Source organism: Miscanthus floridulus, chromosome 12 (genome assembly GCF_019320115.1).
Source record: "Miscanthus floridulus cultivar M001 chromosome 12, ASM1932011v1, whole genome shotgun sequence".
Classification (NCBI taxonomy): Eukaryota; Viridiplantae; Streptophyta; class Magnoliopsida; order Poales; family Poaceae; genus Miscanthus; species Miscanthus floridulus.
The window spans coordinates 81,955,061-82,017,202 of NC_089591.1; the positions used below are offsets into that span (position 1 = coordinate 81,955,061).

A 62,142-nucleotide genomic window follows, 5' to 3' on the forward strand; every position below is an offset into this window, starting at 1 on the left:
TCCAGTTACCAATTTAGATTTAGCATATCCCATACCATCCAGATAACCATCATTGTTCCATAATAATTACTATGATGCCGTAACTCGAGTCAAGTGCTCACTATCCAGGAGCGATGGCGATTCGAATCGATTCCTAACCAGCTGGTGATTTATTCCTTACACAAACCTCACTCACCCGCTAAAGTGAGATATTGATCACCGAGTCAACTATCTAAGAATCTTGAGTTTGCCAGGAACCACATGTACGCGGGGGCCGACCGACTGCACTTTGGTCTTATCATCTCGCCCCCGTGTCCTACCACACCTGCTCTGGCACAGTGCGCTGCGGGCAATCTACTCGGCCCAAATAATCTCCCAGCTTCGTGGTCGGAAGGTACTTTATCCGGCCAACTAAATGTAAGGCATGTGTTCAACATGACTCAAGGGCCAACAATAGTTGGTCCTTAATCGACACAGATGGAAACTAACAGCACCCCAGAACCCTGTCTGGTTGCCTCCAACTTTTTCCATCCGGTCTCCAATTATCCATCACACATGGTTAATTCCAGGATATCATTCTTTCCATAGCTAAATTCTTCCAGTAACCACCTATAATGTAGGTGACCGGATATCACCGATCGCTATCGGTCTAAGCAAGGCTAAGCAGTTATTCGATCCTGACCTAACAGGGTAAAAAGGTAATAAGGTAGGCAAGGATAGTAATAAATGCATCCACGGTTTCAATCAACTCCTACAACTTAATGCAACAATATATAACTCATATATAGAAAGAATTGCTTTTATAAATTAGGAGACTTATAATGTTCCAAGGCTTGCCTGGGATCTGACACAAGTCAGTTCAGTTAGCTTGCACCATCCTGGTGACATCTCAGATCCTAACACTCGCTTAGTCCTTCCATCTTCGGGACAGATCCATCAAACACCGTCTTCGGGTTTGGCTCCAACATCACATCCTTCACGTGGTTCATCTAGTGTACCTAGATGAGATGCAATATGCAAGTGCATAAATATGAAGAATAGTACCATGAGACACATCACAAAATAGCAAGCAAGACAAGCATAGTTTACACTAACACACTTAAGTACTTTGCGATGCTTAACTTAAACATCACACAATCTATCATGCTAAGATGACAAAGAAGACGACAACACCAATCATGACACAAGTTTCCCAAGATCTCAAGTGCTCTAACTCAGTCATCATTCAAGGCATACGTCACACTTAACAATATACAAGCAAGCACTATAATTGGAATCTGCCAATTTCTGGACATGCAAACAGCAGCTACAAGATTTAGCTATAACTAGAGTTACACAAATCCAAATGACTTGAAAGAAGACATTATGGAAAGCTTATGAAATTTTCTACAATTCATCTTTAATCATCTTAGCATGATTCTCAAGTTAACTAAGTCAAATATATCCATTTACAGAAACTGGTCCACAATTGACAGAAAACAGCCATTTCTGAAACCCAACTTTAAACAGCTGTAACTCTTAAACTACTTGGCCAAATGACACCAAATTTTAATAGAAGCTAGATACATGAATTATCTACAACTTTTGTATAAACAAGTTTCACAACAAAGCACATTATCATGAAGAACTTTGCTAAGTTCCTAGATCTGTCCATAAACCACATCGGCAAGAAAATAATTATTAACTTATGTTGCAAATACATAATTGGGCAAAACCAACTTTACCAACATTTCACACATGACTAAAGAATATCAGAAAACCTAGTGTCCATGACCAAATAAATTCTTTTAATGCATTTCTTAATTTATTTTAGATAACAAGGTGACTTAATGAACATATACCAAAAGTGCACAATAACTTCTACAAAAATTACAGTGGCTCACATATCCTCTCAATAGTCTACTGTACAAATTTCACTCCATTTGAATATGTATAGCAACCTCTATGAAAAAGACAAGTTGCTAAAGCAAGAAATCATGTGAGAGCAAGATAAACCAATAACTCACTCATACTTCATCCAATACTCATGAAATTTTTACCACACATTAACTATCACATGAGTAGCATGCCACAAAAATTTCACTTCATTTGGAGCCCTAGATCTACAGTTATGAAAAATAACAATTTCAACTAGCATTACAACCTTACTGCACAAATCTATTTTTACCACAAAATATTTAAACTAAAACATGCCATATTATAGATCCACTGCATAGACAATTTCACAAGGATTCCAAAAAGTCCTCATTTACTATTTTACGAATTTTCTACGATTTACTATGAATTTCCAAAGTTCCTGCAAAATAATTACAAACCAGTCCTTATGGCACTATTCACATGAGTCTGACATTGCAGATAGGACCCTCCCTTTCTTCAAATTGCTGTACGAGGTCCCTGACGCGAATTTGGAGCAGAGGATCGCCGGGGAATCGCTGCTCCGGCCGGAGGAGGCCATGCCATCGGCGGCTGAGGGGCGGGGGAGCACCAGTGGGTCCACGCGCACCTTAAGGCTGTCGTGGATGTCCGGGAGACGGGCCGTGGTGCCCTGGCCATGCATGCCGGCGGCATGCAGCGGCGGCGGCTGTGGTCCTCTGGTGGCGACGGCGATACGGCGGCCGTGGAGACTAGAAAATGGGCGCGGGAGGGGCGGCGTGAGGCGAGGAACATGACGGCACTATCGGCTTGGAAAGAGGAAGGGCTGAGCAGCGGGGACGCGGCGAGGCCGAGCTCGGCCATGGCGCTGGGCGCGAGCGGCAGCGGGAGGAAGGAAGCGGCAAAGCAAGTGGGGGAAAGCATGGCGCAGCTCTGGCGCACGTGGAGAAGTAGCGAGGCGACCGTAGGGAGGCGAGGGCACGCGGTAGAGAGCAGAGGCGCAGCTCGCACATGGCCGCCACGCACGGGGCACGTGGCATCCATTGGGGCATTTCCGCGAACAGCTGGCGGGCGACGGAGTGGACATGGTGGGAAGCCGATTTGGGCCGTCTCGGGTGCGAATTGGACTTTGGGCCTAAAACGAAGTTTGAAGCCCGTGAACTGCTCTTCATTTTTTATTTAGAGACCAAGGTCATTAGAGCTCTTCAACAGCGGGTAATTAGGCCACAAACTGTCAGTGTCAGCGCCTTGATAACGGTCACAGAAATTCACTTTCGGAGGTCAAAACTCGGTCAAACTCAGTGCAACTTTTTCCATGCTCTTCTCCATAGTATAACCTTCAACTTTTATTTTTGGACCAACTCAAGTTGCTTAACGAATTTTGGAGAACGCGGAATGCCAACGTCGTTGCTTAGCGAAACTCCAGACTTAGAATATTTCTAAGTGCTGAAAACAACAGCAAATTCGATCTTGTGACCTCTATTTGACTTACTTTCAAGCTGATCTAGCTCTTAGTCCAAAAACAAAGTTTGTTCTACATGATATGGACTACAACTTTCATTTAAGGTCCAACCTCAAAACTAGTATAGAACCTACTGTCCTACTTTGACCAAAGTAGGATCACGATGAAGCTTAAATTATCCTTTTTGATCCATTGGAGCATTTTCTTGGCATTTGCCCAACATGAACCTTTCATGACTTTTGTTGTAGAGTTCATCTAGAGTCATTTTGGCAAGGTTGCAAGGTTTGGTTGACATCTCATGTTCTCATTCACTTAATAGTGCAATTCAAGCACTTAGTAAAAATCATTCCGACAAGGATATAACTTATCATTTCATGTGACTTTTTTATTCTAAACTTCATGAAACTTTTCGACTGTCCAATATAGATGGGTATTGATGTGAGACACATGAAAATATCCTAATCACACCACACAAGCATATATCTTGAAAAGGGGTCTATAGGCGAGCAAAAGGTGCAATATCCAAGTTTAGGTTGGGGCTCGTTTCTATAGGTTTGACCTTGACATCTTCATCATCACTTAATATACCATGTTTTAGCTCAAACCCATTGCTTAACTGGTGGCAAACACCTGGGGTGTTACAGCCCTCCCCCCTTAAAAGAATCGCGTCCCGAGATTCAGGATGAAAGACTTTTATGGAAGAGAGACATGCTACCATTTTCCAATATTAGCCAGAGCTTTAGGCTACATAGCTTTAAGCATAAGAGAGGCTAATTTGGTCAAGATACTTTCTGATACTTGTCCTTTATAGTAAGTTTTGTCTGAAGAATTTCCTTCGTTGGCCTTCATGATGTATTGTTACTTTGGGAGGAATCCAAGATAGCAATGTCCTATGTACTTCATCCTTGATGTACGAAGAGCAATACAAACGTAGACTAAATACTTACAGCATCTACTTCCCAAGTGGATATAGCACAGACCTTATGGACTTTACACTAGACCACAGTCGGTTGACGGATATTCCTTACAACGGTGCTATATTTGCTCCCAAGGTTTGAAAAGCAGTTCTCTATTAAAGTGGCTTGAGCACAACTTCTTGTAAAGGATGTGATCATAAATGGGTAAACATCCTTTGAGGGTATGAGAAGCTAGTTAACCAATATCCAAACTGGTTGTAGCGGTGCAATCACTCAAATGTCAACTGATGGAAGGCTACATAATGTTCCATGTGCACAGTGTTTTTTCTTTGATAACAATATTGTATGGTCTGAGTCTGCTGAGTGAGTGGTAAACATAGTAGCTGACTCTGTTAGCTCAACATTCTCGATGATCATTCCTTAGGGAGCCTTTGGATCCAAGTTGCAACAATAATTCTGGGTGGAATCTGATGCAACCTCTTGGGTAAAAACACATATAAGGTACCAAAGGCATGTCAGCATTGGAGAACCATTGACATAGAAGGATGTTAGCGAGGCTTGGAGGACAACACAAGTTGCAAGTAATCATAAAACTAAGGACTAGTTTACTACCAAGTAGGTTGAGCATAATTTGCCTTCGTGGTGCAGTTGCACAGCAAGTTGGGTTGAATTGCATCATAGCAAAACTAGCTTTCTTACTATATTTGTCGTCGAGACTTCCATTCTAAGGCCAATCAATATCTCAAAAATCATAATCCAAAAATCTGCATTGCTTTCGAATTGCAAGGGCACAATTTTGACTTCTAGAACACCTTGACTGCTCATGCATTGCTGATCTAAGAGGGCAAAGGCAAGGCACATAGGGGTGCAATTAGTATTCTCAAGGGTATGGAGGGTTGTCTAATCAGCAATATACCTACAAGTTATAATTCCTCGGCATGAATTACAAACACAACCGTCTAATGCAAATGATGATCGCAGTCACAGCGAAATTGCAGATTCTATATCCTTTTGTTTTCTATTCATATCTCACAAACTACTGCTCCAATATGCACAAAATTTGGTGGGCTTGTAGATCCATGGGTCTTCTAACTACTCACCAAAAATCAACTCAAACGGACACCATTTGACCATCCAAATAATTCCCCTACCAAAACTGTTGTGTTCTGAAATGGCAGCAATCGAGCCGACAAGGTATCTCTCAAATCCGATATTTTACTCAGCCAATACTCAAACCAACTTAGGACATTGAAGGGTCCTGAGCAAAGAATGAGATCACCAAGTTTGGGGTCAATTCAGCTTCGTTTGAGTCACTAATCGCCGACTGGAAGATAACCGGTTTAGTGCCACAAAATCTAGACAGATTTCGTGTTCTCCCTTTTCTTTGCTTCACACGTTGAGGTGTGTGTTTTGCACTCTCTACTTTTCTCATAGTAGCAGCAGCCTTTCCCTAGCTAAGGATGGAGGCTAGAGTTTTCCTTACATGCTTCTATCGTAACACTTCAACCATCGTTCTAGACACCAACTTGACTATGCACAAGCATTGGACTTGTGGGCTATTTTTGCAGGGCACAAAACATTATTCCACATGTAGGGCATTTCTACATTGACAAGGAACCATTCCTATATATCCTTCGGCACTTCATCCAATAGAGTCCGGACACATGTGTTAGTGGCACCTTGGGGCACAAAGATGCTAACTAAAAACTAGGGACGTGCTTTCGCTAGCTCCTACCTAGCCGATACCACGTCTTGTACTATATACGTGATTGTCCAAGATGGAATTAACTTGATAGCACATTTGGAGAAGAAGTAGCACTTGCATTGTGGGGCCAGGTTTGCTGTTTCCTTGATCAACATTGTTCTATGAGATCTGGCCTTCATAGTTACCAAATAGTCGTTACCTAACTAAAGACTAACTTTCCTACTGGTAACAAATCAGTTGTCCCTCAACACTAAAAAGGTTCCAAATCTTCACTCTTGATAATAAAAATTGTGATCGAAGCCTATAGATGGTCGCCATTGAAGTCAGCAGAAAGGGGTCACACTAAAGAAGGTCAGTTTGTCTACATCATCCTTATGCACCTAAAGACTGAGAACTTGGACAGGAATCTCATATATACTAGGTGACCTATTACAGCATATAATCTCCTGGTCCATTTATCATCAGACTGATAACTTGTTCAACCTTAAGTGTGGTGCACCTTTCTGATCCAATGAAAATGACATAAGTTGCTCACTAGATGATTGACGTCATTATAGGGACAGTCATGTCGAGTAGAGTCACTTGTCTACCCTCTTGCAGTCTGTTTATGTTCCTGTTAGTGACCTATTCTTCAAAGGTTAACCGTTGGACTACTCCAGAAGGAAGTCCTATTGCATCTAGTTCGACATATAGATCTCTTAACATGATAAGAAGAGATAACCAAAGAAGAGCTCAAGTGAGAATAACATATCGGTGTAGTTCAGTAATGGATCATGACTAGAAACCTTGATACCAGTGCATGCCGAGCAGCACAACCTTGTGTGCGTGCCCACAGGAGGCTCTCAGTTTCATCACGGCACCATAGATCGCTAATCGTGGCACCATTACTGAACATATAACCTACAAGAAATCTCACATGGCACAAATTGGGTTGCATAGGTGCAAGCACTATGCGAAGGAGGGATAGCAAATAAAGGTAGTCACAAGGTTAGGAGTCAATAAGCAGGAGATTCGAAAATTAAAACACAACGCAAGAGAGCATAGCTTAATTGCCAAAGACAACTGAGCAGGGGACTTCTTGCCAAATTTCCATATACGTCTTGTGTCCACCAAGTGATTACCAAAACTTGGACGTGGTTCTAGGATAGCGCTCTTCAACACTCGTATGCTTACCGAGGACAAAAGGGGTGATAACTATGGCACTAATTAGATAACAAGCATACATACCCACCACTTGGCTAAACTAGAGGACATTATAGGTTAAGCATGTAACCACAATTATTTCTAGCAAGGCTAAGCACACACTTTTCTCAAGCACTTCCTATTCAAGCAACATGGAACAAGGCATTCTTGTTTAACTCCACACAAGGAAGATAGTGCAATACATCGATCACAAGTTACCTAGTACTTAGAACAAAGGAAGGGAAGCATATTTATGCACAAGCACAATCATGATGCATGCTCGTCCTATTCGTCCTCACAAAATTGCCAGCCTATGGTGGCAATCACGTTCTATGTCGGTGGCATGACACGTACTCTCTCGATATATAGCTAGTCATTAGCTATATTCCATCTACGCATTCGTGGTTAGCATACCTGCAGGCAAATTCATTGCAGCCCATCCCCACAAGAGATAAATAAGCGCACAATGAAAACAGTGAACTAAGATACTCTCCATATATACATCCCCAGATGTATATACTTCGATATCCATAGCTACCCGATAAATATACCCGCAATTAAGTACCTTCATATATACATGTGTGTAACATGTAAATATTCCAGTAACCACAGCTAACTCTCCCCTAGACCGATAGTTGGACGGTCATACTCTCACAACTCACACTTACCTGGGCGTAGAGGCAATTGATCCATACAGTACCATTCAAGAGAATAGCATCCATACAATAGCATGTCGTATGGACGATGAAAGAAAAATTGCAATAAAGTACATCCCTCAAAGTTAGTACTTAGATAGCCACCTAATAGTCCTTAACTGGGCATAAAGGAAGATGTCGCTAGCATAGTTTTGCAAATAAGTTTTGACAAATTTGCCTGTAGCTAAAGTTTTAGTTAAAATAGACCTTTTAAAACCAAAACTTAGCTTTTAAAACTATGTACCTGACAGTATTATGCTTAATCTCGCTCTGATACCAGCTATGACAGAACCGTCTAATTTATACAAGATCAAGTACGGTTGTCCCCGCTAACACGTTGACACACCCATACTTTCACTCATATAAACCCGGTAGTCCGCCGAGTGTCCTGAAAGACCTCGGTAAATCAACATCACAACCAAGATCACGTGATTAAGCAAATACACATCACATACATCGAGTTGTAGCGGAAATAATATTACAAAGGGGTTAACAAATAATAGTACAAGTTTGGGTTTCAAAACTGATTAGTGAAAACAACATAGCTTTCAAATGATTACATTAATATAAGTTCCAAATATATGGCTAGCATAGTGACATCATCCGACAAAAGCATATAGATGAGAAGTAAGTATAGAATCACCGAGCTCACCAACGGTTAGCCACCATCATCAACAGGTCAAGACATCACCTGCAACAAGGTGGGATAAACCCTGAGTACTCGAATGTACTCAGCCAGACTTACCTATCGTAAACCAGAAATAAAGTGACACCAAGGATTATGCAAGGCTTTCTTTAGTGGGCTAGCTGACTTGTTTGCGAAAAGCATAAGCTATCATGAAAAAACCATTTTAAGTACTTTGCATCATCTTTATTATGACCTATCCATCTAGGTAAGCACCTGTACTATAGCAATCACTTGATTAACCAATAACATCCAGTTACCAATTTAGATTTAGCATATCCCATACCATCCAGATAACCATCATTGTTCCATAATAATTACTACGATGCCGTAACTCGAGTCAAGTGCTCACTATCCAGGAGCGATGGCGATTCGAATCGATTCCTAACCAGCTGGTGATTTATTCCTTACACAAACCTCACTCACCCGCTAAAGTGAGATATTGATCACCGAGTCAACTATCTAGGAATCTCGAGTTTGCCAGGAACCACATGTACCCGGGGGCCGACCGACTGCACTTTGGTCTTATCATCTCGCCCCCGTGTCCTACCACACCTGCTCTGGCACAGTGCGCTGCGGGCAATCTACTCGGCCCGAATAATCTCTCAGCTTCGTGGTCGGAAGGTACTTTATCCGGCCAGCTAAATGTAAGGCATGCGTTCAACATGACTCGAGGGCCAACAACGGTCGGTCCTTAATCGACACAGATGGAAACTAACAGCACCCTAGAACCCTGTCTGGTTGCCTCCAACTTTTTCCGTCCGGTCTCCAATTATCCATCACACATGGTTAATTCCAGGATATCATTCTTTCCATAGCTAAATTCTTCCAGTAACCACCTATAATGTAGGTGACCGGATATCACCGATCGCTACCGGTCTAAGCAAGGCTAAGCAGTTATTCGATCCTGACCTAACAGGGTAAAAAGGTAATAAGGTAGGCAAGAATAGTAATAAATGCATCCACGGTTTCAATCAACTCCTACAACTTAATGCAACAATATATAACTCATATATAGAAAGAATTGCTTTTATAAATTAGGAGACTTATAATGCTCCGGGGCTTGCCTGGGATCCGGAACTGCTCTTCATTTTTCATTTAGAGACCAAGGTCATTAGAGCTCTTCAACAGCGGGTAATTAGGCCACAAACTGTCAGTGTCAGCGCCTTGATAACGGTCATGGAAATTCACTTTCGGAGGTCAAAACTCGGTCAAACTCAGTGCAACTTTTTGCATGCTCTTCTCTATAGTATAACCTTCAACTTTTATTTTTGGACCAACTCAAGTTGCTTAACGAATTTCAGAGAACGCGAAATGCCAACGTCGTTGCTTAGCGAAACTCCAGACTTAGAATATTTCTAAGTGCTGAAAATAACAGCAAATTCGATCTTGTGACTTCGATTTGACTTACTTTTAAGCTGATCTAGCTCTTAGTCCAAAAACAAAGTTTGTTCTACATGATATGGACTACAACTTTCATTTAAGGTCCAACCTCAAAACTGGTATAGAACCTACTGTCCTACTTTGACCAAAGTAGGATCATGATGAAGCTTAAATTATCCTTTTTGATCCATTGGAGCATTTTCTTGGCATTTGGCCAACATGAACCTTTCATGACTTTTGTTGTAGAGTTCATCTAAAGTCATTTTGGCAAGGTTGCAAGGTTTGGTTGACATCTCATGTTCTCATTCACTTAATAGTGCAATTCAAGCACTTAGTAAAAATCATTCCGACAAGGATATAACTTATCATTTCATGTGACTTTTTGATTCCAAACTTCATGAAACTTTTCGAGTGTCCAATATATATGGGTATTGATGTGAGACACATGAAGATATCCCAATCACACCACCCAAGCATATATCTTGAAAAGGGGTCTATAGGCGAGCAAAAGGTGCAATATCCAAGTTTAGGTTGGGGCTCGTTTCTATAGGTTTAACCTTGACATCTTTATCATCACTTAATATACCATGTTTTAGCTTAAACCCATTGCTTAACTGGTGGCAAACACCTGGGGTGTTACAACTCTGTCTCAACTAAAAAACACGCACACATGCCTGCTAACAAACACCCCCAGATGATTCTGTCCAAATCGCCCAAGGGCTTGGGGGCTACACCCGCGGGTACGCTCGTGCGCACCCGCTGACAAAACAAAAACCTCCCCCACTGGCAATATGAAAAATCCCCAAATGATTCTGCCCGAACCGCCAGGGGGCTCGGGGGCTACACCCGCGAGTGCGCTCGCACGCACCCGTCGTTAAGACAAAAATCTTCCAAACGATTCTACCCGAATCGCCCGGGGGCTCAGGGTCTCCTGGCGGATTCATAAACCTAGGGTCCCTCGTGGACCGGCTTTTCCAACAAAGGCTCGACCTAGCAGGCAATGTTGCAAACAACACACAACTCATGGTTCGGCCGAAGTACCTAAACAACAGGCCAGAAGGGCGATCCAATCACCGACCGGAAGGCCTAGCCAAGGAGGAATGACACTCATTTCTGACTCCGATCGGAGCGCTCGCTTCGGTCTCCAACCCACCTCCGGACGGCCTATCCGACCGGAAGGCCTGTCCAAAGCACTACTTCTGACTCTGACCCGTGTCTCCGATCGGGGATACGCTAAACCCCTGCTCACTGCTCTTCTCCGACTAACGCGATCAGAGCCGACTGGACCCAACCAACCGAGGACGCCCGCTCGGTAAGGACCAGGGAACGGATGGAGAAAGCAAGGCAGGGCGCACAAGTCAAACCACAATACTAGGGACCGTATCCTGTACACCTACAGAAATAGTACTCTGCAACCTCCTTAGCACAACAGAGCCCAAACAGTGTTATAGGCGCTGACATTTTCCCCTACAGTATTGTGGACGCCATTAACTCCCATATGGTAAAGCTCCCCCCACATGCCCCTAGACGTCGACAGTGTTATGGGCGTCGGTATTCACCGTACCAAGTGAACATGGTGAAACCCCTTACATGCCTTCAGGCATCAACAGTGTGGCAGACGCCGATGTCTGCCATACCCGAAGAAGACAACATAATCTCCCACGTGCATCTGATATCGAACAGTGTTGTGGACGTCTACCATCATCATATACCCATCGGCGTGGGCAACAAGGCTTAGAAGCATACATACTCTTCCCCCTCACTTGTAAGGCCATCTCCTTCATTTATAAAAGGGGATGCTCTCTCTCCCAACATTCAAGTTCATTAAGCTCATTCAGATTCAACAGATCGATCAGGTTCACTAGTACACAATCACAGAACCGCCAGGTTCGACCCACAAGCACACGCTTGAACACTTAGCTCATAGCGGGGCTCCCGTCACTCTCGGCCCTTCCGACCAGACCTCTTGTACCTCCATCTTTCTCCTTCTCATTTGTAATCCTACTACAAAGTTCGAGCACCTGGGCTCAGGAATAAAGTCACCCACCGACTCAAACTGGACGTAGAGCACGTTGCCTGAACCAGTATAAACCCTGTGTCGTTGAGTGCTATGCCACCTCCGATCATAACGTACGGCAAAACTATAAATATTTACTTGTTGGTCACTTTCTGCACCGACAACCGTATTAGTGTAGAAAACATAAAGTGTTGTCGATTCATAGGTAGCACTCAACAAACATAAGCAACACAGACACAATTTTTTTAAAAAGCAAAAAGTAATAGATAACGAGAGTATCTACCCCTCCGTTCTAAATTATAAGTCATTTTATTTTTTTTGTACTCCATTCGTTCCTAATTATAAGTCACTTTGACTTTTTTATACATAGAATCTGCTAGCAAAATGAACGTATCGAAGAAGTCAAAGCGATTTATAGTTTGGAACAGATGAAGTACATATATTTTGCTATGCATCTAGATAAATAATATGTCTAGATATATAGCAAAATAGATGAAACAAAAAAGTCAAAGCGACCTATAATTTAGAACGGAGGGAGTACCGCAGAGAGTACTCCATATTGGCCATATTCGTCTTACCCCATATTCGGTTTATTCGGCTTGTGTTTTTCAGCTGGAATAATATTTTTCTCTCACAATAATTCAGCAAGAACAATATTTTTCAGCAAATTTCAGCCAAGTTTAAGACCTGCGAACGGGTCATTATATAGTCTTATGCATAGTCTGGTTGATCACGTTGACTAATTAAAATAGATAACAAGAGCTTATGTCATCCAATAAACACAAAAAAAAAAGAGTTTACAGAACGTTCAAATAATTGCAATCTAAGTACCATATGATGGAGCATGATTTATTTTAGAAAAAATATGAAAATTATCTGATAATTTTATGAGCTAAAATACATTTTCTATGTTTTTTAAAAGATTAAGTTAGATTTTAGGATTTTAATTTTTGTAAATTTTCTAGATAAAAATAGTGTGACGACTGACGACTGTAATGTGTGTGATCCAGCACAGCACAGCAGCTAGCGCCTAGCGGCCGCAATAAAGTAAGCGAGAAAGTAGCTAGGAGTACTAGGCCGCAGTGGGTGCACTAGTACTACGCTATACGGAGTACGTACCTTCATTCATAGCTCCAGCTACTTCCTGTCTAGTGTCTCCTCCGACTCCGATCCATCCCATCCTATCCTACTACTTGCTGCTTTCTTCCGGATTCATTCATTGCATCCATCCATGGATCATCACCATAGCAGCTTGCAGCTATAGCACAGGTCGATCTCCAAACCGAAGAGAGAGAGAGAGAGAGGAGCAGAGTAGATCGATCGAGGTTGATCGGTCAGGCCATCAGGGACCAAGGGAGGCAAAGGGGTCCCGGATCGGTAGGCGGCCGGCGCGGATCGGAGAACCAGACGAGACGCCCAAGGAAGAAGATAGGAGGACGATGCTTGGAGGCCGTCCCCTCTTCGTGCTCTTCGGCTCCTCCATCGTGCAGTACAGCTTCAGCAACGGCGGATGGGGCGCCGCGCTTGCCGACATCTACGCCCGCAAGGTACGACGCTACGCCTGCTGCTGCATCGCATAATCTCTGTGCGTCTTTGCTTTTCTCATCTCCTCCAGGCTCCAGCCCCACCTCCTCGCCGGCGACGGTGGTGGCAGTGAGAGATCGAGACGAAGAAACAGATTTCCTCTCTCTCTCTGTTTCTGGTGCATCCCAACCGGAACTTGAACCAAACAGCTAGCAATCGGTCAGTCAGTCGTCAAACAAATTAAATTATTGCTTCTGCACGAATTAATGTACCCTGTTCCATTATTCACGCCACCAACTCTCACCGTCTTGAATTTGAATGGAGTCCGGCCATCTCCACTTCTCCATTATTCAGTCAGCTAGCAATTGTTGTTTGCACAGTACTGTACATCTGCTTCCCAAAACGATATATACCTATGCTAACTAGCCTGTGTTTTAAAGGATAGAACGGCACCAGTTATAACAAAATCTAGATCCCTGCTTCTTTTGATGCCTACAATGACTAACACAAAAGTGAAGGAACATGCCAAGCTCTTTAACTTCAACTCAGGGGATCCCTCAACTCAGAGGAAGGTCATGGAGACTGGAAAAAAAGGGCTAAACAGTGGAATTCTCAATTTGGACCCAATTTGGGGCTTCTATGCTATGCCTTCCTTTTCAATATGCCTTCTATGCTATGCCTTCCTATCAAGGATACTTTTTGTATTTCGCATGCATGTCCTGAAATGGAAACTTCTTATTTATTATCTTGATTTGATATATATCTTCATTCGTATCTAGTTAGGCATGACAACCTGCTCTCTGTTGACTAACTGATTCTGTAAGACACTGCTAACTGATTCTGTAAGACATGCTATCTGATAGCGTCTTTAAAATGCCTATGACAAAAATTGGCCACTTCATCTTAAAGTACATATATGTTTGGAAAGCAAAAGATCTGGACTAGGAAAATCTCTGCACCAATCGAGTTTACGCCTGGAAATAAAACTGCACATTTTCCGTCATGACAGATAATTACATTTGCGTCTGGTTTTATCAATCTGGAAAGAACATACCACTAGGACAACTTTATAAATACGGTGGCCCAGCTATTTTTATATAACATTCCACTATATACATATGAAAGGTCACTCAACCCAACTTTTTAAAAAGAAGTAGAAGAAGAGACATACATTGGAAGCATATAATTTTTAAAATACAAGTATATTGCACAGTTTGGTTTGGTCACTAGATTCAGCTTCTGGTTGACTGGTTTCTTTGTGGAACTTTCATTCTTGTTATTATAAAATCACACAAATAACTAGTGTATAACACGGTGTCCTGAGTTTTTATTTTGTGATCTCACTAGGGCAACCGGTAGGTAAACTCAATTATTCACATCTTATGTCAAATTAATCTTCGGGTCAATTTATTGGTGAATGAAAGTACCTAGCTAGCAACGTTTTTACTTCAGTAATGCTTATTTCTGCTTGCTATTCATTCAGGCTGATATCCTGCTAAGAGGATATATCGCCTGGAACACAAGGCGGGCTGTTCAAGTGATGGACAAAGTGTTCCCTAAGGTATATATGGTCCGGATCTCCAATTTTGTTTGTGTATCTCTATTTTAACAATTACATTTCTCTCTACAAAATGTCATTTTGGGGCACATAAATTTCTTACAGTTTTGGCCCTGTTTTTTAATCATTGATAACTGCTACTGCCTAAGTAATATAATCCTCTTCTATGCAGTTTTTCTAACAAGTGGAAGTCTGCTTCTTCCCTTCAAGCCTATTTCTTCCATTAGTCTTAGCTAACGGCATTATGATAAACTGCTGATTACTTGACCACTCTTTAACTTGTTTATCATACCATAATGAAAATTTTCAGTTACGTTTTAAGCTTTCTATAAAAGCTGGGTTTACCTCTGTCAAAAAAGTAATGGAAAATTTCAGTGTTTTTTAGTTACCTATCTATATGATGACACACGTGTACGTTCTCAAGGACCAATACTATGATGTAAAGATTCTAATCCAATTTACAAAATAATATTTGATGATATTAAAAAAATAGCTGGCTGTCGTCCAAATTTTAACTGATTTTCTACTCTCCATTTGCCATAGGATTCAGCAGTGCAGCCGTCTTTGGTAATAGTTTACTTTGGTGGAAACGACTCCATTGCTGCTCATTCTTCTGGACTCGGGCCTCATGTGCCGCTAGATGAGTACATAGGGAACATGAGAAAGATTGCAGAACACCTAAAGGTAGAGCGTTGATTAGCAAGATGTTCCTGGAATGGTGGTGCACCAGTAGCTAGGTGTTTGACAGTTGGTTTGCCTTTGTGGTCAGAGCCTCTCTGAGAAGACACGAGTCATTTTCCTGAGCTGCCCACCTCTGAACGAGGAGATGCTTCGAAACTCAACCAGGTGAGAGATCAATTGTGTGGTGAATCCAGGCTTGTTGCAGTATAATATAACACATGGAACTGAACATATTATGTGTGCAGCAGTACTATACTGAGTGAGATCGTCCGGACCAACGAAACCTGCCGTCTGTACTCAGAAGCCTGCGTAGCTCTGTGCAAGGAGATGAACCTGAAGGTGGTTGATCTCTGGCATGCCATGCAGAAGAGGGAGGACTGGATGACTGCATGCTTCACGTGAGTTGTTTGCTGTTTGTTCTTGTCGCCGGTCTGAATAAGAAGACAATAATTTTTGTGTTGCAGGGATGGGCTGCATCTGTCTGAAGAAGGGAGCAACATTGTGGTGGAAGAGATCCTGAAGGTGTTGAAAGAGGCAGAGTGGGAACCATGCCTGTACTGGAAGGCGATGCCGACCGAGTTTGCTGAGGACTCCCCCTTCGATCTTGTCTCCTCCAGCGGTGACGCCACCGTGAACCCGTCGGAGTGGACAATCCACAGGAAAATACCATGGGACTGACTTGTTTGTGGCCTTGATTTGACTCCATGGCTGGATGCATGCATGCATTTGTTCTGCCTTGATGGAATTGGAATGAATCATGATGCTCAAGAATAACAATGGAGGACTAGAGTTAAGGGAGCTGGTCAGGACCGGGACACCGGGACAATACGATACCATCATCTTATCTATTTGATCAGACCTCGCTCTCTCGAAGATTGATTGATTATTATTGTGTTTTCCCCATGATTATGGATGTGTTTGGATTGATGGCAAGGTTGGCTAGTTCAAGTTGTGTGTTTGATGATAAGATGAGCCATTTTTTGTTTGGTTAGATGCAATGAGAATACTTGACTAGCTATATCTCTTAACTATATAAAAATAATAACATAAGCTACTCTTCCTTATTTAACCAGTAGACAGTTTACCGGAGGTAAAATAGGTGAAATTTGGTGATGTGGGCACCAAGTTCTTTCATGTTAATGAAACTATCAAACACAGAAAATCCCTGATCACTAATCACCTTAAATTTTTCTAATGAAATTCTTGTCTCCAACCATCAAGACAAATGCTAAAATCCTCTGGGAAGCATATACGGATAGGCTGGGTAGTTGTAGATCTGAATACCGCAACACCATCTTTGACCTTGAAAATCTTATTCAAGCAATCACTTATCTCAGTTTATTAGAGGCGCCTTTTACCAGTGAAGAAATGTATTAGCATCTATAGACTGTGTTTAGTTGGATGGAAAATTGGAATTTAGATACTGTAGCACTTTCGTTTTTATTTGACAAATAGTGTTCAATCATAGACCAGTTAGGCTCAAAACGTTCGTCTCGTGATTTTCAACCAAACTGTGTAATTAGTTTTTTTTCATCTACATTTACTGCTCCATGCACATATCGCAAGATTTGATGTGACGGGTACTGTAGCACTTTTTTGAAAGTATTTTTGAAACTAAGCACGGGCATAGTATCAGAGCATGTAAACAGGAAAAAAAAAAGATCAGTAGGGACGGTCCTCACGGGGTAGCCGTGGTTACATCAGTAGCCCTCGTTCAAAACGGCTTCATCGGTGAAGTCAAAGTCGGTGAAGCCAAAAAAACTAATTTTTCTTAGTTTTTAGTTTATTTTAATTCCGGTTTACAAAAATAACTTCACGCTACCTTACCTCGATTTATGCAAAAGAGATAGCCCGAAGCCGGCGTAAGCCGTGCAAGGGCCGAAGTATCCCTCAACGTGCGCGCCTTCTCTCGCTCCACGGTGGAGAGTGTCGGCGAAGACTGGGCGGCCAGCGTGCCTTCTCTTCCTCCATTACCCCCAACGTGCGCGCTCTCTCTAGCTCCCTCTCCCTCTTGGGCCGCGAGGACCGGGCGGCCGTCACTGCCGAGTGCCCAGGTCTTGCCCTTCGTCGGCGAGGAGCACCACCAGGTACGCCGACCCTTGGCCCTCCCTTCCTGATGTGCGGAGCACCAAACCCTAATTTACCATTTGCATTTGGATCTGATCTAAGTAAAATGTGTATGTGGAATTATGGATGCCTTATGCCCACTAAATTCGATTTGTTTTACAAAAATTATCGGTTGTACACCCTTTACTGGGTCCGCCCCTGACCCATACCTGTAGAGATGAAAGGTTCAGATAGAATAGCGAAAAATCTTACTGAGCTTTCTATTATGTTTGTTGAAATAAAGAACACGAGCTTGTGTACAAGCTTTTCAACTTCCTTTAGTAAGTAGCAACTGTTAGTTTTGAGATGAATTTTCCCTGAATGAACTGTGTGGAAAAGATAAGTTCAAGAAACAGAATGGGAGAGTCAATGCTTGAACTATTGGTTGGCTGTTTTTATTGAACATGATTTTTTATGGAAATTAAGGACAGTGACATCATCAACGACAACACTTCCAAGGCATAAAGGGGCGTTTTTTTATAGAATGTTATTAGACTGTAATTTTATAATGTCTTGTGCTTTCTCTTAAATAGTTGAGAAATCTTTACTCTGAACAGTTTATACTTTAGTTGTTGACATGACTGGACTTTCCGCCTTTTGGATTGAACATTTTGTGCTCCGCCGCTCAGGAATACCCAAGTGCCATCGTGGGTTCAGGAGGAGGATGTACGGGAGGCGTGCATCGCAACTGCTGAAGGAGATCGACTCTTCAGAGGCTGGACAGCTCGCGCCATTCAACGTAATTGCCGCTTCTCTGTACTCACCTGCAGTTACTAGTTTGGAATCCTGCTTCTATCTCGTTTGTCTGTGACAAGCCGCTATTTTGTATGATCTGGTGTGTTCTGTGTTCGATGGGTGAAATTGAGTGTAGAGAACCTCTTGTATCCTCAGTGTATCCTCAGTCAAAAGTGTTACTTCTTTGGTAGCACCTCAAAAATCATAAACCGTCAGATCAAATATTGTTGGTTTGGCTGGCACATGTTCTTTCAGCGAGTGCCTTTTAAACTCTTCTCCTTTCTAAGCATGTTAGTTACTATGTGCTATCTAAATTTGGAAGAAGATCATATGGGACCTGGTTTAATTATCCATCAAGTTTAAACCCTATCCATACCTATGAATTTAGATAAAAATGATTTCTGCATGTTTCATTAATTCATAATCATATTCTTTACCATGTGTATTTAATATGGATGTAAACTATCATGTGTTATGAAATCTTAAGAACGAAACTAATGGTACCAGCTGCAATATTCTGTACTACTTTGTCATTATATAGTGCAGAAAACAAAGCTAAAAAGGTTTAAAATATTTATACTAATCATCCATTATCAGAAGCAATGTGATTTTGATAGCTGCAGTTCCTTTTAGTTTCTTTCCTACCTAACATGCAATCTCTGAAATGTGCAGAGTGACGTGTTTGATCAGGTGATTAGAGAGTGCAATGAGCACAATTCACAATTTCAGTCATTGATCAGGTAAATTGTATCCTACTAGATTGTTGAGTTGTTGACCATCTTGATACAGAACTACCCTGATTAATAAGCATTTCCAATGCACAGTTTACTGACTAGACCTGGCTTATGACAGGAAAATGGTGGAGCAAAACTTAGATATCGAGACAACTAGAAATGAGGATCACTATGGTGCAGCTATCCACCATCTTTCCCTGCTCCGTAACAAAAGATGCCTTATGGCTTACATGTACAAAACTAAAAGTTCACTGATGACCTAACTTTTTGTTTCTCTGTTTATGCTGATAGCACATGAAAATTGATTGTGTGTGTACTTTAGCTGAAAGAATTATATCCAAATAGGTACAACCGAGCAGAAGTTATTCAGAGTTTTAGATGGAAGGTTGGCCCTGTGCTTCCTCACGACATACAAGAAAAGCTCCATTTCTCAGAGAAAGAGTACTTCAAGAACCACTCTGCAGCCATTAAATCATACATTTCAGAGATGGATATAGATTTGACAGTGGTATGGAGTTTTTTCTATTTCTTATGCTTTCTTAGGGATGAGATATCACTTATCAGACTTCTTATACCCTTTATTACAGGATATGGTTCCTCCCAAGGATACTTACATTCAGGTTCGGGTGCTGGAGGACATTGGCGAAGTATCTCTTGGTGACCATTCTGTGTCATTGACCAAGAACTCACTCCATTTCCTAAGGCGCACAGACGCTGAACAATTTATATCACAGGTTTGCTATCTGTTTCTTCGTGATGTCCTTCTATCACTCTCTTTTGGTAATAATATGATGCTAAACTTACTATAGGGTCTTATGGAAGAATTTCTGGAGTAGAGATCACATATGAATATACGATGCACAATAGGTATGACTCCTTTCATTTTTATCTTACTTGAAATGTACTTTCAGTAATGTTTTATAAGGGCCAAAGTTTACTTGTCTTAGATCAGTAAAGACATGATATTATGTGCATATGGCTGGTTCATTTGTCACAGTTAAGTGCATAGATATTCAGTTTAGGGTGTTTATAGATACCAACTTTGAAGCATTTGTTCTGTACTTGGACCTGCTTCTTAAACTATAAATGTGTGAACTGATTATCTTGCTTCTTGCAGGATGTGCACTGCCTCTTTCCCTTCAGTGCTACTGCCTGATGGAATAGCACCTTTGTGATGCTTGAAGAGACTATTTGCAACAATGAAAGGACATATGTCATCCTGGTCTGAAGGGTACAGGGTACTTGATTTTCTGTACCAGGGAGCTTCTAACTAGTTGTCGGCGACTCGGCGATGATTGAGTGAAGTTTATAATATCTCTGTTAGTGACAATTTTATTCATGATGTATTATTTTATAGTAGAGCTTACAACTTTGTAAGTTGTACAAGCAGCCTTACTAAATCCATTGCCTCTGTTTACATGTGGATGACTTTTGGTCAGTGTGCCATCCAAGAAAGCAGATGTTGATAACATTTTAATTTGTGCATTAACATTTAGTTTTGCTCGACTTATAACTTAGTTTTCCTGTGTACTTCTTGCACTCGATGTGGTAAAATCACAGTTCTCTCAGACTTTGAATTGTAACTGGCTCGTGTCAGAAGCTACAACCTTTCCATCTTAGCCATGAAGCAAGATCAGTGCACTTCTTGCAGGAAAGTTCGTGTTTGCTAGATTTATGTAAACTCGTGCTTTTATTCCTGGGAACTTGCAGACCAGTATGGTTGTCTCAACAACAGTTGATATTAAGAGACTTTAGCTTTTGGACAAACTTAAATTTTGGGTTGTTGAGGGAAGAAGATGTAGAGACTCTAGATTGAAGATTGCTAAATTTTGAGGTTAAAATTTAAAACCATACAGCAATTGTATTATGTCGTAGTACCTGCAAACTTTAAAATTTGAATTGCATCACTGCATGATGCTTATTGACCGCACCTTGGTTGAGAATGCAGTGCCCTTCCATTCTTTTTCTTCTTTCAAGCCTTCCTCGTTTTCTTGTCTGATACATTTATATAAATGGTGCTTTGATGTGAAGTTATTAGAGGAAAGAAGGGCATTTTTTAAACAGGATTTCAGAACCTTGTTTTTGTTTAAACAGGATTCATCCAAAAAAGAAAGAAACTACCTGATGTGTCTTGTACTTCAGTACTGCTGGGATGAGTAGGCGAAAGATTTTCCCCTTTAGGACCAGCTCTTCCTGTAGTTTCATGTTATAGGTAAGTAGGTATGTATTCTGGTAGGCTACAGCCAAATTGTGGTGTCCATATTCTGACTAGTGTGACGAGTGACTATCGCAGACAGATCAGTGAATTCGAGGCAACCACCAATATTCAAGTGCCTTGGATTTGCCATGCAAGAACTGCAACGATCTGTAAAAACAAAAACAAAATTATCGAGGAATACTGCTACATTCTGAAAAATGTTTTTCATGCATGGAGCCAAAAGCTGTAGCCCAAACATGCCCACCACTTTCTGCATTTTCGTCAAGAATTTGCCTCTGCGTTTACAGTCTGGAGGCCTGGTCCTTGCCGTTGCCGGCAGTAGCAACCGAAGGGGAAAAAAAAGAAGCTAAAAAGGGCTAGGCACAATAGTGTGCGAGGAATTTATTGCTAACCACGATTTCCACGCGGTCTGATGGGGACATGCGCAGATCGGCGTATGAACCCTGTTAAACTGATTTAAGCGGCCAATGTGGTCCAAAAGTTAAAAGGAAAAAACAAAACAAAACTAGTAATCACGTTTAGGAGCCGACCGTATCCTGGGAGGCTGGGACAAGCAGGAGACATGCGTTAGCCCAACAACGCAAAGCCCAGGCAGGCCAGCCCAGCCCACCTTGCACTTGCAGGAAGCACGACATCCATCCAAAGATTTGAGAGAACAATGCACGGTAGGCCAGAGCACTAGCCAATTCTGGACGCGCGCGGCTTCGGAGGCCGGCCAGGCAGCCACCGGCCGCCCACCAACGTCGGGGTGCCATGCCATGCCATGCCAGTGCCACGGTACAGTACAAATACACCACCGCTGCCCGCTCCGGCAGCTCCACCCGGCCAGCCGACGCACTGACGCATTCCTTCCGCCGTGCCACCCACCCTCCTCTCGCGGAGGAGGTACGGTGAGCACGAGCGGCACACATCCAGCCGGCCGAGGTGCGTGGCCGCCGGCCGCTCGCTGGCTAGTCCGGGCTGAACAATGGCGGGCTCCGCGGTGGCCGTCGTCTTCCTGTCGGCCGTCGCGCTGCTCTGCCTGTACAACCACCTCCTCCTCTCCCTCTCCGACCCGGCATCCGTCGTCCCCGTCCCCGCCGCCGTCGTCCGCGCGCACCGCCGCACCGGTGGCCACCGTGCCAACACCACTCCGTCCGGGTCCGGCAACATCGTCCTCCGCTTCGGCATGTCCGGGCAGCCGCTCCGCGTCCACGCCCACGCCCCCGCCCCCGCCCCTGGCAGCGGCCTCCCTGACATCGACACGTTCCGCGACAAGCTCGACCGGCTGCTGCCCGACTGGTCGCGCTTCGACGCCGAGCTCGGCCCCATGCACCGGTACTTCGGGCTGGACGGGCCGCTGGATGTGCGGCAGCGGCTCGCGTACCTGTTCGCGATCCTTGATCGGTCGCCCAGGGACGGCGGCGTCGGCGTCGGCGAGCTGGAGGCGTGGCTGCGCCGGCAGGCCGCCGCCCGGCTGGACGCCGTCACGCGGAGGGAGATGGCCCAACACGACATGGACGGCAACGGTGCCGTCACGCTGCGCGAGTTCTTTGCAGGTGAGTCATGAGTGCGTACTGATGCAGATGGAACAACATTACTAGGCCGAACGATACTTTTATTCCGTTTCTGCGTTTTTTCATATGAAATTTAACTGATTCGTGTTAAATTACTGCACGTTTTCTGTAAAATTCCTGCGTTCCAAACGGATATTAAGATTGGAGCAACATGGGACATGGCAAAATGGGGTGGTCGATGCACAAGTTTGCGAGCGCGGACAGAGACGGAGACGGCTCGCTCAACGCCGTCGAATTCAACGAGTATACACCATATACTTACACTCTATATATACATATACATTCTGAACTTTTTTCCTCGTTTTTTTTTGTAACGTAAATACGCTGACATGGCAGCTTCTTGCATCCTGAAGACAGCAGCCAAGAGAGTGTGATGCGGTGGCTACTGAAGGACAAGCTAAGGCACGATCGATGAGTGGTTTCGTAACACGTTAAAATAATAATTCCATGATATTTTGTGTTTTTACTCTTGCGAGTGATAATATTTGTTCGGTTGGTTTGGGTGGAGAACAGTGAGATGGACCATGACGGAGATGGCAAGTTAAGCTTGGAGGAGTTCGTCGGCCAATCTCACATGATTATTGCCCACATCTCCGGTGCACATCACGACGACGGTGGCCATGATCTTGAGCGTGCCGAAGCTGAAAAGAAGTTCAGAGAATTGGACGCCGACATGGACAAGTAAAACATTCTAATAACAATAATTTAACAAGATTATGAAATAGGAGTAGACGGAGCACGTAGTAGAGTTAACGTTAGTCTTAAAAATGTCGTGCAAGATTTCATCATTTTTCCCTGCAATGTTCAGCTACTTGACGGTGGAAGAAGCACGCTCTGCACTGCAGAGCCTCATTACAGGGGAGTTCTCGTATGCTACTTCACATGCCAAGTTTTTGATGAAGGTGGTGGCCACATCAAATCATTAAAGTATAGTATAGCAACTAGATTTACTTTAATTTCCTTGTTTCTTACTTAATTGTGATTATGCATATTGGCACAGGCTGATGTTAACCAAGACGGCAAATTATCGCTCGAGGAGATGCTAGATGACTACGTATCCTTCTACAGCACCGTTTATACGGATGATCATTACAGCAATGAAGTTGATAGTGATTCCCACGACGAGCTATGAGCAGTTAAGCCAGGACAGGGCAGCGATATGGAGGGAGGTTCTTTACTTTCTAATAGGAGTTCGCAGCCAAAAAGAAATGAAAAAAATGTACAGCAGACAATCAACTGCAAAGATCAATTTTGTGCATCGTGACCCACTGTCTGTTTTACGGTATTTTTCATTAAAAAAAATAAACATTCAAGGGCCTGTGTCTTTTTTTTTTAAAAAAAAAGGTTTTCGAACTGTCATCTCCAAGCCCATCTATTATTAAGTCCCACACAAATACACAATGGAGGGCCAATACAAAGGCAACAACTAACAGGGTACAACAGGTTCACGAATTGCCAAAAAAAAAAAAAAAACTGATGAACCATGTACGATTGGAGTTACTTTCACTAACAGTAACAGACCAGTGGTGTTCATCACAATTCTTCTGAGTAAAGCAATACATGTATCTCCCAGCACTAATACTGCAAGGATTTGACTTTTGACAACTGGTCTCGATGAGGTCGATAAAAACAACTCATCTGATTTCCCAACCTTCACAGAGGGCACCACGTACAGCAGATGTCGCGGCAAACAACTTGTCTAATTTCCCACACTTCAAACAGGACACTAGATACACCATATGTCCCCATAACGAAAGAGCACATGACCAAGTGCAGTATGGGCTTAGGATATTACAGCTAATGTAAGGTAGCATGTTTCTTGGCAGATGACACTTAGCATATCTGTATATTCGTGTTGTCAGTTTGCCTGGTTCATAAAAGACCAGCTCGAAGGGCACAAGTCCTGTGCTGTGTTCCCATCCTCGTCCTTGATCTGAAGATCGGCATGATGCTTGACGAGCAATTCTGCAATGTCTTCTCTTTCACAAACAGCAGCATAGTGGAGTGCTGTTTGCCCGTCATTGTCCTGAACATGGTAGAGACAGTTAAGTTCAGTTAATTAGGCTCATAAACCTAAATGACTCAAGAGATCATCGCATGCTGAACTACTGACAGCAATCAAAGGGTCATAATGAGCATAGCCAACATGTTTTCTATTTAATATAATTTACGATGCAAACAACCAAATACACTTTATTCAGCTATATGACTAGTTCAGCACCTATTGCTCCACGTTACTCATCAAATCAATCGGTCATGAATAGTAGAACACAATAAGTATACAATAATTCGAATTTACCTTAGCATTCAGATCTGCATTTGCTTTTGCAAGAACCTCAACAGCACTTAGATGGCCACGATCAACAGCCCAGTGCAACGGAGTTCTACCTTCAGTATCTGAAGATACCATATACCAAACCATGTTTGAATGAATTATGCTTATAAACATAACATAAGCATTAGATGGTTTATAGTTTGCAAACACAAACCTCTCACGTTGACTTCCACACCAGCTGCCAGAAGCTTCACTATGTCATCAGTTGCTCCTTCCCTCGCTGAAACATGGATGTCACCAAGTTCTCTGCATATACATTTAGGTTTCTTCCAATTACAAACAGTAGACCAAGTCCAAGGTAGGTAACATTTATAGCATATATAAACTTCTGAAGAAGACACCCATGAGGTAAACACCACTTACGAATCATTTCCTTCGTCTTCCTCATACATCAAACTGCTAAACACAGGTCCCATGGGCCCCTTTGAAGCTGATGCAGAAGCAATGTTATCTTCATCTTTCCTTTTCTGAAATTATTATGTCATGGATAAGCCAACACTGTCACGAGGATTGTTGTACAGACTGCAGCAAGAGTGAGGTCAATAAGGATCTACAGAACTTACAGCACTTGCACCTGCATCCCAGTTAGGGAATAGCTCCTGAACAATTGTGATGTACTCTTGCATAGCTTCTTCTGTAGGCATAGCACCCAGCTTATGCCAAGCATTCCTAAAATATCCAGATCACATACGGGCAATGTTAAACTGAAGTAAGTTTTTTTCAGAATTGACAAGCACAGGCAGAAAGTAAAGCCAACAACAGTGGTATGATAATAATATTACTAAGTTAGCTGTAAGCAGACGATCCATGACTTGAAGTGCTTGCTAATACTCAAAGTCTTGAAACACAAAATAGAATCTGCACACTGAAAAACCTAAGCACGGCAGAGTTATGCAGCATGATGACACTCTTGGACACAAAGCAAGGACACAGGATCAAAGTCATTTTATGCTCAGGCAACACTAGCACGAATGATCAGTGTACAAACAGGCTCAATAGTTAACAATCAGGATCAATAGTTAACATCTAGGACTAAATTATGCGTGAGACACAAGCATCATATATTATGTTTACTTCCCATGGGCCATGCCACTGATCTGAAGTCATTCTAAACTAATTTTGAACCGAAGCAAATAAACATAGATAGAAAAAACCGCACGGAATTCAAATTCAAATTCAAATTCAAATCAGCAGAATCTAGCACGAGAAAGAGGGGATGGGTTGGAATCTTACCATTTGGCACGGGCCTTGAGCTTGAGCGCGGACGGCTGCGGCGCGGTGCAGGGCCCCTCAGTGGCGATCTTGTAGAGGCCGTAGAGGCGCAGCTGCGCTTCCTCGGGGACGCTGGTGCCAGAGGCGGCGGAGGCCGCGACGAAGGCGGAGGCGGCGCTGAACTCCTCGTCGAGCTCGGTGCTCTCCACGCCCTCCCAGTCGCTGTCGCTGCCGCTTCCGCCGTCGGTGGAGCCGTCGTGGGAGGGGAGGGGAGGCGCCGCGGGGACCAGGGCGTCCGGGGCGGTGGCGGCGGCGGCGGTGGGGGAGGACGGAGGGGAGCGCGTGATGCGGAGGTTGTCCTCCTTGAAGGCGATCACGGTGGAGATGAGCTTGGCGACCAGGAAGGCGAAGAGGAGGCCGATGGCCGCCGCTTGGCCCAGCTCCTGCCAGTCTCCGGCCATGGCGAGGCGGTGACCTAGATGCGGCGGTGCGGTGACTTGGGTGGAGTTGGGGGTGGAGACTGGGGAACTCCGAAACTGGAAGTGGTAGCCTGGTAGGGCCCGTGGGGCAGGAAGAAGGATGAGAAAGTAAAAGAGGTAGACGCCAGGGACCAAAACGTTAAATGGCTCGTAGCGTACCGGCGGTGACCCAGAACGGATCGTGGATTCGATGAACGTACCAGGCTTGGCCCATCTAGCTGCACCTTTGTTGGCCCAGCAAAGCACCACGTTTTCCCTTTGTTTCACACAGTGCGGCATGCGGAACCGTCCATGCTCAATCCAACGGGTGGAAAGCGCGAGGCGTCTTGGTTTCGACTAGAGGCGCAGAGTTTAGTCCCACCTCGGCGCCGCAACCAGGTAAGGGCGAGCTAGGCGCCTATATAAGGAAGCCCCGGGCCGCCGTTGTTCCATACTTACCTGGACGGGGTCGATGGGCGATCATGAAGGCCCATGGCCTAGATCAGTGGCCCACATTGCACTACGTGGGTGCGCTGGTCTACCATCTCCCCAAGTGGGAGAGTGGACTTCATAATTTGTGGCAGAGGGGGTACGCGTTCGCGCGGCCCCTGCCAATTCTAAGAAATGAAATTTGGATCCCTGGTCCCTGTCCCCTGCCAATTTTAAGAAATGAAATTTGGATCCCTGGTCCCTGTGCCTGTTTTCGTTTGATTTGCATTCTACGGTCATCGGCATCAAAGGCCCGTCAGTAACGTCGCGTGCAGTCTAGCCACCGTACTCCGTCTCGCTTCCGCCCCCTTTGCCGTTTCTGGTCAAAGAGGGTTTCGTGGCCAACTGTCAAGTTCATCAGGCCGTTTCTGGGCAAAGTCCCAAAATTTAGGCTGCCGTCATCAACAATAACGAAGAAGAACAGTAGCGGATAGTGTATCATCAGACAACTTATGTATCAAATTTGTGATGCTGGACAACTTAAAAGGATTAGATGCCTTTGACACTAGATTAGATATATGCATCATGAACTGTAAACTGACGAACAACTCTTCAACTGTGAACACTGGTGCTCCTATTGTGAAGGTGTGGTACAATTATTGCCATTTCTCTAAAGCTATAATTGTCTGTTTCGTATTCCATTTTGATCTGATCGCATCGAATTTTACCTTTTTCATTTCCAGTTGGCATCAGTTCGATCACTGAGGTTTACTAGTGCAACATGGTTTTGATTTCATATACTTTACAGTCTCAACACTCGTACACCAGACGATCTAAGCCAGGCTTGCCCAATTCAGAATTAATTTCTATATATATGCATAAAACTGTTGGTCTCAGTTGAGCAACCAAATGAAACCGGATGCGCTGTTAGCCTCAGTTGAGCAACCAATGAAACTGGATACGGATCTGGATAGGGCAAAGGAGTTCTAGCATTCACTTCAGAACCACTAATACCATGACAGACAAAGCAACAAAATGCATTTCAAGCTCGCATGCTCTGTCAACAGATTATGGTGCAACTGAAATAAATAAAAACAAAGGCTACAACATGGAGGTAAAGTATAACGAGCAATAGTCGTCAATCCCAACAAAAAACAGTAGGGCCTTTTTCTGTCACACAACTAATACTAAACTGTAGACATAGCAAAAGATACGTAGAGAAAGCAAAAACAACTTATAATTTGAACAGATGGGGTAAGAGATAAGGGAGCACAACTGTAGCTATATTAAAACATTAAAAGGGTCTAAGCTAGCGCATCTTTATTATAGCATTAAATAAAGCGTATAACATAATTGCAATTCTCTAGATCTTTACCAAAAGAACGAAACGGCAGGGAATTTCTCAGATCTATGGACTATGGAGCAGCTGCTTAATGTTCACTTTTCATGTCCAGGACAGATTATATACCACATACCATACACTTCACACAATCTCTCGACCACAGTTAGACAAGTAGCTGCAGGAAGGATTACATTTTCAATCTAGTATGCTCTAGAGGCAATTACATATAGCATTCCTTGTGCCAGATGGCTAATAAGATGCCCAGTCATTCTTGAATTGAATAACCCAAAGAACATCTGGTATCAACAAACAAGACTGGGGAAAACACTGCTTTATCCAAGCAAGCAAGCTGCAGGCACTATGGGTAAGTCACATGAATCAGGAAAAGAGCAACAAGCTACCTGTTGTCAAGGGTGTTGGCGCCCAAGGTAGCAGGACCCCGGCTACGAAGCTCATAGCCTGGATCGGTAATGGCGCGGGGTTTATCCCGAGCGCCCAATTGTGAGGGAGGTGAGATTGAGAGAGGAGGGAGATTAGGAAATTGGTTGTTATTGCTTGATCCCAAATGAGGACTGGTACACGCCTACTAAACAAAAGGAAACAAACTCCTTAAATCCCTTATTTCTTGCCCTCTTTAATTGCCTTCTTGCTGTTCCCTGGAATGTTGCTGTTGCTGGCGCCATCTAGGTGTCTGCGGCCCTGGTCCTGCGCTCCCTGTGGGAGTAATGGCGGCCCCACATGACTCTTGTTCTGTAAGATACTGACGACATCTTGAATGTCTTCAGCACGTGCAGTAAAACCTGCTAGATAAGTTATTGGTCAATGGCATATAAAATACATGGCGTATACGGGAGAACTGGAGGAAAAGCGGGGAGCTGTGACAGTACTCTTATCCAGTGTTTGTCGCTTGTTGTCTGTCAAACTGTTCGTGTTCCAAACCTGTTGATCTACCAAACACATGGTCGCAGTCCTTTTCTTGCTCATATCTATTATTTTCTGCTGCAATACCGGTATTGCCTTCACAAGACCTGCAGGTTCAGTACAGTTGAATAGGCATACTTTCTGATCAGGTAACTAGATTGACTGCAGGTAGAATTGATAAATGGGTAGAAGCTTTATCTAGATTAAGGCTCCATATGAGCTTTTTTTATTTATGTCACACATTCCATAACAATATTGAGGTTTACATGAAATAAAAGACTAAAGGACATCAAATGAAAAGAAGTGACAGAATCAACAATTTTTTTACCACTTTTCTTGCTAAAGCTAACAAATGGGAGCAGAAAACTGCACTGGCTTTTTTCCCACGATGTAAAACTCCTTCCAGTTTGCAGTGTGCAAATATTTAACGTTTTAGAGAATGACAGGCTCCAAAGCACATCTTTGACCACTATTTTCTATTAGAACATAGCCGAACATCCTAACAAATTTATGCTATTATGAAAGCACTTCCAAGACAAATCTATGCATTTTTTTTTGAAAATGCAGGAGAGCTGCGTTTCATTGTATTATAGAGATGAAAAGGGAGGGGGGGGGGGGGGGGGGGGGGGGGGGGCAACAGGATCCTCACTTATACAGGGACCAAATATTAAAAAATCAAAGTTTCTAAACTAAATCTATGCATATGATAAGTTTCTAAACTAAAAACTTTAAAAGTTAACTATAATCAAAGTTTTAAAAGTTGAACCCACGCTAGCATTAAAGAATTGCAATGTGGTATCAGATTGTCAAACAAGGCATGACAGCAAATCTTTAACACAAAGGCCTAAGGTTGTCATAACACAACATCATTTCACCAAGGTCCAGAACTAGTAATGATAAACAATTGAGCAGCTTGGAGCTCTGATCAGGTTGGTAAAACAGTTAATTCCTTACTGTAAGGAAAACCAATAATATCACTTGCCATCAAACATTAAAACTGTAGCATTGGTGTCAATATTAAAACTGTAGCATTGGTGAACCACGTAATCATGTTCAACTTTCATCAGAAATACTGGACAGAAGACAGAACTGATAAATTTAATCAGAATTGATCAGATGATGTACCCTTCTCAGCATCCCCTTTTTTTTGTATTCAACTACTAAATAGTGTATACTATGGCGTACCTTCAAAATTTTCCTGCACGGATTTGTCTTCAAACAACTTTTGTATCTCAGAGACAGAAGAATCAAGTTTTCCTTTGTATGTAGTTTGCCTTTCCAATGACGACATCTCTCTTTCAAGATTTTGAGACTCCATGTTAGCCTGGTGAAAAGTAAGAAACACTGGCAATTGTTAGAGAAATCTAGAAATATTATAAGCCGATTCATTACAACTAAGGTGCTTACACTTTCAAGCTTTCTCCTTAAGGAGTCAAGTTCCAAATCCAAATCTGAAGTCTCATCTTTGTGTGATTCTTTTGCACAAGAATTATCCTGAAAAAACAATATTATATACAAAGTCATTTACATTACGATAACATGTGAGGTGAGGGAATGAAGAAAATGTGAAATAGAGCATCACTACATTGATTAACAAAAGACACGCACGTTTATTACTTACTGCAAGCAACAACAAAAATCAAGCTTAACCGATGTTGCATATAGATTGGTAATTTTTAAGATCAGTGTGAATAATGGTATTACAATTATGGCATTCACTGGAAAGGCCAGAAACACTGGTTTCAACAACATCAAACTGGCAAGCCTGTAAGAAATTATATTCAGTTAATCAAAACTCAGTATTCCATGCCCCTTCTCAAGAAAACTAATCCAGCAGTTTAGAAGATGCTCTAACCAATATTGAATCCACAACCTCGTCATTTTTATGACTGCAAAAGAGTGTGTGGGCATCTGTAATTAAAAGTATACTGTTTACATCAATAAATAAGCATCAGATTTCTAAATTATGAACCTTCATGAACACAAATAAAACTTTTCCACAGTGTGAATGTAACTTAAGCAGGCTGGAGTCAAATCTTTAACGTTAGGATAAGGTGCGTACATCTTCAGCAGCCACAAAACCTTCAGGCACATCGAAGCAATGCAGTAAGCAGAATTTCTCCCAGTTGGCCATTCTCTTATCCAGTCGATCCTTTACGACATGGTGAATAGCATTTAATCCCTGCAGAGAAAACATAGAGATACTTCTACTTATCATAACGGTCCCGCTGGTCCAAAAAAAATGACGAAACAGAAATTTGCAGCGTAATAAATGTTATGAAACGCCTTTTAGAAGAGAAGATGTGATAATAAATGGCAGCATAAGTTAAACAAATTAACTGCCAAATGTACTAAAACATGTTATGGAGCTTGCAATACACAAGCACAACTAAAACATTCGAAGCACCCAAGCATCTAAGTGCAATGCTATGGTTGGAAGCTTAGTCCACTGTAGATCCCAATGCACACAATGAAGTCATGCATTTCAGTTCTCTGTTTTTTCACGGTAAAGCTCTGCAAACAAGCAGAAACAGAAATGTGCATAGCACTTAGCGAATCAGCTAATGGTCTCCACACCACTACATAAAGAACATCCAGGGAACCTGATGACATGCGGGAGGAATATGAATTCAGGTGCAGTGCAGAACAACTTTCATGTTTCGTTTTAACCGTATTCTGGAACTTCATTCAGTATCCATGTACACTTAAAATCTGGTGGAGAAGAAATTTATCGAGTCTCAGGGCATCAGCGCACACCAAGTACTGAGATATTTGACACAGTTTAACGTTCCCAAATGATTAGCTGGATGGAATTAACTAGCAAGGAACATGAATTAAACAAGGGCAGACAACCAACTATCCATTCCATCCCCATATCCAAATCCAACCCACGAATTGAGCAGTATTGAATCATGATGCGGGGATCCGTCGCTTACCCGCTGGAGATCAGTGGCCTTCTCTGCAGCCTTGGCGGCGCCGAGGACCCCTGGTGCGGCCGCTGCCCTGGAGAAGAAAAGCGACGGAAAAATGGGAAAGTTAACAAACCTAGATGAGGGGAGAGAAATCGGCTAAACAGAACACACGCACAAAAAGATACGGAGGGAACGTAACTGGAGGCAGTACTCGAAGGCCCCGGCGCTGATGTCGGCAATGATGCCGTGGACCTCGTCGACGAAAAGCTGCGGGTTCAGCCCCAGCGCCGCCTCCGCCGCCGCGCTCTCGTCCCCGTCTTCCATCGCCCCGCTTCTTCTTCCGAGTCTTCTGAGCTATTGGATTGTGGGGGGCCGCGGCAGATCTGAGTGCCGACTGCCGGGTGGGGAATGGGGATGGCCCGTCGCCTTGTCGGACGCCGGCACCCGGTCGACGGGTCGAGGGTTTTCAAATTTTGCGCTTGGCCAGTGTTTGCTCTTTCAGAAGCTGGTGTGTTCTAGGCTCTGTTTGGAGGCCACCACATGGAATGGAACTGATAGGTGCATAATTTTTTTTTTGTTACTGCTCCCTCCCTCTAGAAAAAAAAACGTAATTCTAGCTTTAAACCTGGACAGAGAGAGTACAAGTTATGTTTATATAATTTTTTGTTTGCTTGTATAATTTTTTGCTCACAGGTTCGGAGTCAAAAATTTATGTTTATATAATTTTCTGGCAATTGTTTACGTGAATATTGTCGGCTTGCATAATTTATTCTTGTAAAATTATGTGCATGATAATTTGGTTTACCCAAGTTATGTGAACATCTTTTTGCATACATAATTCCTTTTCACAACCTATGTGCATATTCTTTTTGTTTTTACAAGTTATGCAAACAATTTATGTGTATAATTTTTTGTTTTACAAGTTACATGTATAACTTATGTGCTTGTATAGTTTTTTGCTCATAGATTCTGAGATAAAATTTTGTTTTTATATAAATTTTCTATAATTTTTTATGTGAATATTTTCGTCTTGCATAAATTTTTCGTAAAATTATGTGCATGATAATTTGGTTTTCCCAAGTTATGCAAACATCTTTTTGCATGCACAATTCCTTTTCACAACCTATGTGCATTTTTTTTTTGTTTTTTACAAGTTATGTAAACAATTTATATGCATATTTTTTGTTTCTAAAAGTTATGTGTATAACTTATGTACTTGTATAATTTTCTGCTCACAAGTCAAATTTTGTATTTATATATTTTTTCTACTTAAATTCGTTGCGAGAGTGGGAAGCGCATCTAAACTCTAAAGTGGTTGAGAAGCACGCAAAAAAAAAAAAAAAAGAGAACGGGCCTGAAAGTCCATGCGTCCCTTGGCCGCTTGACCTCAACACGCTCATTGACGAAACCAGAAGTGGACAGTTCGCAGCGACATCAACTATAAAAATGGGAAAGAGTGGGAGGATGTCCGAACGTTCACTGAACAATAATCGATTGAATGTTCGCTAATTAGTGTGGTCACGGCCCACCGCCACTAGTCGTGGTATATTCTTTTGACTAATAATTCGTATATTCGTTAAACCTACCACTATAACTAGCTCACCATAATACACTTCAAATCAACATAAGCTCGTTAGTTTATATATATATATATATATAAACTAACGAGCTTATTGTAAGATAGTATGTCCTTCAGTCCTTGTTCACATGAATTTGCAGCCTCCATAACCTGCAACGGGAAAAATGCCGCACGTAAAGATATATTGCATCTATAGAGTTGATCATGCATGTGCCAAAAGTTTTCTTTTTTACTAACAAAGTATATAAAAAAAACAAAAAAAAAATCTGAAGACCAACGACGGATCGGGAGAAGATCGATCTTACTGGGATCAGCAGTGGTAACAACGCCGGTTTGTCCAAAGTCACAATCGTACGCATGCTGGCCGTTGGACTGGAAGTAGAGGTTCATGGCGTACGCCGCGTGGCCCTGCACCGTGTCCGGCTCGTAGCAGACGCCGCCCGGCCGGATCGCGGCACAGTCGACGCCCTCTTGGCCGCACGCGAAGTCGATGTTCTCCTGCAGCACCATCTCGTCCGCCGCCGGTTCCGGCACGCACCATTGCCGGCGCCCACCCGCCGCTCCCGGCGAGCTCGGCGCGGGCGTCACCTTCGCGCTCACCGGCTCAAGGGTCTGCGTGCATGGACCGATACATTCGCCGGCTCAAGATCACTGTGGAACGACGAACTGAAAAATCGTTCATGGCGACCATACCGTACACACACGCGTACCTCCGGATGTGTAAAGATGCCGACGTCGTAGACCGGCGTCATGTCGCCGCGGAACAGGCCGAAGTTCCTCTCCGACATCGGCCCGGGCTTGAGGTTCTCGTCGAAGAGGGAGAAGATGGAAACCTCGAAGGTGTGGTTGGGCATGAGCAGTGGCGGATCTACAAACGGGCTCCGCCCCGGACTAACTAATATAAGGCTTAAAATCTTAGTAGCCATATACTATTAGATATAACATTTTTTTCAAAGAACATAAATAATTATATAATTCCTTAGATTTCAAGTGTTCAACTAGTAGACTCAAATAATACGTAGAACATTGAAGGTAGAAAAGTACTAAATTAAGAGTCTTCATGATTTAACACCACTTCCACTTGTACCGACATCCTTAATTCTACATAAAAAAATTTCAACATCTCAGCCCTTTATAAAGCAAGATAACATTATATATTGAAATAGACTAATACACGTAAACGACACGCACCTTGAGCCCTCATTTGGCAAATTCATCTTACGATTTCTTAAGCCTTGAAAGCGTTTTAGAATTTTTTTCATCTTCAATGGACGCAAACAAATCCCGCTCAATATAGCACATCATGCTACTATTCAGCCAATCATCATTCATTTTATTTCTTCGTTTGGTTTTGATAATATTCGTAGCAGAGAAGGCTCTTTCAACTGTTGCTGTTGCCATCGGCAAAATCAATGCAAGTTCAATGAGACGATACACCGAAGGAAAAGTTGCATGTCTTTTAGTCTGAACCATCTTCTCAGCAAGGTTACCAAGATCAGTACAAGTGTTAAAATTATCATCATTTCTGACTTCATCAATGAATATACGAAGGTCGCCCGCAAGCTTTATGTAGGCATAATCACAGAAGTCATCTTTATAAATCTTAGCAAGCTCAACAAACTTATGTACCTCAAAGTTGGCAAAAGAATCCCTCGGATCAAGACAAGCAACACATCTCAAGAGTTGAGTTGATCTTTCTGGAAATCGATTGTTTAACTCACAATAAACTTGATCAATCACAATATTGAAAATTCCATGATGAAAATGATGATAGTAACTCACTAATTTAGCACCACGACATCTCGAACGACCTCTAACTGGTATCATATCTTCCATATATAGGAATGTCTATGTTGTTGAGGAGGCAAAACTCCTTTACGTCTTAAAAAAGAGCATCCCAACCATTTTCCCTCATTTCATTCATATTTCTCATCACAGAGCCAATTAATCCTATTGCACGAACAATGTTTTGATTTTTTTTGCAAACATTGTGACAGGTCTTGAGTCATCCCCAATACTCTGATCATAAGATGTAATATGAATACAAATTCAAATGACTCCATTCTTTGAATCAATCTAGAGGCTATAGTTTTCTTTTCCCCATCAGTTCCATCTTCACTAATATTCTCTAACATCATCAGTACAGAGGACCACATGATCATAAGACGTGCCAATGTTTTGTGATGTGTACCCCACCGTGTATCACCAGGTCTAGCAAGACTAGTTTTTTGGTTTTTCTCTCTCCCAGAAAAAATAGCACCACTATCTAACTGCTCAACAAGCTTATCATGGTGACTTTGAAGGAGATGATCTTTCCTCTTGCAAGAAGCACTAACAACGTTGACGATTGAAGTGATATAATTGAAGAAATCAAAAGTTGAGCCACAACACTTGGCTACAGAAACTACCACAAGCTGCAATTGATGAGCAAAATAGTGGATGTAAAAGGCATATGTGTTTTCATTCAATACCAGTCTTTGTAACCCATGAAATTGTCCTCTCATATTTGAAGCTCCATCATATCCTTGCCCTCTAATCTTGGAAATAGATAGACCATATCTTCTAAGCATAGTATCCAATGCTTCTTTTAGCGAAGGTGATGTGGTGTCAGAAACATGTTCAATGACAAGAAACCTCTCAATCACACTTCCTTTATCATTGACAAACGTACAAGAGAAAAGAGAACATAGTATTACTTGAAAGCAACAAAACAAAACCAACGAAATAACCAAATGGAGAGGAGGTATATACCTCACAACCACAACCATTTGTTTCTTAATAGATGCATCACGAGCCTCATCAACAAGCACCGCAAACCAACGATCTCCTATTTCACTTTTAATTAACTCACTTGTCTCCTCTGCATAAAACCTAGCGAAATCTTTTTGAACCATTGGGCTACTCATTTGATTATTCCCTGGAGCATTTTCACCCGTCACAAGTGCAGCTTTAGGATCCTTCTTTCTGTACCATTCAAGCATCTCCATAAAGTTCTCTTTATTTCTTGATGTTTTAGACTCATCATGTCCACGAAAGGCTAGAGCTTGCTAAAGGAGAAATCTAGCAATGTCTAATATGATAGTTAAACGAGCTTTATATGCCTCCTCTTCTGTTGCACTTGTAACAGTCTACACATGTTCAACACTTTGTCTCTGATTTTTTGAAATTAAGTGCACGCTTTCTTGCATTACTATGAAAGCCATCAATTGATTGAGCATGCTCCTTGAAAGAATCCTTTGCATTCTTCCAATTTATAAACCCAACTTTGATGAATGTATCATTACTATGAAACCAGCTTGTTGTGGCTTAAAGAGAGAGCAATAAAAGCAATAAGTTGCATCCTTGGCTACACTGTACTCTAACCAATCAAATTGATCAAACCATGATCCAACAAATCCTCTTGATTGGCCTTTACCATCTTTTTCGTTTTTGGAAACTTATGACCTGGCCTATATGGACCTATTTGTAGATATGCTCTCCTTTCCTCGTCCCTAATGTCATGATGAAAATCATCAATTGGCTTCCTGTCTCCTGGATCAACAGCTATATCTCTTATATAAAGTTCAATCCGTGGTCTTTTTTGCTCAACCCGGCTCTCTATAGTTTCGACACTACTCTTTTTAGCATAGTATTTCTCCATTCTAAGGTATGAAATGTTGCAATTGCAAACTAAGACTCAAATACTCAATGACAGTCCTGCTTAATGAAATAAAATATTCATTACTTTGCAATGTAAAAGGTAGCAATCATGGAGCAATTTCAAAAAGAAATGGTATCTGTCATCTGACCTGCTGCAGTGGCGGAGCAATTTCAGCAGGGGGCCGCCGTGGGGTGAGCCGGTGAGGGGTTGATCGGCGAGGCGGTCAGGCGGGCAGGCGGCGACCTGGTGCGCGGGCGACGGGGATGCGCCGTGCGCGCGGCCGTCGGGGAGCCAGAGACTTGGGGGCTTGGGGCGGGCGGGAGTCAGGACGGGAGGGCGAGGCTGAAGGCGGACGGGAAGGGAGGCAGCCAGTGTGGAGGCGAACGGGAGCCAGCCGAGTGCGATTGTGCGAACGGGAGCCGGGCAAGGGCGACGGCCAGTTGCTAGGTTGACGTCTCCTCGGGATGGGCTAATGGGCCATGCAGCCTTTTTATATCATTTTTACGAAGGAACTTCCCACTGCTCTTGGGCCTCGCCCAGGGCTGCAGCCCGGCTATCCCGGGTTCCAAATCCGCCCCTGGGCATGAGCGGCGTGCCGACGCCGGAGCCGAGGTGCCGGATGGCGTTCTTGTTGTAGTCCCGGGCGAGCCTCCCAGTCCTCCCCCGCCGACGGCCACCCGGTCTCCGACACGACGATGTCGATGTCCCCGAAGCCCAGCCACCTGACGGCCGAGTGCACGGCGTCAAGCTGCGCGTCCAGCATGTTGCCGTACACCAGCCCGGAGCCCTGGTCCATGACGCCGTCGTTCACCCGGAACAGCGCGAAGTCGAGGCTGCTACTACTGTCGTTGGTGAGCCCGTAGAACGGGTACGCGTTCACCATGAACGGCGCGCCCGTCGCGCGGAGGAACCTGAGCATCGGCCTCACGATGGCCGTGTCGTAGCCGTCGCGGAACCGCGCCGCCGACGGCTGCTCCGTGGTGGTGAGCACCCCGAGCGAGTGCGTGGTGGAGACCTTGACCCGGCCGTGCAGGGACGCGGCGACCAGAGCGGTGTTCAGGTTCTGCATGGCCGGCACCAGCGCGAGGAGCAGCGTCTGGTTGGCCTCGGTGGTCACCTCGTTGCCGACCAGGAGCCGCGAGATGTTGGTGGCGCCCGCGTAGGGCACCACGTTGTCGCGCACCCAGCGCCGCGCGAAGGCCAGGCTCACGAGGCGCGGGACGACGCCGTTGGGCACCGTCACGTCCACGGCGAAGGCCTGAAGCAGGACCGGGTCGGCGTCGAACAGCCTGACGCGGTCCACGATGGTGTCCCGGGCCAGGAACCGCGCCACGTCGGCTGGCGCCGGGAGCGTCGTGCCCCGCGTGCCGTAGTTGACGCCGATGCCGCCGGCGTCCGCGCCTGCACGAATTGAAACGGTGTCAAGATGAAAGACAGAGCTCGACGAGTAGCATCATCAGAGTGCCATGATTTTTACCTGTGATGGCAGAAACCAAGAGCAGCGTTGGGAGGAGGACCTGGAGCAAGACGGTGCACAGTGTCATCGTGGCTAGCTTGGCTGCTGCCACCTACTGGCCACTACTACTACTAGAGGTTACTGTCACCAGCAGCACTCTACTACAGTACTTGTGAGACGGCGAGAGAATGGCTTGCAGGTTGCAATTTTTAAAGAGGGGGAGAGCTGGGCAGAGCACCGGTGCCATGACCACCATATCAGGCTATGCTGTTGCGTGATGCCGGAGCAAGATGACTGTTCTTCTGCAGCTTCAATTTGACATGGATGCCTTTCTTTGGCTATGGGTTACACAGCCTTACAGGTTCGTGCTCAGCCATGCCCGGCCATGAACTTGTTCTTTTCGTAACCCTTTTACGTGCTTGCACGCCAGTTTTGTGCCTTTCTTCGCAGTGACTCCTGTTACAGACAGGCGATTCAAAGTTTCAGGGCAGTGTTGCCAATGTATAGTATAGTACTACCCCCACAACACACAATTTTTTTTGGCAGATGCAAATGTTAACTCTCCAGCAACCAGTTCAAAATTCAGACCAAAAATGGTTCGCCCTGTTTAAATGGCGAGATGTTGGCATTGCAAATGTAACATCCCAACACCACAAACATTTTGGCAGGTGCAACTCTAGCAATCAATTGAAAAGCGAGCACACCGTTGTGAAATGGTGTTAGAATATGGAACAATAAATACATTTAGTTATGATCATCCACAAGTGTATGTTTTGAACATTTCCACCTGTCACGTTTTGAACATTTCCTCCTAAGGGAGGTTGGCACCCAACGACACCCTGTGATCACAAATAATCCCCTGTATTCACACGCAAACGAGGCAATTCAGACAACGTGTTCCATGCAAGTTTTTCAGCCCAACATGTCATCGGTGTTCGCCTCGTTTAGAGGATCTGCCACTCCTCTGCTTCACCGGAGCCATCAAGGTCGTCGTTGCCCATGCTACTGCCAGAACAACCCAGCCCATCATCTTGTTTATACATTTGCTTCGATGGCTCGATTGACTGCACGACAGTAAAGAGTGGCGCTCCATTGGCCTTCTCTGCCAATTCAGAGGCCCGAGAACAGAAATCATCAAAGTCGTCTGCATAAAAAGATGCAAATAGAAAACCGAGATTAGAGCTTCAAAAAATGACTGAATGGGCATCTGAGAAACTACAACGGCTCACCTCTGTCGCGACAGTAAAAACCAATAGCTAGGGATGGATCTATTTGTTCTAGAGACAAATCTCGGACAACACTGTGCAAGCGCAGACACATGAATCAGAGCTCATCATTTGGGCAAGCATAGAGAATGAATCTGCAGTTCCATTCATCAGATTTCATTTCACAAACAACAGCATACCTGCAGTGGTATGAGGAAGTGTCGGCCTCCAAGTTCTCCGGTGCAATGTCAACCGTCTGACACATAGAGAGCATTCCATTATTACTGCCATTACTATATAGCTAAAAAATAATGCATTTGGTCCGTTATCTGTGTTTTCGTAGTAATAAAAAATGGTACTCCAAGCAAACAAGAGTGCACAAATTGAAAAACAGTAGTATATATACACAAGCACAATTATGTCTAACAAAATTGGTTATGTCAGGCCCATAAGGGATACAAATGGCTCATAGGCTTAGCATGGCTCCTGCTAATTAAGAATTTAAGACCAATGAAGGTTAGGATACAAAAAAGTTGCTCTATAATCCAGAATATGGAATCCTTGCTGACTTCACATGATAGTTGCAAAACTAAACAACAATCTACAGTGCTCTCAAATACCATGCCATCTTTAACAACCGATATAGTTTGGGGATGCCTTGACCTAAATCTTCAGCTGCCAAGTTCAGGGAACCCATTGGCACAACCTAACAAATTTTAGGGACTCACAATGCACTTTACTCCAACAGAAATAATCAGATTCTAGTGGTCTATGGAATGGGAATTGTTGAAGATAGACATGCCACTGTTGTCTTTGAATGAGAGAATGAAACTCAGTTCAAACTTGAAACTTGAAAGGTGCCAAATTATATCCATGATCTAAGATAACTATTAATGGCATTCACATACATGAATGAACATACTGTTTTGAATTTGACACTTCTTCAAGTATGGTGCTTAACTTAAGTTAGAAGGTAGAAAACTACATCATTTCTGAAATAGATGCATCTGCTTGCTAAGTAAATATAAAATGTATGCAGGTTTACCATCTGAACATCATGGGGATCTAGGTAGAGGGCCCTATCATCCTGTACCCCAGCAATGTATGTTGATGTTCCAGGTTTTCCACCTAAAATGCCCAAGCTTTGCGGGAACGTAAACGTCTCCTTTAGTAATGGGATGTACCTGATAGAAAGGAAACAGGTAGTAGTTAATTACATATCAATGCATCAACAGAAACATCAATTATTAGAGGGCATCTTTCTTCATTGCCATGATGGCTGCATGGATTTAAGATTGGTTTGTATCTTTAGAATAACCATCTATATAATAACCCATCATGCTGGACTACAATATCACAATATTAGCCATTTTTACAAAATCGGTCCCAGGAACGTCACTGTCCTTAAGTTTTGTAGTGTATAGGTAGGTAAGCCTAACTTAGGATGACTCTTAAATTCAGATAGCCTAGCATGGATCCTTATGCAGCCCCCAAAGGATGGAAATTTGGTTAATTACCTTGGATTAATTTTGTCAAGGCCAAGAACCAAAGGAACTAACAAAAGAATAGGTGACCATGTAGAATGTCCTTTGTTGAAATCAGAGCAAAGCTGAGCAGCAACATCAATGCAAACAACTGGAGCTCCACCTCTTTCACCATCCTCATCACCCGAAACCACATAAAGCGCCATAGGGAAATTTTCCTTCCCATCAACAGCATCAGCTTGCTCTCTATTTGTGCGGATAAGGGTCTGCCATGCCCGGCACATAGCATATGGACCCACCCATGATCCAGCAGCCAGACCATAATTCCTTCCAGCTTGAAGTAAATTGTGAATAGAGAAAGCACAAGCTTCAGAATCACCAAATAGGTGTAAGACCCCTATATAATCTGGGTTGTATGGCTGCATATGAACATTTGGTCATTATAAGCAACCCTACATTAAGAATTAAAGGAGCTCCATCACCTACTATAACTGAGCAGAAGTTCCTCATTTTTCTTTGCATAGGTGAACCTCTAATACAGACCAGAATAATCAATTCATATATCTCTCACCTTCTCTGGGGGCTTTCTCCAAGATCTTCCAAGATGGTGAAAAATCAGTGCCTGCAAAATTTTGCCATATAGCTTGTCAGTTACAGCTTACAATTGAAGTGGCAGTGACCATCCTGGTCAATGAAGGGACACTTTGAAAGGGACAGTTTACCTGAGCAACCAGCATCTGACTGCTTCTAACCATGCATCCCCAGTTCACATCACTAGTCAGCTTGGAATCAGATATTGCATCAAAGCCTGGGACAATAAACATGTCAATATCTAGCCACCTGTGCACACGAAATTAAGTTTTCACCACAAACGTAGTCCTGAAAAGCCTAACCTTTCCGGTAAGTGATCCATATCCTGGAAGAGAAATCTTCCAGAAACGCAGCATGCCCGCTGTCAGACTCCGAGTCACCAGATTCCTCTTCCTCAGGCGACACCTTGTAGCATTTACCAAGGAACCACACGTCACCTGAGGTCAGAACCCTGGCGCACCCCAGAAGACGCCACATCGAGCTGCTGCCCACAAATCTCCTCAGAATCCTGGACCAACCATAGGACCCTGAGGACGACTTTGTCGACCTGGCGTCGCACGCCGGCGACGACGATGAGTCCTGCTGCTGCCCCTCGAATATGGCAAAAGGGGGCGTGAAGACACTGGACAGGATGGAGGCCTTGGGCTGCCTGGAGCCGCTGTCGTCCTTGTGCTCAGAGCCAGAGGAGGAAGAGGCAACGGTGGCAGCTGGGGCGGCAGCGGTGGCGGTGTCCTCGCGTGGTGAATCTGGTGGAGGTGCAGGTGCTTCTTCCCTCTCAGGCAAGCTCGTCATCACATAACCTAACGCCGCATCTGTGTGAAGAACACCCACGGTGTCCTAGGAAAGCAACGAATCAGCAGTGTAAATCGTAGGCTCTTCAGACCCTACACTGAATTTGCTTAGAGCTAATGTAAAGTCTAAGACATAATAGCAGTAGCACCAAACATGGCGAGGAGCTTAGTTCATAGTAATCTGGCAACACCAAGGCGTAATTCGTAATTACACGCTAGCAGCATCGACAGAAAACTTGCAATTGTGGTTGGCGGCGACACGGGCTAGAAGCAACCCCGCGGGCAAGCGCCGTGCTCGACTAGGTCAGCGGAGAGCACAGGATCGAAGCAATACCAGATTCAACAGGAACTCCGCAGCAGTACCGTAGGAAGTTGGGCAAGGCGCGGCGGGCAATTTAGTAGTATAGTACACACAAGGAGAGCATAGGGCGGCCGCGGGAACAGGGGGAGCGGCGAGAGAGAGAGAGTGAGGGAGGGGTCTGCTTGCTTACCCTGCGACGATCCAGTCCTCGGCGAGATGAGGTCGGCGTGGGGCGCGCAAGCGGCGAGGGATCGGGGCACACGGCGGGAGGGAAGGGGGTCGGAGCCTGGGAGGGGAAGAGGAGGGGAGGTGGCGTGGTGGAGTCGGAGGCGGAAGAGGAACAAGAGAGAGGGGGACGGAGACGTACGGGCGTATCGAACTGGGCTTTGCAAGACCAGAGGAATTTCTAGAGTTGGTGGGCTTGTCTCATGGTATGGGCCCTCATAGGGCCCACGTGTCATGGGAATCCCTCGGTCTGCGACCGCGACCGCGAGTGCGAGTGGTGGATGCATCGTGCGTGCGAGTGCCGAATTGAAAAAGAGAGAGTCCATTTTACTTTATAAACTATTCCTTGGAGTCTAGTTTTTCTCCCTGAACTCTAAAACCAGATAAATTACACCCTCAACTTTTAAAACCATTCATTTTACCTTCCTGACCCGGTTACAGGTGGTTTTCAAAGACGGTTTTATCTTTTTATTTATTTATTTATTTTGGCTAAATTTTTGAAAAATCATAGTAAATTATACAAAAATCATAAAATGAAAAATCTATTTTTTTACTCCATATGAGTAGATCTACATAATAAATATATAATATAATATGATTTAGTATAAAGTTTTTGTTGTAACTTTAGATCTATGTTTTTTATAATTAATTCAAAGCTGCAGTTTCTATGGTCCACTTATGGTGAAATTTTTACAGTGTGCTAATTATTATATGATTGAACTGTAGCAAACATTTCATGTTCATTGGATCATGTATAACTGAGTTATAGATTTATTTACTTTTATGCTTGTTAAATAGTTTTAAAATAGTTAAAAGCGTGTAAAAATAGAAACGAGTATGGAATTTTTACTACAGTTAAAACATACAATAATTAAACCACCATAAAAATTTTACCATAATTGGACCATAGAAACTACAGCTATGAATTAAATATAGAAAAGCATAGATCTAAAGCTGTAGCAAAAGCTTTGTACTAAAGCAAACCATATTATATGTTTACTGTGTAGATCTACTCATGTGGAGTAAAAAAATTGGATTTTTTATTTTATGATTTTTCAAATATTCAGCCAAAATAAATAAAAAGAAAAAGGCAAAACCGCCTTTGAAAACCACCTATAATCAGGTCATGGAACTAAAATGAACGATTTTAAAAGTTGAGGGAGGTGGTTTATCCGGTTTTCTAGTTGAGGAAGGAAAACTAAACTTCGATGATAGTTCAGGGAGATAAAATGGACTTTTTCTCGTCGAATTTGCACGCACACGTCAACACACCACCCTGTGCCGCCTGTTGTTTTACAGAAATGTGATGCGATTGGCACGTATATGGATAAATTTCCTCAAAATTCATAAGAATTTTATATGATGTGACGTGATTCAGTGGGTTAGTTTGTGAAGGGGACGGCACCGGTGACGTCAACGCTCGCTTCGCGGTTGCCGGGGTTAGGCAGGTGAGCTGATTGCACGGCACGACGCTGCTTCGAGCCGTGGCTTCCACGCCCAAGCAACGCAAGAGATGGCCAGATGGGAATGGAAAGGAATTTCAAATAAGAGTAGAGTAGTGGAGTACTCTTCTTCCTCCACCTTGTCCAGGATTGGCTGCTCCGTTTTCCATCCTTGTTGCCTTTGTTGGGTCTCCGTGGGGGGTGTGAGTGACCTTCCCAGACAGCGCAAGGCACCAGAGAATCGCATCTGGCCCATCATATGGTTTTGCAGTATGGGCCTGGCCCGTGCAATCGCCCAAGCTTGTGCACTCCTAGTCCCCCCCTTTTTTTTAGCATCGTGTACTCCTAGGCCTGTTCAACACAGCTCTGCCCGGAAATCTTCCGGTCCGAACATTCGTACCGGAGCCGTCTGCCGAGCGGAGCGCGGGAATCTGCGGCGCGGGAACGCGGGAGCCCAGGTGGCCAGGTACGTTCGTTCCTTTTTTTTTCTTTTCCTTATTCTTCACTTATTTCTTTTCTTTTCTTTTTTTCTTTCTATTTTTTATTTTCGTGCTTCATTTTCTTTTTTATTTCTTTTTTTATTTTATGTGATTTTTATTTTTTTTATATTTATGTTTCTTTTGTTTTTTTGTTTTTCCCTTTTCTTATTATTTTTAGATGTTGGCGTTGTAGACGTGTTGTACATGTGCTGTTATATTTTTATCTTTTCTTTTCTTTTTTCTTCTGATTTATTTTTTTTGTTTTCTTTTTCTAATTATGTTTCTCTTTGATTCATGTTTTTTATATTTTAATCTTTCTTTATTTTTTCTTTTCTTTTTCTTTTTCTTTTTATTTTTTTTGCATCATTCATTTTTTATTTTCTTTTTATGTTTTATGTGTTTATTATTATTTTCATTTTTTTATATTTTTTATATTTCTTTTATTTTGTTTTTTCTTTTCTTATTATTTTCTATGATGTTCTATGTTGTTTTTTTATATTTATGTGTATACATGTGATGTTCTATGTGTTTTATGTTAATGTGTTATTCATGTAATGTTTTGTGATGTTTTTTATATTCACGTGGTATGCATGTAGTGTTCTATGTTGTATTTTGCGATGTTCGCGTAATATACATGTGATGTTCTCGTAGTATACATATGATGTTCTATAATGTTTTTTTGATGTTCACATAGTATACATGTGATGTTCTCGTAGTATACATGTGATGTTCTATATTGTTATATTTTACGATGTTCGTGTAATATACATGTGATGTTCATATAATATATATGTGATGTTCTATGGTGTATTTAATGTTGTTCATTTAGCATACATGTGATATTTTATATTCTATTTTAGGATGTTTGAAAAATATTCATGTGATATTCTTTTTAATTTTTTTTCTCTAATACGTTTTTTTTCTTATGCTTTGCTCTAGATTTTATTATTATTATTTATTTATTTATTTATTTTTATATCATATTATTATGAACCTAAAACTAGAATACTGTTCTTCTAAACTGAGAATATTTTTCTATCGAGGACGGAACGTTATTCTCTAAACCTAGAACATCGTCTCTGCTCAATAATATTATATCTTCATAAGATAAATATTTGTTAATAAAAACTTATTTAACTATATTCATGTGAGATCTTATTTTAACGGATTTATTACAATAAACTCGGTGGTGCAATCGGAATTTAATTTCGATGTTGCGTTTAGCAGTTATGATTTTTTTTTTAGGTTGTGCATGCGTAGAACAGTGAGGAAGGCCCTCATCTGCTGGCGGGAACGCGGGCGGGAATCGGCGCGGCGTGAGCCGGCGGGAAACAATCGGCGCAGCGTTAGCGTCCGATGGTCGGACCCTATGACCCTCCACCCCAGCTCTGCCTTGCCTGACGAAACAAACAAAATCGATCCCAGCAAGTTCTAGAAAAATACCCAAGTCCCCTTAATCTTGTTTTTCCTTTTCTTTTTATATATAAAAATGAAGCCAATCCTATAAAAAACCCTGGATGCTACTAAGTTAAATTCATTTAAAAACAGTTAGTAGTAAATACTAAAATCATTGAAAGAACATGCAAGCAAGCAATCAAACCTTGCGTTATTCCCGCGATCTGAAGGAACTTGTAAGGCACTATGCCACTATGGCAGCTGGGTCCATGCATACATCCGGATGCGGGCATGTTGTCATGTGCCACAGTACCAGTCCAGCTCAAACCAAGCAAGCTGCCTGCCCGAGGACATGCTGCTGAGTAGTTGGAGTATTTTCTTTTCCATTCCACGGCAGAGCAGACGAGAGCAAGAGAAGAAAGCCGCCATCATCAATTCATTTCATCATATGTTGGTCAATGGATAAATCTACTAACAGCTACTGCTAGACGTGTGCAATTGGCAACAACTAATGATCCTTACCTTCCATCTTTTTTTTTCCTCAAGATTTACCAACCATGGCTCGTAGTAGATCACCATCACAATCAAAACCACATGTGTGATGCAGACTGGCAGGCATGATTGATCCAAGCTGGGGCTGGCCGGGCGGCGACAGCATGGCTCCTCCCCATTATTATTACAGTATGTGCCATGACTTTTCTCTCCATATATATCATATCACACTTGCTCTGGTTTGGTTGCCATCCAAGGGGAAAGTGCCGTCGTCTCTGACCCTCTGAATATCTCCCTCTGCAACTGCAACGCATCAAGAAACCGCAGCCGGCCGGCGATCGAGGAGGAGTACAAGCACCGGCGGCAAACATGGTGCACGGGAAGCTGGAGGTCCTTCTCGTCTCCGCCAAGGGCCTCGAGGACACCGATTTCCTCAGTAAACCTCTCTGCCCCTCTCTCATAGCTTCCTCCGGCCGATCTCCTTCCCTGGTCGCAAAAGTTCCTCTCTGTTTTGGTCGCTTGTTGCTCTGTGAGCCGTACGTGTTACGCGTGAATGTGTGATGTCTCCGTTGCTGCGTCATGCTTCGTCACCGGTTGAGGTAGATCTGCGAGCCACGCAGCGCAGCAAATGCCATGACTAACCGTTGTGTTCACAGTTCACTGTTCAGTGATCATCCCTGCTGCTCCGTAGTTGTCATCGCTCTAGCTCCGTAGTTGTCACCATGAGCAAACCGAAACAAGCTCTGGATTTTCATGTACTGACTAACCTGCCTGTATCCTCAAAAGCATATGCATCAGTCTCATACTGATCGATGGCTCGATGCGTGCGATCTTCTGACTCTAGTGTACTTGTTGTATGCTGCACTGAAGAAAAAGTTCAGTATATGTTACTGTAGCAGTTTCTTGATCCTTGTCGGTGTGGTACTAAGCCTTGTATCTTTTTATGCCTTTTCTTTGTGCTTGTGCAAATGATCGTCAGATAACATGGACCCCTTCGTGATCCTTACATGCCGCACCCAGGAGCAGAAAAGCAGTGTCGCAAATGGTACGTATAGGAGTACTTTTCTTTTACCATTCATCCTCAAGAATCCCCATTTCTTCATTGTGTCCGTGTATCTGCTATCGATGGAGGGCACTCCGTGCCAATCGATCTCACTGTCCATCTTTTTACTGTCGGTAATTCAGGAGCAGGAAGCGAGCCTGAATGGAACGAGACCTTCATCTTCACCGTCTCTGACGATACCCCACAGCTCCATCTCAAGATCATGGACAGCGATCTCACTAACGATGATTTCGTTGGTGAAGCAACGTAATTATCCTTATCCAACACACCATACCCTGCAATTTACTTCTGCGCAGAATTATTGCAACACTACGTTCAGCTTGTGAAATCTATGTTCTTTCTGCGCCAAGTTCAGAAGACCAGGATGCCTCTCTCTGAACTTTCAGTTATATATTGCATGGTTTTGTCGCTCTAACTAAAGCCTGATTAGCCTTTAATTTGTGCACCTGTTCTTCTCAACTTCTTTCGTTCAGCATCCCCCTGGAGGCTGTGTTTCAGGAAGGCAGCCTTCCTCCGGCAGTTCATCCGGTCGTCAAGGAGGAGAAATACTGCGGAGAGATCAAGCTTGCACTCACCTTCACTCCAGCTGCGGTATATCACTAAATAAATGTGCCTTGCAACATCCATGCCGCTGTAACAGTCAAGCCATGCTATCCGCCTGAACTATATCACAAACTCACAATGGATGCAATGCTACTCTTCTACAGGAAACTCGACGCCCTGATGACAGCGTCTGGAGTTGATCTGCCTTGAATGCACGCATCGAGCAAGATGATAATCTACTGAAGAATTAGTATTGTTGTTATGCGACCCTATATATGCTTTGTCATGAACTGAATGTTTGCATGTAATTCCCAGCACTGCGATAACTATATATTCAGAGTAGTTGTTTGGTTTGTGCACCTCACCGGGCATGCATGGCCCGCAGAACTATCATCATCTTCAAACAAAGTTGTAACTACGAAATGGGTTTACAACACTAACATTTCCAAACAGCAACATAATTACAGTCTCACATGTACAGCAGCATTGGATCACCTAGACTTTAAATAACTGCCACCAAAGACTGTGTAACATGAGGACAAGAAAAACCAAATGCAACCATACGAGTCTGGAAATTAATTGCAACCAGGTAACCACAAGACTTTGGGAAAATACAGGACAAGCAACATGTCCGCGAGAGTTCAACGCTCCTCGGATCGATCAGCTTTTAGACAAACACACGGATGAAGTACTGCTCAATGCTCATGATCAAGCTGGTGTTGATCTGATGATCTCTTTTGCTTAAGGCCTTCCTCTTGTTTTTCGTGTCTTGCTGGCGCCTAGGGTCCCTGATGCTGCTTTGCCTTTTGCCTTCTTATTAGTCTTAGCCTTCTTACCTTTTTGATTGACATGGAAACATAAATTAGTTAGCAAGATTCGACTGCAAAACATCAATTCCTGTTACTGGAGCTGAGTACTACAAAATACGTATTCACTTTGATAGTTTGAATATCAGCCTGCCTGATTACGCTCAATGATATGCCACATCTATCTCGTGTTTACACTCAATGATATGTCACATCTGCCTAAGGGTGTTTCCAATAGACTTAACAATGCTATAAAAAATAAACATAGAGCGGCTTAATATATTAGCATGAAAAATCAAGTGAGCATAAACAACAAATGAATCAAGTATACGAGTTTAGCTCTTCATAAAGTGCTATCCAGTTGTTTTCATCGTTCTTTTTCCTTTCTACTGTATAAAATATGCTATAAGTTAGCTCTTCTACTAAGTATGTATTTTGCTTTTCTCATACATATGACAAAAAAAACAAGACTTCTACTTCTCCTACAACTAAAAAGAACAAAGCGTGGACATTTTTTTGTGCGACATTTGAACGTGAGTCCATTGTCCTACCTCCTGCGTTCCCGCACCCCAACGGTGCTGCCACTCCGTGCGATCCCACTATTGTGGCCTCCGGGGTCCACCTCGCACTCCGCAATCATCGTCTCTGGCAATCATGCGTGGCTCACCAAATCAACACACTGGGAGAAGGGACGATCCCGCAACCGCAATCGCAACCGCAATTGGATCACGCGCATCCTTGAGGTCCCTGCTTCGCCGCTCCGCACCGCGCCGCCGGCCAACCCACGATCCTCCGTTCCGCACCGTGCCGCCGGCCGGCCAAAGGCCCGAGGCGCCCTACAGCCGAACCCTCCCGCTCCGTAGCGCGCTTTTCGCCAGGCCTAGGCCGCCCCGCAACGCCAACTGCCGTCGGACACCAACCCCCGATCCTCCCCACCCAGCGCCACGCCGCCTGGCCTGACGAGCAGAAGAAGACATCCAGAAGAACGACTGCATTGCCCGCCGCACCCTGAGCAGGGTGGCGCTCCCGAATCCCGCCGCAGCGCCGCTCGTGGGATCGGCGGTGGAGGGGAGCAGGATTCGTCGCACCACCGGCGGATGCACCTACCAGTGACCCGCCTCGCCTGCTTGGCTCCCATTGGACCAGTGTAGGCCATCCTCATGTAGCCTCGCTTCCGCCATCGCGTCTCATCCTGCACCCTCCTGCCGTCGGGCGCCAACCACAACCTCCGGCACAACAGCCGAAGTGCCGGACCAACGCGCCCAAGAATCCTTACACTAGAGCAGCGCCGCAGCAGGTACAAGAAGATTTGCTACTACAAATCTACAATCTAATAATCTTCCTTGTTCCGCAATTATTTATTTGCAATTTCTGTTGTATTATTATAGGATTAGTCAAGCCTGTAGGCTATAGCAGGATGAGTAAATCATCTGGGAGTTCTGATTTATTTCAACTTGAACCCATGTCTACCTTTAAAAATTAAGACATATGTGGATTGAATTTATATTGAGGGCAGGGTATATCTGTGTCCGCTATCTGGAGCCCCTTTGTACTGCATTGCCACCTGCCGGTAAAGCAACAACTTCAATTTGGTTCGCCTTCATTTACTACAACAGTAGTGTTCTATTTATGTTTGAATACGCACAAGGTAGTCACCAGATAGGTGACAGTTTGGTTTGTACTTCAATTGCCTCACGAAGTGCTGTGTGCTAAAGCTTTCTTATTTACATCTTATAAAAGCATGTAAATGGGTTTTGTCTGCCAAGACAGTGGTGCAAATATAATCTCCTGTGACCAATTTGGCTGAAGAGGTTGAAGTGTTACTAGATGGGATTAACTAACTGTTTTGGATAGCCAGAGAAATGATAGATGTCTGCCTCCAAACGATCCACACTTGGGATGAGTTCATCGCTGCTCTGAATGACAAGCTTGACCTTGGCACCATAGTGAGATGAAGAGGAAGTCGACAAAGATGTGAAAGCCCGAACAAAAAGGGAAGGGAAACTTGGAGATGCCAAAACAGTATGCACTCAATCTGACTACCCATAACTTCTAGAAAGAACCCTGTGCTTACTTTGATTCTAGAAGGCCTGCAAAGATGTGGCCGTTTTTTAGGCACAACTAATGATCTTTAGGGGCCTTTTGATGAGTGAATAAGATGGGAGTTCATATGATTCAGATCCAGTTTATATAAAATTGTACCTTAATATAAATCCAAGGTTGACAACGCATTGGTTTTTTTCCTTTTGCGAAACCAGTGTATAGGTTGTTCATCTCGAGATCAGACATACTTGTTTATTTTAGGTTGTTATTATTTTACTGATTTTTGAGTTGACATCCATTGTTTTAAGGCATCTATCATGCACATGTATTTCATAGCTAGGAAACCCTTGCCCATTAATTAGTTCCACTCCCTATACTATTTATATTTTTTCTGAATCCACAGGTTCATCAGTTAGGTCCAGTTCAGTGAAATTTTAGTACATTACCTATAATGACAATGTTTCTTTACAATTCTATAACGTTATCCAGTTTTTGAGTGATTGTTTAATAACCCGACTATTCATATAAACAATCTTTTCATTAAGGCCAATACCCGGAGAAGTTTATGCTGTCAACATGTCATTCGGTAACTTTTATATGGCCTGATATTAACGTGCATCCCCTTCTGCTTGGCTTTTTCTCCATGTCTATAACAATGGGTACAGTCACAAATGACTCATTAGTTTGGCGGCAGGAGCAGACATGATCCGTTGAAGACAATATATACCTGTAGTAGCGCACGGGATAATACTTACAATAACGATGTTGCAAACATCATGTTTGAAATATCACTTGTAATGGCAATGTCGCAAACATCACACACAAAATAGCACTTTGTAATGACGATGTTGCAAACATCACACGCAAAATATTGTTTTTTTGTAACAATATAACACATCCATACTTATATTGTCGTGGTGTGATTTACATATGTACTCGAACTTGTGTACATGATGGTACGGAGATGCGGCAGAACTTATTCGTGGATTTATTAGCACACGAAAGAAATGGATATCGGAGATTTCTTCCTACCGATATAAAACATTATCTTAGCCGCATCACGAAAATGTCTATACGGTAGAGTTTGTGAGCCTGAAACGTCACGCTCTCCATGACTGTGTTAATTTACGAACTTTGCTTTTTTTAATTAAATGCCACTTTAATGTCGGTATTTATTTTCACAGTATTGTTATCTTATCGTACGATCCGTGTGTTTTTAGTATAAAATTTTAGCTGTCCCGTAGCAACGCATGGGCTTTAATAACAATTGCTGATGCCAACAGCATCTCGTGCGCTACTCCAATGGATTGGCCCTCTACAATTATCATGTGTGGGTCCACGAGTCATACAGTTGCATGCATGTTCGACACATGAGTAAACAAATTAGTAGCCGGATTTTCTCGTTCCATGTCCTGATTTTTTGCCGCATAAGCATAACTAATGTCACAAGGTTGCAAAGATAAGCCACTTATTATGCCAGATTTTGAAAGAAGGATTATCAACAGAGATGGAAGTCGCCTGAAGCCAGGAGGAGCAGCAAGATGATGTCTATTAGTCTCTTTCATGCATTGTAGGATTATGGTGCACCTGCGCGTTGTTTTCTTGGATTTTCTCCGAGCGAGGTAAAAAAACTCCCTCATCTGCGCCACATCCAAAGCACAGGTCTATGACCAGCTCATCTCATGGAGCTGCGGTGCCGCTGTGTACGGGTGGGTAGGGGTTCATAGGTTTTCTCAATCCGTGTGAGAAGATCTTCTTCTTAAACCGAAATACCCAGGGGGCTATCTATCCACCACGGATCGAGTTTTTAGTACAGCAACGGCCTTTTTGTGCATGTAATTTTCTCAATATATGCCGGCCATGTTTCGGGTCTTCAAAAAAATGCCAGATTTTGTGTTAATGAACTATTTGTCATTATCATTTTCTTTAATACTAGAGCACCCTCTTTCATAAATTGCTTCACATGAATTTGTGGCATGGTGGATTTCAAAGGAAGGGATCCCAAAGGGACACACCCTTCATGGCCATGGGATGGTCTATTGTACGGCAGAATGCTCAACCTCTCTTCATTGTTGCTGTGGATTCTATAGTTGGAAGGGAGAGTAGATAAAGTTCTGGGATGACTGATGGTTACAAGGAAGGACTATAGCAGAACAAGCCCCTAACTTGCACAAGACGATCTCAAGGATTATCAATATCTCAACAGTAGCTCTGGCTCCTAAAGACTGAACTTGGGTGTCTGGTATCAAAAGAGTTTTGACTGTACAAGTGATGGTTGAGTACATATACATTTGGGACTTGGTGGATGGTTTGGTGTTGCAATCGGTTATCCCTGATCAGCGTCGTTGGAAGCTTACACAATCTAACACCTACACTAGCAAGTTGCCCTATACTGCCTTCTTCTTGTGAACTATAAATCTGGTCCTTGGAAAAGGATTTTAGAAGAGTTCACCCCTCTAAAATGCAAGTTCTTCCTTTGGTTAGCCATCCTTAATTGGTGTTGGACAATCGACTGCTTAGCCAAGCATGAGCTACCCCACCAACGGGGCTGCCCTTTCTATGGGGCAAGAAACATTAATCTCTTGTGTGTTCACTTAGCAGGCCTAGATTTTTGTTTTTGTAGAAACCATTCGATGGCTGCAATGACACCTTCAGTTGATGCAACTCATTGTTTAGATGGTGGGGAAACACTATAAAAAGTAGGCAAAATTTGCTCCTAGACATTAAAAGTGTTTGCCGGTGGACATCGAAAATGAAGGAATTTGTTGGGGGACACTTTTGTTATTCTCAAATTTTCTGAAGGACACCGAACGCATTAAAATAACCATTTCTGGCTCAGGAAGTGAGAGAACAGCTGCGAAATGACCCCTGTCTCTTCCTTCTTCCTCTCTCCCTTTCTTCTTCTACCATGGCAAGGATGCTAGGCTCCGGCGAAATCCCGGCCGGCGGAAGCTCGCTGGCAGCATGAAGGCGGTGCTAGGGCTTGCCTGGGCCCGCGCGCACCCGCCAAGGGGCACAACACCGCCGGCGGCGACCCACAGGGGCCCTACTGTGGCAGCCTGTGGTGGCCCACGCTAGCGCGCACGGCGGCCAGCGGCCTTCCAGCGACGACTGGGAGCCCTGTGGAATTTGCTTGCGACCGTAGCCCACTGAGGCCTGGCCACGCGAGCAGCTGGCATCAACGGTGTCAACGCTGGCGGTGAGGCGTCCCTAGGCCCGATTTGGCCCAGCAGAGGAGAGCAAGGGAATGGAGAGATGTCGGAGGTGTAGTGGATTCAGTGGTTTCCATCGGGGTGGAGCTGCATGGAAGGGACGAATGGCGGTGGGGATCTCTGCTGCTCAACGCGCACCTCTACTCAGCAATGGTGGCTGGCTCTGTGCGTTGTTCCAAGAGAGGCCAAGGAGAGCGGCGAGAGGGGCGACGGCGGCCAGGAAAGCCCTAGCGCCGCCTTGTTGCCGCCGGCCAGGATTTCGCCAGAGCCCGGCATCCTCGCCATAGCAGAAGAAGAAAGGGAGAGAGAAAGAAGAAAGAGATAGGGGAAAAACGTCATTTCTTTGTTCTATCACCTTCTGAGCTAGAAATGGTTATTTTAATGTGTTCGGTGTCCTACAATAAATTTGACAACAAGTGTCCATCAGCAAATCGCTCCATTTTCGATGTCCACCAGCAAAGGGAGGTCACTTTAAGTGTTTAGGAGAAAATTTTGCCTAAAAAGTACTACCAAGGAGATGTGCAAGGGGCTGGACTCCCTAATCATATTGGTGGCTTGGGAAGTATGGAACATAGGAATGCCTATGTGATCGAGTTTCCCCTAAGTTACATTTCCTCTTGCAAAAGGTAGCTGATGAGTGTGGTTTATAGTGCTTGACGGGTGCTTCTAACCTTCGAGGGCTACTCTTAAGGTCGATCACTACACATCCTTAATTAGTTCGTTTTTAATTATTAAGCTATTCACATTGGTCATGTTCTCCCTCTGTGGTGAATGTTTTGTAGATTTTCGAGTGTGTAAGTCGTGCGTATTCGGTTGGGACCTCTTTCGCCTCACCATTGCATCATTTTTCTCTCTTAAATGAAATGACATGCAACTCTCGAAAAAGAAGGGATCAATGTGTATAGAATATCCTCATACATTGTATGATGATACTCTCTCCGTCCTGTAATATAAGGGTTCCAAGCGATTTTAGACAAAATAAAGAGCCTGACATCATAAGACCATATTGCCCCTCACTAATTAGGATGGATGAATTAGTTCAATTGTTATTTTTCTTAATTAATGTTGGTTGTTTTGGATGACACTAATAAGTTTAAAAGGAATCCCAATATTTCCTTCCCAAAAAATAAAGGAGAAAGATGGTTGAGGACCTAGAGTACCTTATAATTTGGTACGCATTTTAAACTCTAGAACCCTTATATCACATGCTGGAGGGAGGATTATGATATATGTGGCTTCGCACAGACCTTTTCTACATTCAGAGAAAGTTATTTGACATTTCTAATTTTTTTTTATCCTCGAGGTTTAGGGAATAGTCGATCGAGTTTATATTTTTTACTAGATATATGCTCGTGAGTTGCACTTGGATCATGAATTTTGTCAACGTCGAGCATGGGCTGGCCACTATTGTCTATGACTGGACCAGGAATTTCACATGCTGCTTCCATCGAAAAAGGAAAATATATGGCGACAGAATTACTGGGTGAAGGGGCCGAGCACTATGGGAAACAGGGCCTTTGCCGAGTGCAACTTTCTTTGTCGAGTGCTAAGAGTCGGGCACTCGACAAAGAGCTATTTTACCGAGTACCACACTCGGCAACGATATACACTCGGCAAATGCCATTTTTGCCGAGTGTCAGGCACTCGGCAAACTTTGGCGCTCAGCAAAAAACAGCGTCAGGTAACGGCCGCCGCCTGCCGTCTAGGTTTGTCGAGTGCCAGCGGGTAGGCACTCGGCAAACCACTTCTTTGCCGAGCGCTAGACCCTAACACTCGGCAAAGGACTAGGGCTGCCGGTTTGCCGAGTGCCAGATTGGGGCACTCGACAAAGGTTTTTTAAATCTAAACCCTAAACCACACTGCATCTTTTTTTAAAATAAAAAATACCACTTTGTCGAGTGTCGGGCGGAGAGGCACTCGGCAAATTTTTTTTAAAAAAATTGCACGCTCTTTGCCGAGTGCCTAGAAGCTAGCACTCGGCAAAGAGCATGTTTGCCGAGTGTCAAAAGATGACACTCGGCAAACCAATTTTTTTTGTATTTTGTCCTCCAAACTTTGTCTGTAGTTCTCTTACAGTACTTGGTACTCCATATCGAAATTTGGTACATTTCCCGAACTGTTTGCTATATTTAGTTAATTTATTTTATTTAATTGATTTTTTTAGAAAATGCAAATTTGAACTGCACGTGCATCGAATAATGGAATTTAATGATTCAAAAAATGATATTCATGGTATTGAGTGTAGTGTGAGGCCGTATCCAGGAATGGACCCGAAATTTCGAACATCTTGTTCACGAAACATGACCACGAACTTGCGGACGAATTATTTTAAAATTCTATAAAATACAAACGAAGTCCGAAAATCATGAAACTTGTCGAGATGTCATGATATCATATGTGGAGGATGTAATAAAAATTTGAGAAGGTTTGGTGCACGGTATCACGTACAATGCTTACAAACCTGCACATCTGCCGATTTTTTTAAATGACAGTATTTTGTTCTATTTTTGTAGAGAAGAGCCCGTCAGAGCTGAGTCAGAGTTCCCGTCGTCGTGCTGGTCTGCCTGCACCGCGTCGCCTCGCCACTGCACCGACCCGCCACGGCCCCGCTAGCCTGACTCCGCCGTCACCCTAGGTATAACCCCTCTTTCCGTATCATGATCGTACATCACGTAACCCAGTTAGGTGTCTCCCGTTCGAAAGAGATACGGTTGGAGGTATGCAGATCTTTGTATATCTATGACCGTATCTGTTTCGGATTGTTCATATTTTTTTGGACAGTCCACGGATGCGTAGATGGGTTAGTTTCCATAGTCTGCTCCGATCCGAGACAGAGTTTCGGCATCACCTCCCTGTTATTCTCCGGGTACGCACTCTTCTTTGGTTGGACGTGTATCTGGAGAACAACGGGGAGATGCTACCGAAATTCTATCTTGGATAGGAGTAGAGCATGGAAACTAACCTCATCTACGCATCCGCGGGTGGGATTATGACCTATCCTCACCTATTAGACAGTAGGAACACCATGTAGATGCAATTGATGGTTACATTACTCGCTGATACATATGTTAGAAGATGGACGAGCGTCGGTGGATGTACATGGGCTGGAGAAGCCAGAGTGATTACACCACGGAATGGATGAACAAGACCGATGCTTTCTTAAACAGTGCATTTGGCAAGGCTGCTAAAGGACATTGCCTAGTTTTGTGTCCCTGCAGCAAATGTGGAAATAGGAGAAGTGTAAACAAGGTGGAAATAGGTAAACATCTTGTGAAGAATGGATTTACGTCGGACTACACCCGGTGGGTCCACCATGGTGAAGCCCATCGTATGAGAGAGGAGGTGGTGAGACCACGGGTGGAGGCTTTTGATGCTGATGTCGGGGTAGCAGACATGTTAGATGACTTTCACCAAGGACATTTCGATGAGGAACGTGAGAAGGAGGAGATGGAGGCAGCCGCACAGGCGTTCTACGACATGATGGATTCGGCACAGAAACCCCTTCATGATCGGTCAACGGTGTCTCAACTAGATGCCATTGGACACTTAATGGGGTTGAAGTCCGAGTTAAACTTGAGTCGACCTGGCTTCGATAAGATGTTGGCCGTGATTGACACCCTGCTTTCGGAGGGCCACATTCTGCCAAAGAGCATGTACGAGTCACAGAAACTCCTTCGTGCACTTAAGATGCTGTATGGGCAAATACATGCTTGTCCGAAGGGGTGCGTCCTATTTAGGAAAGAACACAAGCATGCAAAGTTCTGTCCAAAGTATAAATCCTCTAGGTACATAAAGGTAGACTCTGATGATGGCCAGAAGAGACAACTTACGATCCCCGTAAAAATCCTACGGTACCTTCCGTTCATACCGAGGATCCAACGGCTATACATGACCGAGGAATCCGCGAAATAGATGACATGGCACAAAAATAGCAAACGGTACAATCCTGACAAGACGGTACATCCATCCGATGATGAAGCTTGGATCCGCTTTAATGACAAACATCGTGACAAAGCAGATAAGGCTCGTAATGTACGTGTCGCGCTGGTAACAGATGGGTTCAATCCTTATGGAATGATGGCTGCCCCATACACATGTTGGCCCGTCTTCGTTAGTCCCCTAAATCTCCCCCCCGGTGTCTCCTTTCAACGACATAACATATTTTTGTCGTTGATAATTTCTAGACACCCAATGAGTAATATGGGTGTGTTTATGAAGCCCGTGTTTGATGAATTGGTTCGTGCTTGGGACGAAAGGGTATGGACATACGATCGAGCTACAAAGACAACCTTCAAAATGCACGTTTGGTACCACTACTCTCTGCATGACTTTCTGGCGCATGGGATATTCTGCGCCTGGTGTGTTCACGGGAAGTTCCCATGCAGATTTTTTTAAAAAAAATTCAAACTTTACCGAGTGCCAGACAGTGGGCACTCGACAAAGAAATTAAAAAAAATTCAAACTTTGCCGAGTGCCAGAGGGCACTCGGCAAAGAATTTTTTTAAAAAAAAAATTCAAACTTTGGCGAGTGCCAGCCAGAGGACACCCGGCAAAGAATTTAAAAAAAAAATCAAACGTTGCCGAGTGCCATCCAGAGGGCACTCGACAAAGAATTTTTTTTAAAAAAAAATCAAACTTTGCCGACCGCCGACCAGGGGGCACTCGACAAAGAATTTTTTTTTAAAAAAAATAAAAAATCTTTGCCGAGTGCCTGCAGGGTTGGCACTCGGCAAAGAGACCGTCAACGTGACCGGCGCCGTGACGGTCACTTTTCTTTGCCGAGTGCCCCCGAGGCTCTCGACAAAGCCTTTGCCGAGTATCCGATAAAAGACACTCGGCAAATAGGGCTTTGCCGATCAATTTTTTACCGTGTGTTCTTTGTCGAGTGCCGCACCCGACAAAGGCTTTGCCGAATATAATTTAACCTTTGCCGAGTGCCTTAGGCACTCAGCAAAGAACCTGAATCCAGTAGTGGAGGGGAGGGGGCCAGTCGTCCCTTACGCTACTTGTCGTGCCGAGCGGGCAACCTCCTGCAGTGGCTGCCGTCGTTTGCATTCGTGGCCGTGTCGGGCGCCAACCTCGCCGACGTTCTCCGCTTCCACGTCCTACTCGAGTTCCTTGCCCCCGCCGACATCCGCCGCTTGCCTACCTCCGTGAAGCTCGTGACCACGCTGTTCCAGATACCAGCCGCGCCCCCGTGGACCTCTGCGCCGTCAATATCACCACAGCGGACGCCTCCCTTGCTGTTGTCCGCTTGATGGCACCGTCCCCGGATTCGAATGCAACCGTCCTCAGCGCCATTACCGCGGTGCCGTACAACCTTAGCGTGCTAGCGGTGAACGCCCTCGTCGTCCACTCTAGGTTCGTCCTCACGGCATCCGACGGTCCGAGTTCCACCAGCCCACGGCCGTCAACATCACCCGGATCCTCGCCGACGCACGCGCCTTCAGCGTGGTGGCGTCCATGCTCGAGGTGAATGCTGGGGTAGAATCGTAGATGGCCACCGGTGGTAGGGCCATGTGCATGTACGGTACGTGCTGGATTTCGGGGTTCCGGCGCTGCAGTTCGCGCGGCAGCTACGGTGTCACGGACTCCCTCTCGGCAACCCGCTTAGCCCGCTCGGCGACCTCGTCTACCAACTGATGGGCTTCCTGTAGCCGCTTCATCCACTGATCCACAGGGGAAGACGACGGCACTGCACCTTCACGTGGGGTTGTCATTGTGATCAGAAGAACTGGACGCGCCATGCCGACGCAGCTACGCTGCAAGATCCCGACGAGTTCCAGCAAGGAATTTGCGCCTTGATTTACTCTGGCGTGAGATAAGGAAACAGATCGTCGACGGCAAACATGCTCCGTGAACAGGGCGTTGCATTGCACGATCTTTTTCATGGAGTATAAGTAGGTTCAGGTTTAATCTAAAAAGGTCGGTCTCGTAGAGGTGTCCGGCTCCAGTTTGATTTTCGATTTGATTTGACATCGAGGTCGCCACGTTCTATTACTTTCCAAAAGAAAAAACTAACTCCTTGGACGTTCATGGGTCGGGGCCGAGATAGCAGGCGTGCATACGAAGTTGCTGTGGACGAAACCTCCTTAGATTTTTTAGGTGGTAATAGATAATAGATTTGAAATCTATTGCAACACACAAACATATTGTATAGTCATAGTCATAATATATGATAAAGATTGGCCTCAATTAGCTAGTGTGTAGGGGTTCAAATCAAACTTCATTAGGTCACATTTATGCACGTATGGTGCACTTATTACGATGGTGAGACTATGTTATGAGGGGTTTTCAACTTTGTGTGGATGAAGTAGCATGGTGCAATGGCCACCTATATAGTGTATGCGCTTGGAATAATTCAACTTTGAGGGAGATGATCAGATGATGCAAACCCCATGCCTGGCGGAACCATTGTTGGTTAGTGAAAAAAACAAGGATGGATAAAAGTGAATAGGACGAGGAAGGGGAGTGGTGATGAAACAACCATTTTAGGACGCTTAAGATGTATTTTTAAAAACTAAGGTAAAAGAGCAGTAAATGTAATATTTTTTGGGAGGTGTTTGCACTATATTGTATTACGTAGCATTTCTAGGAGTGGAAACTGCCTAAATTTCCCTTTTTTTGTTCATGACTCAAAATTAAATCTCACTTCAGGGAAATGCAAAGTTAAGCAAATCAAACCATTCATGGAATTTTTTTGGGAGGTGTTTGCACTATATTGTATTAGGTAGCACTTCTTGCACTTGCAACCTTTATCGTTTGAAGGTTGTTTTA

General features: G+C 43.7%; 7 protein-coding genes, 1 non-coding gene and 1 pseudogene across 13 annotated transcripts; 5 read left to right on the plus strand and 4 right to left on the minus strand.

Annotated features, from left to right (window-relative positions):
• Positions 1-12,971: 12,971 nt before the first annotated feature.
• On the plus strand, positions 12,972-16,458 carry LOC136496477 (GDSL esterase/lipase WDL1). Of its 2 annotated transcripts, none has more exons than XM_066492166.1 (6): positions 12,972-13,444; positions 14,905-14,982; positions 15,523-15,663; positions 15,749-15,825; positions 15,906-16,058; positions 16,125-16,458. In XM_066492166.1, the coding sequence occupies exons 1-6, from the start codon at positions 13,337-13,339 to the stop codon at positions 16,336-16,338; spliced, it is 771 nt and encodes a 256-aa protein (XP_066348263.1). In that variant the 5' UTR covers positions 12,972-13,336; the 3' UTR covers positions 16,339-16,458. The 2 variants fall into 2 exon arrangements, with proteins under 2 accessions (XP_066348263.1, XP_066348264.1); XM_066492167.1 differs by having other exon boundaries at positions 15,909-16,058.
• A 1,156-nt stretch (positions 16,459-17,614) lies between these two features.
• On the plus strand, positions 17,615-20,797 carry LOC136497384 (uncharacterized). Of its 2 annotated transcripts, none has more exons than XM_066493174.1 (8): positions 17,615-17,747; positions 18,396-18,505; positions 19,174-19,241; positions 19,354-19,467; positions 19,581-19,743; positions 19,823-19,969; positions 20,045-20,102; positions 20,379-20,797. In XM_066493174.1, the coding sequence occupies exons 2-7, from the start codon at positions 18,431-18,433 to the stop codon at positions 20,069-20,071; spliced, it is 594 nt and encodes a 197-aa protein (XP_066349271.1). In that variant the 5' UTR covers positions 17,615-17,747; positions 18,396-18,430; the 3' UTR covers positions 20,072-20,102; positions 20,379-20,797. The 2 variants fall into 2 exon arrangements, with proteins under 2 accessions (XP_066349271.1, XP_066349270.1); XM_066493173.1 differs by having other exon boundaries at positions 20,353-20,789.
• A 1,399-nt stretch (positions 20,798-22,196) lies between these two features.
• On the plus strand, positions 22,197-24,275 carry LOC136498008 (uncharacterized). 2 transcript variants are annotated; one of them, XM_066493930.1, is made up of 6 exons: positions 22,197-22,991; positions 23,150-23,252; positions 23,363-23,411; positions 23,523-23,690; positions 23,818-23,911; positions 24,010-24,275. In XM_066493930.1, the coding sequence occupies exons 1-6, from the start codon at positions 22,212-22,214 to the stop codon at positions 24,139-24,141; spliced, it is 1,326 nt and encodes a 441-aa protein (XP_066350027.1). In that variant the 5' UTR covers positions 22,197-22,211; the 3' UTR covers positions 24,142-24,275. The 2 variants fall into 2 exon arrangements, with proteins under 2 accessions (XP_066350027.1, XP_066350028.1); XM_066493931.1 differs by having other exon boundaries at positions 22,287-22,991; positions 23,346-23,411.
• A 241-nt stretch (positions 24,276-24,516) lies between these two features.
• LOC136498009 (acyl-CoA-binding domain-containing protein 4-like) lies at positions 24,517-27,329 on the minus strand. Of its 2 annotated transcripts, none has more exons than XM_066493932.1 (7): positions 27,236-27,329; positions 26,578-27,106; positions 25,908-26,013; positions 25,708-25,811; positions 25,499-25,590; positions 25,309-25,406; positions 24,517-25,035 (listed from the first exon to the last, which is right to left on the minus strand). In XM_066493932.1, exons 1-7 carry the CDS (start codon positions 27,312-27,314, stop codon positions 24,868-24,870), a joined length of 1,176 nt encoding a protein of 391 aa, XP_066350029.1. In that variant the 5' UTR covers positions 27,315-27,329; the 3' UTR covers positions 24,517-24,867. The 2 variants fall into 2 exon arrangements, with proteins under 2 accessions (XP_066350029.1, XP_066350030.1); XM_066493933.1 differs by having other exon boundaries at positions 27,195-27,264.
• A 136-nt stretch (positions 27,330-27,465) lies between these two features.
• Positions 27,466-27,625, plus strand: LOC136498668 (U1 spliceosomal RNA). Its single transcript, XR_010769679.1, has one exon. It is a non-coding gene; the product is annotated as a U1 spliceosomal RNA (small nuclear RNA).
• Positions 27,626-28,873: 1,248 nt separating this feature from the next.
• LOC136496978 (protein MIS12 homolog) lies at positions 28,874-33,138 on the minus strand. Its single transcript, XM_066492760.1, has 7 exons — positions 32,818-33,138; positions 32,643-32,709; positions 31,769-31,888; positions 31,114-31,200; positions 30,892-31,030; positions 29,673-29,813; positions 28,874-29,585 (listed from the first exon to the last, which is right to left on the minus strand). Exons 1-7 carry the CDS (start codon positions 32,940-32,942, stop codon positions 29,404-29,406), a joined length of 861 nt encoding a protein of 286 aa, XP_066348857.1. The 5' UTR covers positions 32,943-33,138; the 3' UTR covers positions 28,874-29,403.
• Positions 33,139-34,309: 1,171 nt separating this feature from the next.
• LOC136498013 (glucan endo-1,3-beta-glucosidase-like) lies at positions 34,310-39,848 on the minus strand (annotated as a pseudogene).
• A 151-nt stretch (positions 39,849-39,999) lies between these two features.
• LOC136498012 (cysteine protease ATG4B-like) lies at positions 40,000-44,039 on the minus strand. 2 transcript variants are annotated; one of them, XM_066493935.1, is made up of 9 exons: positions 43,856-44,039; positions 42,876-43,385; positions 42,705-42,790; positions 42,554-42,604; positions 42,016-42,401; positions 41,544-41,682; positions 40,699-40,754; positions 40,523-40,593; positions 40,000-40,437 (listed from the first exon to the last, which is right to left on the minus strand). In XM_066493935.1, the coding sequence occupies exons 2-9, from the start codon at positions 43,363-43,365 to the stop codon at positions 40,238-40,240; spliced, it is 1,479 nt and encodes a 492-aa protein (XP_066350032.1). In that variant the 5' UTR covers positions 43,366-43,385; positions 43,856-44,039; the 3' UTR covers positions 40,000-40,237. The 2 variants fall into 2 exon arrangements, with proteins under 2 accessions (XP_066350032.1, XP_066350031.1); XM_066493934.1 differs by having other exon boundaries at positions 42,876-43,410.
• A 3,879-nt stretch (positions 44,040-47,918) lies between these two features.
• LOC136497896 (elicitor-responsive protein 3-like) lies at positions 47,919-49,663 on the plus strand. The gene is made up of 5 exons (XM_066493780.1): positions 47,919-48,134; positions 48,678-48,743; positions 48,884-49,007; positions 49,235-49,352; positions 49,469-49,663. Exons 1-5 carry the CDS (start codon positions 48,068-48,070, stop codon positions 49,502-49,504), a joined length of 411 nt encoding a protein of 136 aa, XP_066349877.1. The 5' UTR covers positions 47,919-48,067; the 3' UTR covers positions 49,505-49,663.
• The last annotated feature ends 12,479 nt before the right edge of the window (positions 49,664-62,142 follow it).

What these genes read in the sequence shown, in the direction of transcription:
- LOC136498012 (XM_066493935.1), bottom strand. Translation starts at nt 43,365, where the DNA reads ATGACGAGCTTGCCTGAGAGGGAAGAAGCACCTGCACCTCCACCAGAT. An exon ending in ATCCCCATGATGTTCAGATG is followed by an intron (nt 40,755 to 41,543) that starts GTAAACCTGCAT and finishes TCTATGTGTCAG; the next exon opens with ACGGTTGACATTGCACCGGA. An exon ending in TTTTTACTGTCGCGACAGAG is followed by an intron (nt 40,438 to 40,522) that starts GTGAGCCGTTGT and finishes CTTTTTATGCAG; the next exon opens with ACGACTTTGATGATTTCTGT.
- LOC136498009 (XM_066493932.1), bottom strand. Translation starts at nt 27,314, where the DNA reads ATGCCGCACTGTGTGAAACAAAGGGAAAACGTGGTGCTTTGCTGGGCC. An exon ending in AGCTAGATGGGCCAAGCCTG is followed by an intron (nt 27,107 to 27,235) that starts GTACGTTCATCG and finishes GGGCCCTACCAG; the next exon opens with GCTACCACTTCCAGTTTCGG. An exon ending in TGTGGAAGTCAACGTGAGAG is followed by an intron (nt 25,407 to 25,498) that starts GTTTGTGTTTGC and finishes TGGTATCTTCAG; the next exon opens with ATACTGAAGGTAGAACTCCG.
- LOC136497896 (XM_066493780.1), top strand. Translation starts at nt 48,068, where the DNA reads ATGGTGCACGGGAAGCTGGAGGTCCTTCTCGTCTCCGCCAAGGGCCTC. An exon ending in GATTTCGTTGGTGAAGCAAC is followed by an intron (nt 49,008 to 49,234) that starts GTAATTATCCTT and finishes TCTTTCGTTCAG; the next exon opens with CATCCCCCTGGAGGCTGTGT. An exon ending in TCACCTTCACTCCAGCTGCG is followed by an intron (nt 49,353 to 49,468) that starts GTATATCACTAA and finishes ACTCTTCTACAG; the next exon opens with GAAACTCGACGCCCTGATGA.
- LOC136496477 (XM_066492166.1), top strand. Translation starts at nt 13,337, where the DNA reads ATGCTTGGAGGCCGTCCCCTCTTCGTGCTCTTCGGCTCCTCCATCGTG. An exon ending in TGGACAAAGTGTTCCCTAAG is followed by an intron (nt 14,983 to 15,522) that starts GTATATATGGTC and finishes CATTTGCCATAG; the next exon opens with GATTCAGCAGTGCAGCCGTC. An exon ending in TGGATGACTGCATGCTTCAC is followed by an intron (nt 16,059 to 16,124) that starts GTGAGTTGTTTG and finishes TTTGTGTTGCAG; the next exon opens with GGATGGGCTGCATCTGTCTG.
- LOC136496978 (XM_066492760.1), bottom strand. Translation starts at nt 32,942, where the DNA reads ATGGAAGACGGGGACGAGAGCGCGGCGGCGGAGGCGGCGCTGGGGCTG. An exon ending in TAAGGAGAAAGCTTGAAAGT is followed by an intron (nt 31,031 to 31,113) that starts GTAAGCACCTTA and finishes ACTTTTCACCAG; the next exon opens with GCTAACATGGAGTCTCAAAA. An exon ending in CGTGCAGGAAAATTTTGAAG is followed by an intron (nt 29,814 to 30,891) that starts GTACGCCATAGT and finishes CTGAACCTGCAG; the next exon opens with GTCTTGTGAAGGCAATACCG.
- LOC136497384 (XM_066493174.1), top strand. Translation starts at nt 18,431, where the DNA reads ATGTACGGGAGGCGTGCATCGCAACTGCTGAAGGAGATCGACTCTTCA. An exon ending in CAATTTCAGTCATTGATCAG is followed by an intron (nt 19,242 to 19,353) that starts GTAAATTGTATC and finishes GGCTTATGACAG; the next exon opens with GAAAATGGTGGAGCAAAACT. An exon ending in CTGAACAATTTATATCACAG is followed by an intron (nt 19,970 to 20,044) that starts GTTTGCTATCTG and finishes AACTTACTATAG; the next exon opens with GGTCTTATGGAAGAATTTCT.
- LOC136498008 (XM_066493930.1), top strand. Translation starts at nt 22,212, where the DNA reads ATGCCATGCCAGTGCCACGGTACAGTACAAATACACCACCGCTGCCCG. An exon ending in GCTGCGCGAGTTCTTTGCAG is followed by an intron (nt 22,992 to 23,149) that starts GTGAGTCATGAG and finishes ACGGATATTAAG; the next exon opens with ATTGGAGCAACATGGGACAT. An exon ending in CTACTGAAGGACAAGCTAAG is followed by an intron (nt 23,412 to 23,522) that starts GCACGATCGATG and finishes GGTGGAGAACAG; the next exon opens with TGAGATGGACCATGACGGAG.